Source organism: Neolamprologus multifasciatus, chromosome 19 (assembly GCF_963576455.1).
Source record: "Neolamprologus multifasciatus chromosome 19, fNeoMul1.2, whole genome shotgun sequence".
Classification (NCBI taxonomy): Eukaryota; Metazoa; Chordata; class Actinopteri; order Cichliformes; family Cichlidae; genus Neolamprologus; species Neolamprologus multifasciatus.
Window position 1 is genome coordinate 15,190,569 of NC_140457.1, and position 53,979 is coordinate 15,244,547.

General features: G+C 41.8%; 1 protein-coding gene across 3 annotated transcripts; it reads right to left on the reverse strand.

Moving 5' to 3' along the window:
• Positions 1–847: 847 nt before the first annotated feature.
• luzp1 (leucine zipper protein 1) lies at positions 848–49,433 on the reverse strand. 3 transcript variants are annotated; one of them, XM_085142824.1, is made up of 8 exons: positions 49,041–49,433; positions 30,415–30,471; positions 14,783–15,137; positions 12,439–14,665; positions 10,119–10,708; positions 9,907–10,026; positions 4,626–4,897; positions 848–3,982 (listed from the first exon to the last, which is right to left on the reverse strand). In XM_085142824.1, exons 3-7 carry the CDS (start codon positions 14,912–14,914, stop codon positions 4,661–4,663), a joined length of 3,306 nt encoding a protein of 1,101 aa, XP_084998950.1. In that variant the 5' UTR covers positions 14,915–15,137; positions 30,415–30,471; positions 49,041–49,433; the 3' UTR covers positions 848–3,982; positions 4,626–4,660. The 3 variants fall into 3 exon arrangements, with proteins under 3 accessions (XP_084998950.1, XP_084998949.1, XP_084998951.1); XM_085142823.1 differs by lacking the exon at positions 30,415–30,471; XM_085142825.1 differs by lacking the exons at positions 30,415–30,471; positions 49,041–49,433 and adding an exon at positions 27,928–30,407.
• Between the last annotated feature and the right edge of the window lie 4,546 nt (positions 49,434–53,979).

The window sequence follows — 53,979 nt, forward strand, 5'->3', positions numbered from 1 at the left end:
CTGCACCAACTTTCACCGAAGCATTGAGTAAGACCTGTCGCCTGTGAGCAGTTGCATTTTGCACAATCACATAAGCGCACACAGATGCCACAGGTGGTCTTCATGCTGGGAGTCCAGCTGAGTCTCACTGGATGGACTGGATCTTCGATCGGGTTTAGCAGTAGTGTTTGGGAACATTGGGGCCTTAGAAGGAAGAAAGGTAGGTCGCATAGTTTCAACTTTGGCCAACTTTACCCAGCCCGGCTTGCTTTGAACCCGACCTTGAGGAGGGGAAACCTGCCACGCATCGTAAAACCTACAGTTTCTGACAGCTGGGACACTCCCACCCCAAACTCAAACACTCTTTAGGGAAAGAAAGGACGGGAAAGATTCAAAAGAAACAACTCACAGGTGGAGAAATGCTTCACAGTGGTGCTGCTTAGGGATCGGTGGTGGAGTATCACGTTGGATTGGAGGAAAACAGTAACAAAAACTTTATGGGCCATGAGGCAGGATAATGGGCTGTGGCTCAGGTGTTTGCATCACCATCCTGACCCACAAACGCCCTCCAGCCAACTCAGGGCTCTGCAGACGCCACTTGAGCTTTAAATGAGAACCCTCGCTGACATATCAACAACAGCAACAAACACACTAAGAGAAGAGCACGTGTATATCTGGGAGAAACGGACACTCGATACCCCCCCTGGATGTTTTAATTATCATCAAGTGCACGTCACTGCCAAGCTGGCCATTTTTGACGCTCCTGTATTTAGAAGCCCTGAATCAAGATGTAGAGACAGGATTAGACCCAGACCTGACCTTTCATCTTTCAGCTACTCAGGGAACTGCCCATCATTTTCTGGTGACAGGTCCCTGGCCTTCAATAAAACGAGCCTCTGCACCAGTAGCACACATCACTGCTGTTTAGGGCAAAGGTTTTCCTTTTAGGAAGTGAGAATCTAAGGAAAATACAGAGAAACAGAGGGAGGAGGAAGGGACACTTGATTTTTAGCAAAATCCTAAAAGGAAAGTTAAAATTGGTCGAAAAGATGAGAGACTGGGGACGAGAGGGCATTCTCTCTTGGTAAATGAGAAGTAGAACAATAACAGAGGGAGCACAGGAGGACTACATGATCATCATGTCTTGGCTTGTGCACTGAGAGCTCTAAACAGTGCGTCTGGTCCGTTTTTGCGCCATCATAAAGCCGGCGGAGGCGGCTAGCCACAAAGCAAGCCTTTCAGGGGCAGAGCTGCACCCTGTGACTCTGACAGTCAAATCCACACAGCGGCATGGCTCGTGTCCTTTAACAGGGTGCTTTGGAGGTGGGTTAGAAAAGAAGTTTTGGCGTTTTGTGCGGGAATCTTATTTCATCTTCGTTCAGGGAGGATTTCCCCTAAAAATAATTCTACAATGTCAACCAAAACTATTCTCAAATAAAAGAAAAATGCAATTAAATGCAAACGGAACAAATCAAAACCTTACATGTTTGTATTGCATGTTATTTATGTTTACTGCAAGTGTAAGGAAATGGTGCGTAGATGTGATTGCTGTAGATATTACTGCAAGAAGGTAAACATAATGGAAAGACAGACTGGTGAAAATGTGCATTCCTAAAGGTAAACTTTTAGTTTTAACCTAGCAAACTTCTCACTTACACAGTCATCACCTCATTTGGACACGGCTGAAATGGTTACAGATATTGCAGTGGGGGTGGGGGGACAGTTTAATTGCATATAATCTCCTGCTTGCATAAACTGTAAAGTGACAAAGTGGCAACAGACAGAGGTCCTGCCATTAGGCAGATCTTTTCACAATAAAAGAACCTGCACATATGTGGAGACTAATAAATACTACAGCTTGATGGCGGCTGGTAGAATACAGGAGGCCAAAAAAACAAACAAACAAAAAAAATAAGTGAACCAGATCATCCCCAGCAGGGTCCGACAACACAGCATTAAAATCCACAACAGCAGAGGAGCCAGATGGAGAGCAGGCTTTTAAAAAGTCCCAAGTTCTTTCACAGATCCAGAACTTGGTCCAGAGTTGTCACAGTTATGGTTCTGTTTTTCTCTCTTTGTCCCCCCTCGTCTACAGTTTAACAGATGCGAGAGACAAAGAATGCAGTCGTGTTGGATCGGAGCATTGAGCCATCGAGCAATTGGTCATTCTCAGCTGCATTCCTCCTGAGCAACATTCATAAATTTTGTTCTAGGATTAAAAGTTTACATAGCCTGTCATTCTGCAGTCAATCTTCTGCAACAGTCTCAAGAACCTGCCGGTGCCTGTTGAAAGACTTTATGGAGAAACTTGAATACGTCAGCAGGGTTTCTGATGACCTCAGCAAAAAACCAAACAAAAAAAACCCCACCTCATTTTATTACTGGCCGGTGGCTAAATTGAATTCTACTGCACAGTCTCCGCCGTAGTGGCCCCTGCCAATGAGTGATTGCTCCAACATACCAACCCACCAGGTGTTGTTTATCGTCGTAACAAAATAATACACCTCTATAGAAATAAGAAAGAGAGACACTAGCACGATTCGCACGGCGAACCAAGTCACGTACAAGCAGGACTGTCACTTCCTGGTTAGAAGTCCAACGCCCTTGGGTCGTTCCTATGCCTGGTGTGTACACAGTACTTATGGCAGCACTGGAAAGGAAAAAAAAAAGTCCACCCTGCCAGGCCATGGTTGCTGGTAATCGAAAGTCCAAAGTTCAGTTCAAACAGAAACTCCATTTTTGCTATGGCTCTTTCAAAACACATGGATGAGGACAGTTGCAACAGCTGTAAAATACTGAACCATAGAAACTGTGTCATGGTTTGAGGTTATAAACAATGCCACCTGCCCATCCTCTTGTTTTTTATTTATTTATTTTTTCTTCTTGCATGTGCATTCCATTTCATTGCGTGCAGTCCACTTTCTTTTTTCAAATGACACGGTTGAGAAGAAAGCGAAAGGATGATGCAGAACAGGAAGCGAATTACAAAAGAATCAAAATAACAGAAAAACATAAACAAGGTCCTGGCCTGTGAAGACAAAAGAAAAAAGAAAAATGTGTCTGTGTGTACGTCTGTATTTGTATTTGTGTGTGTGTGCGTGCACCTAAAATCCAGCCAACCGGCAACCCTTTAAGCATGCTGAGTCACAATCTTTCAAGTGTTCTTCATTTATTACTTAGAAACATGCAAATCTTCATTCAGCATCTAAGACCTCAAATTAAATCCAGTTTGAGGTTACCGCGTGCTGGAAAGTCGGGATATGGGCTGAAATTAAACCGAAAGTTAAAAATGTGGATGTGTTTGCTTCTTGTTTTGTGGATACGTTTGCATGGCTTGTGTTTGGTGAAGGGGGGAAGGGATGGGATTGGATGAAGGTTTTCAGAAGGAAAAACGAGTCTGAAACAAAACTGAGGGTAATTCGCTTCCTGTTTTTGGTCACATTTAAAGTAGCGATCGTTTGGTTTTATAGAGAATCCTACGGGAAAATCCAGCCCTGTGAGAGAGAAAGATGCACTGCTGTTGACTGAGGATTGGGTTTGTCTTTTCAGTGATGAAGAAAAGTTGAAATTCTGAAGCACAAGTGACATTTCCAGCTACTCTGAGGTTACTGTAACAAACTCTCTTGAGTCTATTTTCCTCCAACTCTGGCGCACAGGAAAATCTCCAGCCCTGCGCAGCGTGCCAGCCTCTCCCTTGTCAAGTTTCAGGATTACACTATAATACATCCAACACAAGAAGCAGAAGATAATACACTGGCCGGTGAGGAAACCTCCAAAAACACTGTACAGGCGCTGACCTTCCATGCACGGCTTTTTCTGGAACAGTTTTGAATAGGAAGAAGCGTCCATGTCTCAGCGTACACTCATCATCAGGTCGGTGGTTTGTTGTTCAGTGTGGCTGCAAAACTGTTGTCTGCTGGAGGTGGTGGTGATCTATGTAGCCGTCATTTGATGGGAAACTAGCGCTTGGCCCTTATTTTGCAGTTGAGAGCTTAATGGAGTGCTGTTATGGGAGGGGGAAAAAATGAATAGAAAAGAGACATTTAATCCTTCATTTGTAACAAATGTTATCATAACTATTCATCTTTGTTAGAAACATGACTGGTCTGTAATTTCCTTATAATTTCGTGGAAAGTTTGCCAGAAAGAACAAGATAATTTGCAAGCAATTATGGGGGAAAAATTGAGACCGAGCTTATTGGTACACTTCCAATTTAAATCACAATTTTTAATTTCCAGTCTTTTAGTCTTTTACGGCAAATCAACTGTACATGTAAAATGTGAATATCATTAGTATGATGGAGGAATGAGGTCTCCAATCCTAAATGAAGTTACTGTATGCTTATCCGGGTTCAAAGTGAGCTTTTCTCTCATTTTCCATAATTTATCCCTAATTATGCTAGTCTTTCCAGAGGAAGTCACCAAAAAAAGCATATTTAAACTTGACTGCTTGAGAATTTTGCTGCTGCACAGTTTGTAAACTGCCTTGTGCAAAGATTTCATCACTGTCGCTATGACGATAATATATAAATAGGAGGAGAAAGCCCCTTTAGAGATGAGACGCTGTTCCAAAAGGGGTAATTAATAATTGTATATTTTAATTAACTATCAGGAGTTAAAAGAAAATAAAATCCAGCCACCTCCTACCTGCCCACTTGCTTCAATCCTCCTCCTCACTTGGTCTAATGTTGCTCTGACTGACGCTGGCTCCACGGTCTGCCTCCCGCTCCGCTCCTCCCCTCAGCTCTGGCCCCTAAGCCTTGCCCCCGACTGGACCAGGGCTCCCCTCCTCTAGAGGAGGCTCCGGGTGTCCTGCTTATCCGATCGTAAGAGGTCCCCAGATCACTACTGGGTATCTGTCGTCTCCATGAGGCTGGACTGTGACTCGGGTTTGGACTGGGGTCCAAGTTATCAGAAGCCTGGAAGAAAGAAATTACATTTAAAAACTGGCTGTTGTATTAACTGGCATCCGAAATAAGCGCTTTTCCAAGTTTAAGAGGAATAATTTGGATTTCTTTGCTGAAATTTAATGCCAAACTCTGGAGTTTGTCTATAGGAGCTCTGGGCATTTTGTGGGGCCTTGTTCGGACCTTTGTCTTATGCGGGCATTGACTACATGCCGTTAATGTTAACTGGTGTGCGACAAGTAAAGTCTGCCATGTGGATTTCTGCCAGGGGAAAAATCCCCAACCAAAAACCCCAAACATACCCCAAGCTGAGAGATTTATAATTTGGCGGGCTCACTAGAAAACAAACCCCAAGTTTCTAGTTTGTGGTGGATACAATGGCACGTCCCCTCTCATAACCTCAGTAACCCTTCTCTAAGAAAGCGAGAGTTGGATGACGATGCAGTTCTTAAAACACACAGAAACAGCACCCCACTCCTGTAATTTCAGTTTTTAAAAAAAGCACCATAATTAGTGACATTTGGTGGGCTGGAGTTGGCTTCTGGTGCAATTTTAGAAAGCATTCTTGCTAATTGGCTTTAATGGAGCCCTGCTGGTCTGCCTTTCACAGTCTCCTGGGGGAGACAGGAAATCAGTCACCAGTGAAGGCTGCCAAAGTGGGTGTGCTCAGTGTGGTCACTTCCTGCTACAGTCACTGTGGGAGGAAACCGTCAAGTGGCATATTCTCCTTCTATGGTAAGTTAATGCTCCAAGACTGGGAGTTTTCACGAACTTTCCTCGAAATGGATGTAGAGTTCCTCCTACACCCAACGGGAGGTTTGTACCGTACAACATATGACAGTGGAATTAAAATAATGCTTGGTTAAATAAAACCCCCAACAAAACCCCCCAAATACACACACAAGCACAAAAGTGCTGCTCTTTAACCAGCTTTTATATGTCAAATGAACAAGCCACATACTCTAAGATATTAAGAAAATTAGTTTGACTTTTGGGAAATAGTCTAATGTTTCACATATCTATGAAAAATATGAAGCCAGACTAAAAAAAAATAATGTTGAAACAGGTTTTTCTGGAGTCTTTGTCCACATCAAATTACACTTTTTGTACAGACTAAACCAGGAAATGTTGCAGTATTTTTGTGAGTTTTATGTTCCCAGGATTATTTATTTATTTCACCTTTTTCCACCCAGTAAATCCCTCGAGATTTAATCAAAATTTCAAGGGAGAACTGGCCAGGAATGTCCTCATAACAAAGCCAGCATAGCTGTTTAACCTGCTTCAGCTTTTATCTGGGGCACTGACATGAGAATGGCTTCTCTCCCCGCTTCCAATTGAAGGAGCATCTTGGCCAAAATACTGAAATATGACTAAGTGTGTCTGACTTTATAAATGCCTATGCAGCTCATCCATGTTGGAATTTCAAGAGAAAACAAGGAGGATGAATTTTGCTCTTTGATGAACTTATGGCCAACAGATTTGTGAAATAAATACAATAGTACATTCGAGTTCTTCCAGATCAGCTTTTTCTATTTGTGGTTGCTTGTTTGCTGATTACTTGTTTCACAAGAGGTGGAACTTCTGACAATCTCACTGGTAATGATTTTAAAAATCAGTAGGACAGTTAACAGTGGGTCAACTCTTGACTCCACACTTTACTGCCAGTATAATATGTTCTGGTGCCTTGCTCCTTGGCCAAACGTAAATTCACAGCTCATTCGAGTGCAGGCTGAAGTTTCCTACTGCTACAATGGGGTGGAAGTACTACAAAGACATTCTGTTCTTGCAGTCTAAGGTGTGGAGTGACTGCCACAGAAAACAAGCAACCCCTATTTAAATGCCGGCCTGTTAGGCAATTCAAATCAAGTGTGCTTGGAATGCAATGCAAGTGGCTGTGTATGTGTGAACGTGTGTGGTGGAGCTGTGGCACACACACAGCTTTCCCTGCTAGCATGCTTATTGTTAGCAGCAATGCTAACCATCAAGCCATCTGCTCATACTTGTAGAACAAAGGGTAACTGATGCCACTGCACAAATTTGAACATTATAGAAGCTCTAAAAGGATAAAAGATCGAATGAGTCTCGATAAATGCCATCACTACAAGCCAAAGCAGTTGATAGTTTAGCCACGTTGCTAAAGTGTTGTTTCAGATAAACTAGATATGACCATGACCTTTCACTGGAGGAAAAGATGTCCGTCTGTCTCTATTATAAATAACCTCTAGATAATTTATACATGAGGTTCAAAAGTGAAAGCTAATCAATAAGCTATCAGTCTGCCCAGGGTGCTGAGGGTACTTATAGGAATTGGGAGTGTTTTCTCCTCCTTAATGCCTATCGATCAATATGTCCTCACTGGTCCACAGAAAGCTGATTTTCAGTCTGCTCTCCTTCCATCACCGGGGCATGGAAGATAATCACAAAAATCTGATGTTTAAATCTCTAGAAGAAAAACAAGATTTTTTTAAATGTTCTTCATTCATCATTTTAAGGTTCAAAGACAATTTTACAAGGAGCAAACATGTCAAACAAAAACCAAACGCAGACTTTGATGAATCAAGAGGAACACAGATGCCCACCCAGCTGAATAACAACTGATGGGGTGTCAGTTAATGATGCTGAGAGCGGCTCCGTCTGCAACCTTGTAATAACACAACCCTCTTTTATCAACCTCTGACACTGCAAACACAGACTAATCCCAACCTTCCACTGTCCTAAGTACAGCTGTATTTATCCAAGCCTCTTGGGAACGGACGCAGTTCAGACCGCTGAAATATTCTACAAATCCAAACCAAAGATGATCGGCTTTGCTCCAAGACACGCTTCAAAGCCCAGTTTTGTTTTTGAAGAAACTTATTTTTTATTGCACTGGGGTAATTTCTGCACATAATTGCTATCCAAATCGAGTGACCAGTTCATGCATGAAATGTCATGATGAACAAGGTTCTACCGCAGAGTCGAATGAGTGGATTCGGGAAATACCGACAATAAAATTAAAAAGTGCACGAGTGACAAAAAAATGAACAGGGGGACGGTGGTTTAACAGTTCACAGCCGATCTTAAACAACGAAGACGGGACTTGTTCGATGGTTCCGGGTTCCTGGACCACAAAGCATCAGTGATGTGGGACAGGAGGCTTATCTTAAGTAGTTGTGGTTGTGAAATTGCAGAGCTAAGGTCGAGGCCGAGTGGCACTGAGTGGGCACTGCCTGATCGGAGCATTAAAAAATATAAAACTCAAGGTTATTTTGTTAATGCCAGGGTTTTATGATAAAGAAAGAGAGCAAGGCCCTTCACACTTTTTCTACCGGTCTGCTAAATATCAGTGATGAAAGGGGGCGTTTGAGGGTTGGGGCTCAGTGTTGGGTAGATTTCATTAAGCCCATTGATGATAATGACTGGGGAGGAGTCCTGCAGGCAATTATAGCTCCAAGGCCATGCTAGCTGTATTGTTTTTATACCACGCTTGATTCAGAGGAGAGACTCCAGCTTAATGCTCCAGTGTCTGAGCCTGCTTCCCCTGCTTTGAATAAAGTAAACCTATATACTATAGTATGTGTATGTAGTAGTGCGGATATGTAAGTAAAGACTAAGATTCGAGCCACTGCAGGCTCATTTTCCTACAAAAGAAATTAAGACACGTTGATAAACAATTAGCTGTTCGAGGTCTAAAACTGCAAAAATGCTTGGATAAGACAGGGAATGCCATGTCCCAGAGAATGTTACCCATGCTACACTCTGAGAAGACAAGGCTGTCAGGTCAGACTCTATCAAACGAGCAGCAAAATCAAGGGATTTGTGGAGACGTGTTGAAGCTGTGCCTAGCGACCTAGTTGTGACGCAATTACAGCGGTCTGTCTCTCTACTGAGCACTGACGAGGATAGGAGTGAATTGAATGACAAAGGAGGGAGAAATACGCTGTATCCACAGAAAAAGCCACTAGAAGAGGAGTAGAAGAGGGGAGATCCTTGGCTTGCTCCAGGGATTCATGCTGATCAACCCCAGCTAGATGGTTATGATGCTAAAAGACCCAAAACCCCAGATTTCCCCTGACACGTTACTGAAAATGCATGACAGCGATCCATGACGATGTATTTATAAATCGCAGCATCACTACATACAAAATACACATGTTAACACTGTGACCCAGTGATAGGTTTTTACATCATCCTTCGATGTGTGAAATATTCACACTCCATTTTTTATGATCTCACATACATGATATCACAATATAATCACAATGGCCCACATATCAAAATGTAATATGTGAGGCTAACAGTGGAAAAGTTTGCCACACCTAAATTGAATTTTTTTTTTTAATTAAGCTCTTATAAACAGTGACAACATACTATGTACAAAATAAAGTCATAAAATAAAGTCACAGACCTTAACAGACACCTTTGCTTATTACATGGTGTCTTCCAGAATAGCAAACTGAGTCTCTCACTGATGTGGTAGCACATTCACATAGGAGAAAGCTATTTTCTTCTCCTTGAGGTTTTTCTAACCTACTTTTCCCCCTGTTGAGGTCTTTTTCATTTCCATCCTCACTACTTTCTGTCCCACCCTTTTCTCTTTGTGCTTACTGGGGCAGCAGGAGTGGGGCCTGCAGAACTGCTGTGCTAAGCTTGAAGTCACGGAGCCTGGCGTCAGGGAAAAATACCAGCTGAGCTCTAATGCAAAGTTGACACACCAGGAGCTAAGGCCTGCAGCTGCACTTTGTGTGGAGTCTTTATCTTCATGCTAAAACTATTTGCAGAGAACAATACTCTAAGCGCAATACCAACTTTATTAATCGAGTATCACCAATTCATTTTTTTAAATTTGCAAATGCTTGAGAAATGTACCAAGAAAACAGACTCAAGGAACATTAAGCATATTTCAAAGCAGAACAAAAATGAAAATAAAGTTGCATCCAATAGCCACGTGTGTTTTATATCATATCTGATAAAAACAAAAGCCTATAAAAACTAAGTCTACTACAGGAAAGTGTTAACAACCTGAAGTCAGTTTCCCTTACCGGTGGCTGCTGTGAATATGATCGGCTCCAGGACTGAGAGGTAACGGGTGCATGGGGTATGGCCCTTCCCAACCCTCCTGTTTCCATAGGGGGAGACTGAGAGATCTTACGCATGTACACCTGGGACAAAGAGAAAATTCCCTCTATTATTTTTTTCCTTTTCTGTTTTGTGTGTGAAATTACTTTGATATACACTTATTAACTTCCCCCACCTCAGCAGGGGATGGCTTGGCTCCCTTCTGTGCTGCAGCATTTCCGGCGCCTCCATTTCCACTGTTTACAGAGTCCTCTGTGTCAAAGGTGGTTGCCCTGTAAGCCCTCCACGTTGTTGCAGTTTCGGTTTCATCTTCAGACCCGCCATCTGTCATTACTCTCGTACTCCTTCCTCGACTTCCCTCGTCCACAGACATGGCGCTTTTGTTCCTCCAGGGGCTTCTCACAGTCACATTCTTCATATCTGGCAAACTGTCTTCGTGTGATGGTTGGCTTTGCCGTTGGCTTCTCCAGCTGGTGACGGTGGTCGTGCTGCTGCTGCTGCTGCTCTCAAATCCTGATTCTGTGTCGTTGAAGTCTGAGGAAGTGATGTCCGGGGACTGGAGGCTAAAGTTGCTGCGCTGGCAGCACAGGTGGCTGGTGGTGGTCTCCACCCTGGAAGAGTTGTGGAGTTTAGACCTTGATGATGAATCACTGTGGCTGTGTGGCCCACAGTCCTGGTCCTGGCATGGCCGCAAAGTGATCTCACTCTTGGGTATGGAGATCTCATATGGGACGGAAATACTGCCATGATGGTCAGTGTTTGGGCCTGGCAATATAAATACAGTGATACATTTATACAGATGCAACAAGTTGACAGTAATGCAATGTGCTTTAAAATATCAGTTTTTGGGGGGGTGCAAAATTAATCTCGGTCCAACAGTTTGGCTCAGGACAAAAACAAATGACATCCTATCAGCTTAAGTTTGTGTTTAATGCTTGTTAGCAAATATTACCATGTCACTAGGCTATCTTTTCTTTCCCCTCATCTGTAACCAGTCAAGGCAGGTGGCTGCCTATTCCTGAGCCTTGTGGCTCAGGGGGTGGGGGGGATTGTTGGGATTTTCTGAGTTGAACTGAATAAAGATGATCATCTCAGGGAACACAATTTCATTCTGCAGAGAGACAGATGGTTCTGCCGCCAACATGACTAGGGGTTAATTACATTAAAACACCCAAACTTACAGAAGACAAAATCACATTTACAGACTGCTACAAAAAAAAACCTTTACTGAGGTTTAATGTTGGGGAAGCAGATGCTGATGACCAGTGTTGGGGAGTAACGGAATACATGTACCGCCGTTACGTATTTAAAATACAAAATATGAGTAACTGTATTCCGTTACAGTTACCGTTTAAAAAGGTGGTATTTAGAATACAGTTACTTTGTTGAAATAAATGGATTACACGGCGGTACTTCCCCGTTTCATATTGTGGCGGGTCAGGACTGTTTGGGTTTTGTTTGACAGCTACGTTCTGTTGTTCCAGGTGGCAGCGTTACTGTTGCCATAGTAACAGGGTGACGCTCTCTCTTTGCGTGTTTCCTGGGTGAGAGAGGCCTTGTTGTTGTTGTTGTTGTTGTTGTTGTTGTTGTTGTTGTGCTAAGCTAATAGGCAGAATGCTACAGGCATAGCTCTAAAGAATGTAGCATCATAGGCAGTGTAGTCCGTGCTGCAGGGAGAATGGACTGCCATACGTTATGTGTCTGTGAGCGAGGAGGGAGAAAAAGGAAAAATACGAGCTGTCATCGAGCAAAAACGGGAGCTGGAAGCATGCAAATATAATAATAACCACTGCAGCCAAGAAGAGTGCCTGACGAGCCCAGTTGTAAGTAAGCTATTAAGACTCGACTGTACACCGTGTTCGTGTTTTCCTCCAAAAACAATAAGTTCTGTTGGAGCAGCCTTTCAACGCCTCTCTCTGTCGCTCGCTAGCAAAGTGACTCAAAGTAAAGCTAGTTTTCGGCTACGAGCCCGACACGAACCCACCGTATTAGCCAGAGGTCCCTTTACTACGGTTCGGAGCCGCGGACCTTCAGTAACAGTAATAAATCACACAGCAATAGTACATTCATGTAGTTGTAAACAGCATGATAATATATTAAGTAATCCAAAGTATTCAGAATACGTTACTCGCATCGAGTAACGTAACGGAATACGTTACAGAATACATTTTGGGGCATGTATTCTGTATTCTGTAATGGAATACATTTTAAAAGTAACCTTCCCAACACTGCTGATGACTGATAGGTGTTCACCATGCACCACTTTCTGGACATATAATAATGGGGCTTGTAGCATGTTTAATTACCCTAACAGCCTGTCCAAAAAGTGTGCTACAGTTTTGTGAGTGCTGCAAGTTGTGAGCACTAATTAGAAGGTTTCTAGTGACAACAAATAAAAATGTTGTCTCTACTGTACTATTTAGAATTAGTATCTAGATCGTGTCCTGAAAAATGCAGTATAAGTTTAACTAGATCGCTAAATTGTTGACACGTACCTATAACGATGTTACTGGTAGATGTGTGGCGCTCTTTAATAGGCGCAGGTTCACTGGACACACTGCTGCTGCGACTGCTGGTTCTGGAAGAGCTTGGATCATTTGGGTAGATGGTTATACTACTGGTGATTTTATTGGTAGTAGTCACTATTGGTTTGGTCGAGATCTTGGGTTTCCCATTTGTAGGCAAGGGTTCTGAAATCATTACTTCCTTTCTGTCAATTTCCACAATAGCAGGCTTGATCACAGCTCTTGACCTCAGTGCCTCTCTAGGACTGCATACTCGTTGGATTTCAATCCCTGCTGGAGTATGCATGGATCCCTGGTGACCTCCCTCAGCTCCCTGTGACCGGCTGTGCAGCTCCTCATCAAAAGAGCTCCTGGAGGAGGAACCCTCTGAATGCGAGTCCTGGACTTGAGGGTATCTAGAATACCTGGAGGTTACAGTCCTACTGCTTACAGCTGTGCTAGTTGCCTCAGCTGCTTCAGCTGTAGGGTCCAGCTCAGATGGCCTTGATCCAGTAGATTCTGTTTCTGAGGCAGAAGAATGACCCTCTGACCCCTGGTCATTGGGCAGCAAGGGATTGATGTGAGATCTGTAGGCTGTGTATGAGCCATTGGCTTTGGATATAGTAGAAATAGAAGAAGATACAGATTCCTGAATCTGGTCTGTTGATTCCTGATCAGACACAGGCACCGTTTCCTTCTCTAGAGCAGAGATGCTGTTCATGGTACTGGAGGTACTGTCAGGCACGACATCAGAGCTGTTAGATTCACTGTCACTACCTACGTACAGTTTTGAGAACTTTTCTCTGCTCTTCTTGATGTCATCTGTATGCTTGTGAGCTGTCCTTAGTGGCTTCTGGTCATTAGCTGCTGGAGGGTATCGACTAAGGACGGACACCTTCTTGGTATCACTAGAAGTTGTATTCACAGAGCTGTATGTGGCTCCTCTTGGCTTTTCCTCAGCTCCTCGCACTGTATCTCGTATTCCATTATCAGATGAATTTGTGGTAGCTGTAGTTCTGGGTGTCCTTCTCTTTTGGGCAGGACTCAGGGCTCTTCTCACTGACTTGGGAGAACCCTTCTCAGAGTTGCTGAAATCTTTGTTCCAAGATTTATGCTGAGGAGATAAATCTTTGTTCCTATGTTTTGGGGAACTTGGCTCTGGGACAGTTGCTGCACTTCTATATTTAGGCTTTTCTTGTCTAAACCCTCCCTTCAGGATAGTCTCTTCATTTTCAACTTTGCCATTTTCAATGACCTTAGCAGTGCTGCTTCCATTGCCGTGTTTATCCAAGTTACCAATTCCATTTCCTCCAATTCCGCCTTTTCCACACAGTTGCATCCTGAGGTGTTCCACCTGCTCATTTAACTTTCGAACTCGGTCCCTTTCTATCTGGAACTTTTCGTGAAGCTCACCATTTTTGGACTCAGAGTTCTTCAAATCCTCTTCCACAATCTCCAACTGCTTAAGGCGGTTCTTCAGTCGTTCTACCTCCTGTGTCAACTCCTTTACTTTGTTGTCCTCCTGCGAGCCTTCAAGACCGCTGTTTTTCTCATTCTCAGACAACTTTGAGTAGTCAAGGCTCTTCTTCCGTCCAGCCAGCTTACTTGTTAAGAGCGCTGTGGATGTTAGCTCATCTTCAATTCTTGAGCTCATGAAATCTGCTCTGCCAGAATCCGTTGACATGCCAAAGCGATTCTTCTGGTGCGCCAGCTTTTCTTCCAACTTCAGAATGGTCTTCTCATCCTCTCTTTGTTTCTCTAGCAGCCTCTTACGCTCATTCACAAAGGTTTGGGTGAATCCCTTGAGCTTTTCAAGCTCCATAGCCAAGGCCTGCTCCGTTCTCTCCAGCTTTGTCTCAGACCCCTCCACCTCTTTCAAACGGGCTTTTAGTGTCTCCAACTCAGATGAGAGCTTCTTGGTTAAGTTCTTCTCCTCATTGAGGCTAAGGCAGAGCTGGCTGCAGTCAGACTTGCTTTTCCCAAAAGCTTCTTCCAGTTTCTCAAGTTCAGCCATCCGTCGCTGAAGACGTTCTATTTCTGCCTTTAGCTCTTTCGTAAGGTTTTCCTCCTCTTCCAGTTTCTCTCTGACTGTGCGGCAAAGATCCTCAGCTTTACGTACCTCCTCATCTTTCCCCTGAATCTTCAAGAGACGTTTTCTCAGGGCTTCCACATCACCAAGCAGGGACGAGTTACTTCCCTCTGCCTGGATAATTTTGTCCTGCAGAGGAGAGAGTACAACAGTTCTTTTCATGTACTGCGTTTCTTTTTCACTTCAGTCATTCTTTTGAGATGCACAAACACACACAACCCTCCACACACTGTCACAACAACTTACCTGTAGGTCAAGAAGCTCATCCTCAGACTTCTGTAGCTTGTTTGTTGCTTCTTCTAGTTCATCAAGTCTTCGGCCAAGACTCTGCAGCTTGTGCTTCAGGTGGCGATGGGTCATGTCTTTATGATCTGACATGGTTCCAGATTTCTTTCTATTGTATCGACCAAGTTTCTATGTTGTCCAGATTATCTGATGAAAATCTGTTGGGGAGTCCACATCTGTGCCGTTGTGCTACCAAGTTCTTTAGGCTGTCAAGGAAAAGCTCCTTTTTCTTGTTAGGCTGTTCTGATTCCTTTTGCCACCGTCTCTTTAAGACTTCAAAATTCCCTCAGTGGTTTTCAGCAGACAAATCTGTCATCTGTAGGAGGCACAGAGAGAACACTTAGTCATCTCTAATTTCACAATGACAACCATTTGTATTCTCAAAAGTAACACAGTAAGTACAGGAAGTAAGTCACAGAACATAGAAATTAGCTCACTGAACCTTGTGCCACACGCACATGGAGACCATATAAGGACAGGCCACACACAAGTCACACACACACACAAGTCACACACACACACAAGTCACACACACACACACACACACACTATTTAAACCTAATTCACACTTACAGGTCGATATAACAACTGTGCAACATGATGAGAAATTGTTTTTTTCTGAATAACCATAAAGTCAGCTGATCTTTTCATATTTGAAAAATTGTGTCAAAAATACACTTCCTTACTTTGATAATCAAACATAATCCATAACTATGCCTCCCTTCCCTTTTGCCAGTAAACTGCCATACAGTTCATCTTGCCCATAATTTAAATAATGCGAGTGGATGACAAGGTTTTTAGTACATCTCAACATGCTCCCACACCCACACAAACAATGCTGAGTCCCTGCTCTTGATCCTATATCGATTCTTGCCTGCTTGCTTTTGCTGACAGTGGCATATCTCAATAACACCAGTGTCCTCCACTACATTACCGGTCTGTCTCAACACTACACCATTCATAGTCCATTCAGATAGTAACGATTAAAAAGAGAACACTGTGACAAGGAGGTTTTGATTATCTCCAACATAAGTGCAGATTAGACAATTAAGAATTAATGTAATTCTTGCCAATAGGGATATTTACGTCACTGTGTCTTTCTGTTGTTAGTACAAAGATGTAAAAATAGAGTGGGAGTCCTAACTGCAAGCTCAGCATGGCTCAGTGCGATGAGAACACAGAATATTAGCACATTACAGTCTGACTGTAGGCAGAGTCTTGGTTAATCTAACTGTCAACACACTTAAGTCAATAATGACACAAGCAGTGAGTTCTCCTGCTTGTGCTTCTAGACCCTATTACGTCCCTTCCCCCCCAATGATTCTGACCAGGGCAAAAAGAAAAAAGAAAATCGACCTAAGGGCAGGGCACAACATCATCATTTTTTAATCCCCTGACAATCAGCAGTCTCTCTTCCTTACCCCGGATTCAGCTCAGGCAGCCCGTCTGAAGCTACACACCACTACATAAAAAGACTACTGGAGTTTGCTTTTGAAGCAGATAACTTTTACTGCTGCAAAACATCAACCGGTGCAGTAAATTCACCAAACATATTTCACCTCTTTGAACCATGTATGTGGATGGTATACAGTATGGTAAAACATGTCGTAGTGGTTTGCGCCAAGACAGAATAATATATTTTCTATAGTTTCAGATGGTGTAAAAAACCCAAACCGCCCAGCCCGCAGTTCATAAAATGTCTTGTTGAACATAAACTAAAGCAGTAAGCTTTGAAAGTCAGTATAGCAAAAATTACTTAATGACAAAGCACAATGTGGACTCAAAGGCTTTGGCTGTAGGGTTTTAATTATTTTTCACTTTCATGAGGTCTAGTGGTTTGGTAATCTTCTCTCTGGAGTGTAAGACACTGAGGAAATAAAGAACATGGGCTTAGTATGAAGGAAGACAAATGGAAGAATTTGGAGTGAAAACTGCTTGCCTAGCTGTCTATTTAAATGCCAAAACACCTTACTCTATAAGTCACTTTTGATACATTGACATTGCTCAGCTGTGGCTTGTTAAGTGAGCTGTAGACCAATTTATCTCTCTTGTCTAGAGCTAGTCGCTCTATTCCAAAGCTGTGCTGACTGATCCCCTTCCAGCAGAGTAAAATTACAGAGAAATTCCCATCGATCTATTAAAAACAAAGAGCAGACACTCTGACAAAAATATTTGGGTTCAAGACAACTCTGTAGACTTCAGCACAAAGCAGGAAAGATAAACCTAGCTAAAAACAAAAAGTCCAGTAAATGACAATCCCTGTGCCTCAGGCTGTAGACAGCAAAACTAGGTAGAAATATGACCAGTTTGGTGATGCTATGATCTTGACCAACAATCCAACACATTTATTTATTTTAAATGATTTTATCTTTAACTTTATCTTTAACATAATCCCAAATCCTGACTTAGTGTCCAAATCTGGTCCCGAAAAGCAGCTCCAGTTAAGCCCTGTCCTGCTTAATAAACGTGTTTTGCTAGATCCAGACACTCCTGTCTTGGCAGGCTGCCTAGCTCTCCTCTCATTCACTCTTTATTTCGTTGCCAGTTCTCTACCTCCCTCTCTCCCCTTCATCTCTCTCTAACACGCACACCAGCACGGCCAACAGAACGCTTTCAAGGGGTGGCAGTGCGTGCAAAGTGACTCTGGCAAGGGCCTGCTTCTGCCAAACCAATCAACATACATGATTCACTTATGGCAGGCCTGGGGCCTCATTATCCATGTTCAGGACAAGACAAGAGGAAAAGAAAAGGCTAGTGGGTGAAAGGCGGAGAGCAGAAACAAGATGAGGAAGAGAGGGGAAGCCAAAAATGAGCACTAAAGAAATTACTGTATAAATGAATGAAAAAGAAGAATCCAAGCAGTATTTAGTTAAAGACCATGCATTCCTTCTTTTGCAATCCAAGATCCAGATCAGATAAGCACTTTTAAAACTCCATTTATGTCTCTATATTCCTTTGTTTTTCCACAACTGGCTACTCATAAGTCAGTGGGATATTCTGTACAGCCAAGAACATGAAAACATGCTAAAGGGAGGATAAAGAGGGAAGGAAGTAGGGCAGGAGTGGGGCTGCTGAGGTATTCTGAACTCAGCTCCAAGTTTCATTCCCCTGTTCTGTGCTTTGTTTGACAATTATGGAAAACCTAGATGGGGGCAGGAGCTTTGAGGCAGGGAAACTGACCCGTTTCATGTAGACACATTCCTAATGATGGACTAACCAGGGCACTGGCAGTCCCTCATGCTACCTTGTCTGCTCCTATCCGGGACACTGACAAGCTGTCCTTGGCCAGTTCTCTCTTTTCGCAGAAGTGTATTCCCAAGTTGAACACGGTTTATAAATTACAGCCCAGCCACAGAGAGTATATTTAAAAGCCCGTCTGCTCAGATGATCAGGTCAATCGGAACAATTGGTAACCAGATATTTCAGTCATTGGTTTCTGAACACATTCCTCCCATTCATTTTCTTTCGCAATGGTTGCATTGTTCTGACTACGTGACAAACCTGGGTAACTCCTGCAACTATCTGACCCAATTCTGATACAGGACTGTATATGAGGAGAGCGCTCAACCCGTCGCTATATGATGCCGGCCTCTTCCACTTCCCTGAAACGTGGACAGGATGTCCACTACTTGACCTTCATGCTCTATTTTGCTGTTGTTACAAAAATGAGGGCACGGAAACTGTTGATTGCAACACGAGTTCAGCGAGTACCGTAAACGCCATCTGAATAAGTCACTGAGGTTCTTTAGAAATAAAGGGAAGTCAGAGAGTTAGTGTTAAAACGGACAAGAATGAATGGAAGGTGGTTCCAGTGAAATGGGGATAGCTATTGGAAAGCAAGGAATAATAAACCAGGAACATGTGAAGGTAAAAACCCAAGGTCACAGTGTTACTGATACCAAGGCATGACTCAATTACCAATCAATTCAAGCAGGCAGTTACCTTCAGCCCTCAGGGTATATGGGATTCAAGTGAAACACCGTACTCCAGTTAGTTTTGTAATTAAAATAAAAATGATAAAGAGAATTTAAAACATTTTAAGGATTTTAATGAATTTATTATGCCCTGTGATTTTAGCAGGTAGCATTCAGTAATCAAGAACAAATTCCACTTAAAGCCTAGTTAAAACTGTCCAATGCAATGCAAACATAGGCCTGCAAGCTGATCAATTCCCTTTCTAAATGCCAGCATGTTTTCTGACAGCTCTGAAGCTACACAGGACATTTTTTTCCATTCTGAAAACTGGTCAGGTTTTAACAAAGTAAACCGACAAAGAATTTGACCAGGAAGTGAAATGGTCAAGGCATTGTTATCAATACACATGAATTAACAACACGCAATGCACACACAACTGTAGCAGAGACCATTCTTTTTTAAAGCCATTGCAGGCTTTAAACCTGTGCCTTCAGTGGGCAAGAAAGGTCATAACTGTAAGTTGCAGAATTAAATGTGCCAATTTCTGCAATCAAATGGCAAGAAGTTGAACAGCTTTTTTTATCTTAACAATTCAGCCACCTGCAGGGAATACAGCTAAAAAAAAAAAAAAAAAAAAAAGCATAATTTTTATATTACGCAAGGGGAACAAAGAGAAAAATTGGTCAATTGTAAAAATTATAGTAACTATTTATTTCCTCGCCTAGGTTCGCACCAGCGTATTAGTAACCCAGCAGCCCAGCAGGCCTAAGCTGCATCTGCATCTGATGATGATCAATTTCTGAGCAACAAGGAAGAGAAAATAAGAATCAGTCCAGTTCAACAGACAAATGAAGATGCAATGGAAGGGCCGAACAGTGACGTACGAGAGAAGAGGGTGAGAAAAAGAAGAGGTGAAAGCAGAGGGGCCTCCCAGGACTACTGTTGTTCTGAGGAGTCACAGAACAGCAGAAGGATACAGAAGTAAAGCTTTGTAGAGGAGGTCCATGCACTCTGCCTGTACACACACACACACACACACACCAAGGTTACAATCATACACCATATCATTAAGGCTTTAGCCACTCTCTTCCTGCCTGCCTGCTGCCTTCAGTACATTCTGTTCTCTCCATGAAAAAGAGAAGGAAGGAAAGAAAGAAAAAAAAAAATCACCTCTCTGTTGCACTTGACATTGGGTTGGAACTTATGGGCCTGAAGCTTCTCTGCCTCATACACGGTAGTTAAAGAAAGGCTCCAGTCCAATCAAAATGCCTCAACCACATCTTCATGTAGGGGGGTTGTTGCCAGTTTGAATATTTAAATGTGTGACATGTATCGTGTATTTTGTGTGTCCAGTGAGTGAGTGAAAGGACAACTGCAGTGGAAGGATGCTGGCGCAGGAGTGGAAGCCACAAGATGGTGGAGAGACCTGATGCTTGGCCTGCATTTTTCCATTTTTCCAAGAAAGAGAAAACCGGCATCCCATAATGTTTGGTTTCCTGTGCTGTCATGTTGCTTTTTCTCCATTTCTTTCACCCTTTCAGTGTTGCACCACTTCTGGAAAAATGGTAAAGAAGTGAAAGGCAGTGTTGCTCTTCAGCAGAAAAACGAATAAGGAGCTAAGGTCGGTGTAGCTTGTTCAATAGAAAAAGCTGAAGTGGGATGGGAATAGCAAGTTGGATTTTTCCTTAAGCGCCAGAGTGAAATGGCAATTTACAGTATAAGTACTGAAATGTGGTGAAATAGTGGGTAAAGAGAGCGTCTTCTCTAGTAGAAAAATAGATATGTTTATGTAAGGGGACATGGCAGTTAACCACAACCATAAAGACAAAGCAGATGCTGTCTGTGTGTCAGGAGAACATCACTCAATGTTAAAACACATCTTAGTGATGATTTTGTGTCCCCTTAAAACAAGGTAAGGTGATATGTCAGGGTTTTTTTTTTTTAATTCTTCCAAAGATTGGTAGGTGATGGAATTACTCAGCAACTGTATAAATGTATTTTTTCTTAAGATGTAAAAATAACTTCAACTTCAAGTTGCACAGACTTTGGATAGTGTGAAAACCAACATTTGTTAGTTAGATGGAGAGCAACAAAAAAGGAAAGGACAGAAGAAGTCTAAAAATGCATAATCTGCCATCTGTCACACTATAAAAAGGTTATAGCGATATCGCCAGAACAGATACTTATGTTACCTTTTGATGCCAAAATTCATAAAATGGGATGGTATTACTTTTGTCCCCCAGTAGTGCAGGTACGATAGACTGCATGTGTACAGAGTAGGATAATTAGAAAAATTAATAGTCTGATACTAATTAATAATAATAATAAAAAATGCTATCAGACTAGAAGCATCTTTAAGACTCACACCCTGGCATTTATAAGGCCTTTCAAGAGGTCAGTAAAGCTCCCATTTCAACAAGACTGAAATATTAAACCGTTGTCATAACTGTTAATGTAGCCAGCAAACAGATTAATGCTAGCCATGTAATGATTAGCAATTACCCACAATAAATCTATTAGGTCATCATCAGTGGCTTTGGCTGGTAATAAAACAATAATGTTAATATTGAAGCTAAACAGAAAATGCTATCAGTCACAACAGACTGTTATTTTAACAGAATAACACAATCATTTGTTTGTAAAAAGTGTTATGTTTCAGTTAAAGCGCCAGATTGAAGCTGAGAAAAGTTTACTGGCAACTAGACAGAAACAGGAAATAAACAACACTGTAGCAGCTATAACATTTGTATGGACAATTGTTGTTCAAATCTTTGTTTAATCAACCCCCCACCCCCATTACTTAATTTTATCCCCCTTGGTATCAAAAATTGCATCGAGTATTTTTCTGAGTATCAGTATCAGGTCTGTCCAGCTGAAAGGTGGTCAAAGGTTATGCTTAAGGTAAGCAAAAGTTATGCTTGTGACCAGTCTATGGTTGTGACCCACATTTCTCAGTCCGTCAGTTTTAGCTTGAAAGCTTTGGTGAAAAGTAACCATCCACTTCCCTGTGAGCCTAGTAACCCATACCCATTTCTAGGTCTCTTATCCCCTCCCCTCCCCTGTCTGTCTACATCAAGGGCCTTGTTGCTGGGGCTTAAACCACCACTACACTTGTGAGGATGGGCATGATAAGTACATGAGAGGGAGGGGAAAGAGGGAGGATGTGGATGAGAAAGCCCACAAGAGGTGGAAGAGAGGGTAAGACAGATGTGGCAGGGTGAGTGAAAAAAAGCAAGAGGAGTTTTCAGATTCGTTGGAAGAGTATTGCTGTTCCAAACATGTACTACATTTTTGGCTTCTCTGGTTATGACCTGATTGAAGATGTGCCTTTGAATTCAACTCAAAGCTCCCAGAGCTTTTTTCTTTCGGCTCTGCTCCTAATCTTTATGGCCAAACAGTTAATTGTAGCATGTTTTCCAACAGAAATCAGGATTACATCCACAAGTCACTGTTGCTGCAACACAGAAGGAGAGAAGCAGGAGAAGCAGGGGAAGTATATTTGATGCTCTATTTAAAACTCAGCACCCGAAAATACTAGCCAGTCAATAGCTAACTTGTCCTCGGGCAGATCTGCAGCCAAGGAAATCTGGAGCAACTTAAATCTAGTCAGTTCAACAGAAACACAAAATATCTCAAAAATGCATGGATTCTTTGATCCCCAAGAGCACACAGATATTAAAAAACACAGAGCTGTCTCTTTACTTGCTATAAATCAGTGTCAGTGCTGACAAATTAGAAGAATCAGGCCTACTCTGATCAGGCAGCTTCTAATAAAAAAAGGCCACAATGATACATCTGCCAACTGGCTGACTGGCTTCTCCAAAACTACTGGTCAGTTTATACTTCAATTCTGGGATGTGGTTTCAGTTCATACCTCGGTTTTTCTTTAGAGGGAAGGAATAAAAACAGGGGAAAAAAATCTCTTTACCGCAGACCTGATAAATTGATCCTAATCAGATCAAAACAAAAAATATATTTTCTGTTCACTCATTAGGTGAATGATCTTCAGGAGGCACTTTTTGTAAATAATTATGTTTATAAAAAAAAGTCTGTAACCTTCTTAACTCAAGCTAATAGCAGAAGAAACCACTAGTATGACTTTATGTCCACTGTGTAATGTGCTGTAAGGATATCAACTGAAGCTGAACTAGAATCGGGCGGTACTTTCATTTCAATACCACACTATGCCACAAGACAATCAATGTAACCTTTATTTAAACTGACAAGCCATTATTTTCCATGGTGACCTGCTAAAAAGGCAGAGGTCAGTGGGGAAATTGAGGTACAGTTATAAAAAGAAGTATCAAAAGTTACATTTCAAAACGCCCATTGGCAAAACGCTACCCCCAACTGATGAATGTTGTCATTATAAACTAAAGAAGGTAACTGCAATAGATAGCTTTGAACATTACAGCTTTTACCATGCTAGCCTGCTTTAGCCAGGCACATGCAGGTCCACATGGGTATTAAGATCCAGGAAAGCTAAACTGAGGATGTTTGGATCCCATTTCTGTCTCAGCTTCAGAACAGATTCAGTATGTTGAAGAATTGCTCAAAGTATTTAGTTCTTCACAAAAAGCATTCAGAAAATGAGCATTAAAGTTAACTGCTTTGTGTGCATCAACTCATATCCATAACCTGCCAATTCATCAATGAGCTTAATATCCTTAAGATCCTTATCAACTCTATAAACTTTGCTCATGTGGTACATTCTTATCATGAAGAAAAAATAAAGTGTGGCATACTTGTTCCCAGTCCAACTTTTTGATTTGTAAAGTCCTTTGATACTAAAGACCTTTGATACTAAAGACTAACTTTCAGACACTCTGATAGACATCTGTATAACCCAACATATTTCTTTGTCTTGCTCAATCATCCAGGTAAGTAAATCCCAAAAAGTTCATCTGGACGTAGCATTTTCAGTGGGAGATCCGTTAGCTGAAACTAGCCCACTGAACGAACAATGGGCAGTGAGGTCAGTTCCTTGATCATTAATATGCAAATTGTCATGACCATTGATCAACAACCACTGATCAAGACCATTGATCAATAGCCATGAGCACTATTAAACACACTGCCAGCTGAAGAGAACATATACTTATAATTTTTTCCAAAGTTAGAAAGTGCCATATGTAAATATGACTGACATGTGTAAATAGCTGTGTGTATGGACACTTGTATTTCAGACAAAGGCGAGCTTAGAAAAACCTTCATTTTGATGTTCTGGTTAAAATTTATGTCCAATTTGAGTTGACACATAGTTCCAGAGAAATATTTTCCTACTTCTAATGAATCATGCCCTTAGCATGTTAGCCTCCATGCTTGGGTTCAGAGGTCACCAACCCTTCCAAATAGCACTGCTATGTGTTCCAGTGTCTTTTATGGAGTAGGCATTGTTACGAAGAGAGTGGATTCTGCTGCTGCTGATTTGTCTGTGGTATTAGCCATTAAACACGACATAAATAAAAATAAGTAAAGAAGAGATGGCAGAAACACCCTTCAGCCATGTTATGAGCATTGACGTTACATAGTTTGTCCACCAGAGGGCATTTGACAATGTCACTGTTGGAAACACAAACATCTAGAACACCACAAACACAACTACCAGTTGATGTGAGCAGTGTTGGGGAGAATGTAAATAAATAACAACGCATAACAAATCTTAAGAAATGCATTTACATCTCATGTGTCTTAAAGAAACAAATCAGCAGATAAATCTGTTTTCAAAATAATGATAATAAAAAATAAAAAAAAACTGGTGACAATATCTGTCCCACAAATCCTATATAGGTCGTACTCCAAACTAAACTGGCGACGACGTAGAAAATCAAAGTCTACGTTAGTTGACAAACAGTGCGGTTGTTGTGGAGCTAACAAATTACAATAAGGAAGCATAATAAAATCCAATTACAAAACATTGACTCAGACACATGGAAACGGAGCTGTGCACACCTGAGTCATAAAATGTGTTTAAATCCAGTTATAATACACCATTCAAGTTAATTCAGTGCTATTAAACCACTATAATGTAGTTTAAATGGTGAATATCAAATACTCAACATATCCATTCTCTCTCTCACAAAGGCCACCAGTCTGAAACGTTAGCATGTTGTCGACTTTTTCCTGAAGTTTTGTGTAACACATTTAACAGCTTTTAATTAAGATAATAACAGCATGTTTTAATTCTGAAATCCATTATAGGAATCCACATGCTCAGAAATGAATTGAGGAATAGCACCGATGACTGCTTTATATCAGTAAAATCGATTAATAGCCATCCCCAAGCAACATGAGTAATGATTAAGAGTCAAGTGTCCATAAAAGGCACGTTCAAATCTTAGTAAAGCATTCACTATGTGGTAATGAAAGAAAGAGGAATACAAAATATTTGTCATGCTCATGAACTTTGACCTGAAGCATTTTTAGATTTTATGGGTCAGTCTGTATTGGTGTGTGGGTGTGCCGCTCGTAGGAAAATGAAACCTCAGAAAGTCCCACTTGTAAAGTGACAGGAAGACTTTGGCCACTGTGAAACCATACCATGAAATTAGTATAAGCAGTGATTAGATGATTAGAGAACAGAAAGAGACAGAGAAAGAAAGAGGAGCTTTCTCAATAAGCTTGCATAGCATGAATAGACATCTAATAGGCAAACCTATTCATAGGCTTTTTTGAAACCAGTTCCGGTTCTCAAGTTGCTTTAGTTTCACAACTTTCTCTCGGTGTTTGTTCAGTCTTTAAATTGCAACGGGTCATCCACACAGTTGGTTGATAGCATACATGACCTGAGAACAAGGGGGCTAAAGGTCATAGCAGCATTAAAGCATCAGCCTCAAGTATAATGAGCTGAACTGCAGTTTTGTGGTAGAATAACAGCTGTTCAAACAATTTCAGCACGCACAGGTGAAATCCTCATGTTGCAATGAGCGTGTGCGAATATGCAAAGATGTGTGTGACGATGAACTGCTGCTAAAGGAATGTGTTTGTGTCAGCGTTTAACACTGATAAGAGAACGTGAAAACATCACAACATGATGACACTTGTTAAGAGACAACACTATGTGAACAAGTGTGAGCAATGCAGAAAAGGAATGAGGTGAGGCAGACAGAAGTTAGGCGAGAGTCATGAATACCATTTCTTCTTTCCATATTTAGACTTTTTGAAGTTTTAAGTATTTTCTGCCTCGTCTGCTGATACAGAACTGAATCCATCTGCTTACTGAACATTTGGAGAATCGAGCAGTGTTATTTGGTGTATGCTCTGTATTACTCTGTTTTTGTCTGCCTCATATATGAGCCATTCTATATGCAGACCAGCAATGAGCATATATATCGATCAGGCTCTATTTCACATAGAGAAGAAGAAGAAGGATACAATCTCAACTAACTGCATGACTTAAAAGATCAACATCAAGATTGGAATTAAGGTTGAGTAACTTTAACTGAACATGTTACAAAATCTAAAATACTATCCTTGTGTGGTGTTATTCTGAAATACACATTACCACTGTGTTTGGAGACAGCTGGGCTGACTTCTTGAGTATCAGCTGACAGGTTTCCCTAACCTTAAAAACAGAACAATTGCATAATGACTGAAACTAGCACCATTTCCTAACAATGACCCACATGCTCAGTTTCAACATCATTGAGATGCAAATTGTCATCAGTATTTACCAATGGCCATCAGTACTTTTCACAGAAAAATGGGGAATGACTGGAATCACAGCATTGTAAGTAGGTAAAGATGTAATCTTAAGTTTCGCTCCTGGGTTCAAGTGGTCGTTCCATTTCTCACATAAATTGCCTATGAACTGCAAACCTGCAATCCTTCATGCCCAGCATGTACAAATCCTCATCAGTTAAAAGAATGGCCACTGGCCTGTAGGTGTAAATAGACTGAGGAGTCCAGTCTGACAATGTAGCTCATCCGTTTAGCCAGTGATTGTTTAATTTCCCAGATGTATAATTCCCTGCAATCCTATTGGCACTTAAATTCATTTACTGTATTGCTCTGTTTGTACCAAGGGACCCATTCCTTGGGGTTGGTAAGCCACTGAGATGCATGTCTTGGTTGTTCTGACCCTCCGATCAGCACACTTTTCACTATCGGACCATCGCGTGATTGCAGCCTATCCCCAATTCTCTGAAAACAGCACTCATGGCCGCTGATTAAGGGTCGAAACAATTTGCATATCAATGATTATGAAACTGATCTCGTGGCTCAGTGTTATACAGTGCTGCTGGTTTTGATTGTTATGCAGCTGTACTGTTCATAAGGCTGAGGAAACCTGAAGTCTGCTGTGACTGAAGGAATCAGAATGGTGATGAAATATTTCTCCCACTGAAAAAGTTGCGTCCAGATGAACAGAAATCAACCTTACTAATTCATTTCTGAGGATGTCTCAACACAGTCTGTGTCCTATCAGCAAAACATATTGTTAACATTTTAAATGCCAGTAATTGATGTTTATGCTGAAGTACAAGAGATAATTATTCAACCATATTAACTCTTACTGGTTTCGGCACAGACTGGTCTCGTGCCCTCCCTAGCTCACACACTTAAATATTTACATAGCAATTAATGCTCAGACAAACTGAGCAACGTGTAACTCTGCACCACGTGTTACAGGGAGGGGCACAAAAATGCATTTCCATTTAAGATTTGTGGTGTAAACACTCACATAAAGGAATAACACAATAAAGAAATCATGAATTGATCTCAAAGTGATTGACAATTACTAATGAAACTAATGAAGAAATTATATGAATAGAACTAATCTACAGAGGCAGCAATTGTCCTTTCTCCAAAAAGGCCAAGGACATCAATAATAATTGATTACTATACATTATTTTCTTTCATCACCCCAGCTATTGTTCTCCTTTGTCATCAGTCTCTGCCACCATCATCTGCTTTCATGTGACCTCTAAATGTCCCACCCCAGCCACCCATTTCTGTCACTGCTTTCCTTCAATTTCCTTCCCTTCGCCTTCACTGTATTACTCCTGCTTTCCTGCTGCACTTCTGTGTCCTTCCCCTTGCATGGATAAGAGGGGGAAATGACAGCTGATCCTCAAAGTCTCCTGCGATTATGAATTGGAAATTTTCTGAGCGTAAGCCTCACGGTAGCTAATAGACAACCACGGTCAATTCATTCAGACACATCAATAGCTCTTAACATACAGCCGTTCCACCTTCTGCCTGGCTGCTCCGTATCCTGTTCATTCACCGTTTTCCCATCCTAACACAGGGCGCGCACACACAGAGTTTGCTTGGCAGAGCTTGGCAGTGCTTCATCAGCCTGAGCCTTGGCATTAGAAGCCCGCTGCGGCTGAATGGAGACCTCAGTGGCTCTGTGATGAGAAGGGGAGAAAGAAGAAAAAGAAAGACACAGGGAGAAGAGACACAGCAGAGGAGCTCAGACGAAATAAATGTGCAGAGTGAAACGTGTGCAATAATGGAAGAGAAGCAATGACAGAGCGACAGAGAAAAAGCAGATTAAGATGAGAGAGAGGGAGAGAAACAAGGGGAGTGACTGTATAGAATGCAGAGCAGGTAGATGACAGAGTGGATTACTGCAGCAGGAATGCAGCAGTGGCTGCAGGAAGAGGGGAGAGAAAGAGGGAGAAGAGGAGATGTAGCAGAAGGTAAAATGATGACGTGTTTCAGAGGAGATGTGCGTCCCCGCGGGATGATGCGGTACTTACAGAACGTCTCGCTCTAACTAAGAGCAGCATGTAACTGCAGATTGCAAAAGTACATCAAGGAAAAAACAAAAACAAATGATAAACTAAACTGAGTGTAAAAGCATAAATCATTCATAAATTAAAAGAATCATGCTCCTGTAAGTGAGAGATGTAAATAGGATGGGGAAGTGCCTTCAGAGTTTCCTGTTTTAATGTTGGTTTTAATGGTCAGTTTTAGGATTACCATTCAGAATAATAAACATGTTTAATGGCAGCTCGGTTTAGACACACAGAACACGCCCTGGCCACATATTGACCTTATACACTTGTGGGAGCAGACAGCAGAGGAGATGTGATAAGACAGTGATACACACTGTCTGCTGACTAATCTGACGTAAGAACGCAGACACCCACACACGCCCACTGAGCACTGAATGAAGTTTGAAGATAAAGTTTGCGAATCCTTTTGGCTGTCTGCTATGACTCATAATAAAATGTGACCTGATCTTCATTGAAGTTATTGAGTTACTCACACAGCCTCCTTTATATATTTTCTGCAGCTTCTTATGAGAATTGCACAACAGCGAGGAGGAACTCTGGAACATCCTTCCTTACGAGGCCGTTTCAGTTCAGCAGGATTTCTGGGATGCCTTGAGGTCACAACATCTCAGTTGGGTTAATATCAGTAATCTGATTTTGCCATTGCAAAACGTACATTTCCAACTAAACCGTGGACAGACCTCTCAACCACTTCAGGAAAAGGGACTGCTGCCTTGAAGTTGTCCTCTAAAAAATATTTAAAACAAATTTGAGTTTAGGTCCAGGCTCTGAGTCAGCAGAGCAGCCCCAAACTTTGATGTCCCCTTCAGCATTCTTCATCTTGTTTTGGTGCTCATACAGGTCCCGCTTCCTGTGAGCATTGCATTGTGCACCGTGTTTGATCTTTTTAATTTCAAACTTGACTCACAGTAGCTTTTGAAGATTTAGAGGTTCACTTACGTTGAGTGATCCCTCTGTGTGCTTGTGTGTTATTAGTCACACCATTTGTCCTTTCCTCTGCCCTCAGTGAATATCAAACTGTATTTTACTGGAAATTGCATTTTTTTTTTTGCAACTGTACATGTATGTACCACTCCTGTGTTACTTTAGGCTATAGGGAAGGAAATGCGGCGCCGGCATTTGTGCCCAACAGGAAACAGACTCACAAAAGAGTAGAGGAGGGGTTGAGGAGGCGAGGAGGCAAAGAGGAGGGGGAAAGGAAGGGAAGAAAAGTAGGCAAGACTGGAGGATGAGGAGAAGAAGTCAAGGGAAAGATGTGAGTGTTTAACCAGACTAGCCTGAAACTGAGAAGCTGTCTAACACGGTTAGTGACCTAATGCATTTAAATACCAACTGCAATACTCTGGTAGGTTTTGACTCAACTTCAAACTTAACTAATAAACTAAACTTCACTACTTCTGTCCCCGGAGCTGCTGAGAACGCGAGAAAACAGCAAGCCTGACAATCTCAGAAGAGGTTGATTTGGCACAACTCAATGTTGCACTCAACTAATGGTGCTATCCATCCACTATAATGTCAGTTGGTAATTATGTGTCAAAGAAGAAGTGCTGCCGTATGAGCTGTAAACTGGAAAGGGCTGAAGAGAAACGCCAAATAGTTTATTTTCCACTTTAGACATGAAAAGGAATGAACTAGAAGATGAGAAGGCGAGCACGAAATCACAGTTGACTTTATTCACACAAGTGGAGACGTATCAGCCTTACAGATAAAACTGTATGGGGTCATAACATCTGCCTGGTCACTCAATGCTTATTTGTGTAAAATAGTTAACAAGAACAGTGGGTTAAGAGGCTATATTAGACAACTTCCTGATTGCTGATTATGTCTTTAAAAAAAAAATCGGCTTAGATAGTGTAAGTGCAGGCCTGCTGGGCTGCAGGGCTTGTACACACTGGCAGAAATCCTAAAAATCACAAAGAACTTCCCACAACTTACTTAATTTAAGATGCATCCTTTCCTCTAAAGCAAATCAAGCTCCACAAACTCTCCATCCTGTGGTTAAAACACACAGAGAGGGCGTGAGGTTAGTAAAAATGGAAGCACTGGTCATCATTATATCAACACACACACTCATGCCATCTTTCGCCATTGTTATCTTTGGCACTTGACAAAGCCCGGGGCCGGGCTGACAAAGCAGTCACTGTAAGGGAGATCGTTCACAGTCAAGCTAAAAGGCTAAGAATGAGCTAACTGCTCAGATATGGGGCACATTCTGAGGCTTTGCAATAGACTCATGCATGAGCAGACAAGCAATGTTTGGCCACGACAACAGAAGGCCCTATTCAGTTCTCTGGGGAGGCACTGGTAAACACACACACACACACACACACACACACACACACGCACCATTATCATAATCATCATCATCCTAGAAGCTCTCATCTGCTTCAAAACATGTGCAAACACACACACACTCACACAGAAACAACCCAGACTTGAAGCATTCCACTACAGTAGCATTCCATATGTTTGGTTAAGCGCAGAGAATCCAGATTTAAGACCCGAGTCTGGACTGAATTTAAAGGATGAGAAGGAAAGGCTGAGAAATGAAGTAGAGGACTGGGCCGAAAGAGAAAGGGAACACTGCTGGAAACTGTAAGCAGCAGCAGGACACTCACTTTTGTAACTGTACATCAGAGAGGGAACATTATTTACGACATAACAAGCTTGAGTTTCGAGACATGGAAAATGAAGAACAATGTAAAGTCTGAGAATCTAATTCACAAATGCCATCCTGATGAAGACAGAGCAGGCTCATAAACAAGAAAGCAAGCTCTGATTTGTAACTGTTTTGCCCACAAAAAGGGAAATGGAAAATACTTGGAGTTGACACTAGTTTTTATGAATGATTAAAAAGAACAACACAAATCCTCTAAAATCTGTGGTTCTCAGACTTTGTTAAGCATGAACCACCCCAGAAGCACAAAAATAAGTTTACACCCGCTCAATATTTCTTTTCATTTCCTGGATGCCTGTTCTAGCAAGCAAATGATCCCATGCTTCAAAAGAAAAAAAACTACCCTCTGTTGTCTAATGGATCAAAGAAAATGAGCTACAACATGCTGATGTGGGAGCTTCAAGGCCATGGCTGAGCGAGGTTCATTTTTTTTAATATATATATTTTAGCAACTGGTGTATCTGCAATATCATCAGTATCCTTACATGACAAAGGTTCAAAAGCATCACAATATCAATGATACAGACACAATACTTTTATGCTTGTTAGCATGTACTACTACAACAACAACAACAACAACAAGACAAGGCCAGGCATGTCTGAGACCGAGAGCCACGTGTCAGCTTCTGATGATGCTGATGAGCACCTAAAAAAGAGCTACTTCAACAACCAGCAGAGTAGTTGGCAAAATATGCAAAAAAAAACCTGTTTCTGGAATGGTGGAAACAAACTTGTTTCACCACTTTAAGGGGAAACACGCCAATGTGTGCAACAGGGGTAAGAAGGTATGTAAAGAGGAGATACGAGCAGCTGCCGACACGCGACACAAATGTAAACAAGTGACTCAGAGCACTCCGTATGACAGGAAGAGCAAACGGTGGATGGAAATTACTGATGCAGGTACATGGCGGAAAGGCAGCTGGTTAAGATAAAGTAAGATAAACTATCCAAGGCAGGAAAAAGTTTTCGGTTTAGATTTAACTATCAAAGTGCGACAGGTGACATCACTGGAAAAAACACAAAATCAAAAAAGACTACTTCTCCTACCACTTTATATAAGAGACTGTAAAGCAGTTTCCCTTTATTTAACCTAGGCTAAACTAAGGAAGGGTGGCAAGTGATGTACTCAAATACTGTTTGATCATGTAAGCACCTTCTGACAGACACAGAGCACTTGCCTTTTACTTGATCCTGCCACTCTCAACCCCTTTCCATGAGTCTATTTGTTCTTTCACATCTTTACTCCGGAGGAAGGAGATAACCAAGCAGCTCTGCGCTCAGCCATGTCATGTTCGACTGATGAAAGCAGCCGTATAACACGGGTTTTGCTGAATCATCTGACATTCTCACGATTCATGACATTACAGCACTGTCGTAAACCAAATGTGTAATTCTGCTGAGCATAACAAAACAATGTGTGTGATTAATGAAATTGATTATAATTGAAACGTATGACTTCACGGATCAGATTTGACACATTTTTTATGGTCCCAAAGAAATTATAAACCCATGTTTGTCTGCTTTTGTGTTTGCTGTTGAGTTGCTTATTTGTGTGCGTGTGTGTGAAGGAAGTGCAGATGGTTAGCCAGCCCATAACCAAGGAAAACTAAAAACAGCTGTCTCCTGCTCATCCCTCACACCCACTCGCTTCCCTTTATACACACAGGTTGTGGAGAATTCATCATTCTTCTCAGCAGAATTAAGTGAAACAGTGTGAGGTGGAGCTTCCTTCAGAATGCGTGTTGGTGACTTACCTATCAGACACCTGAGGGCTCTACTACAAAGAAGTTTTAGGGGGTTAGCAAGGTAACGCCGGTTTAGTGTCAGTTCACCCTAAAATAGTGAATTCATTCCTTCGATGGCCCATGGACCTCACTGTGCATGTAGTAATAGGGTCTAGATGTCTTTTTTGGCTTTCGCTGAGGAGCATTAATCAAGAAATACATTTTTAGGAGCCATCTCTGTGATTTTTCTTCCCTCCATTTCCAGCAAGTAATCGTAAAACAAGTGCCTATATTGTTCTATAAGCAGTAATATAGTGTTATCATCTGTAAACAGTTATCCAGATAAGTAAAGCCAGATAAGGAAAAGATATCCTTGGTATACTAAACTTGGTTCGTAATACAAACCCCAGTTCAGTTGTTTTTCTTTCCCTTACATCAAGTTTAATTTGCATGAAAAGAAACACATTTTTAGGAGCATCTTTACTCCTTGATTTTTGAATTGTTTGCTGCAAATAATGTTAAAACAACTTCTTATATTGTTCTTTAAGCTGTAATATATTGTTATGATCTTAAACAGTGGGATTATTAACGTTATCTGGAGTAAAGCCAGATAGGGAAAATATATTCTTTGTGTACTGAACTTGCTTCCTAACACAGTTTTCCCCCTTCCTTACATCATGTGTCATTTACACAAGTTTAAACTGACTTTTTACTTTTTATGTATCAGGAAAATGTCTTATAAATGTCTGACTTGTATTTAAAAAAAAAAGGTACACCTAGCTCTACTGCAATGCAGTAAATGCAGTCTACTGCAAAAATCCCTGCAATAAACTCAGCTTTCGTGCAGCCACTGAAATTTATGGCATTATGGAAACATGCTTTTATGGGATGGACAAAATATTAGAAAAATCTCTCAGTTAAACAAGACACAATTCAGCGGTACCGTAAGCACGAGCCTCTAAAATGACTAATGTTGAGCACACAGAAACACCACTGAACAAGAAAGAATGCCTCTAAAGACTAAAGTGGAAAGTGAGGATACATTTGTATTAAATTAGCTTTAATGTTACCTTATCTGCTTTTTCAGACCAAGTTTATTTATTTTCCCCCATACTATAATAGTAAAAGCATGTATTTAGTTTTCATTACATGCACAGTGTGTTAACACAGCATTAACTATGTGAAACAGGGCAGAAATCCCTGTTAAGGGGTTTTCCTCCAATAAATTCCTCATAAACACACAATGTGTCATTTACTGTGCCTTTATCATCCTTTTATGATTTATGCAGTATCTCTTGATATTTTTTTTCAGAACTTTGGCTTTCACTTTCACATGCAGTATGCCAAAGTTTATTTTTCAACACCCGAACTTACGACACGTTTTTGTTGTTTCACTCCAATGTAAACGTCATGGACGACATGACCAACACACAGATAAACTGAATAAAATAAATGAAACAAGGCAGAACCAAAGAAGGACAAAGAGAACTCAGGTTCTGTTTCTTCCACGAGAGAACATTTCAAGTCCTCAAACGCCATCCTGGGTTCCAGCGGCCAGGCGCTCCTTGTTTGCATGGGAGACCATTTCCTGTGTGTGATTAGAAAAAGGGTGTGTGTGTGTGTGTAGACGTCTATGTATATGTGTGTGCACACTGGGGCTTGCAGTTCAGTTAGGTCCGAGGTTGTTTTGTCTGCTAAGGGGGAAAGGAATGCCCAAATCAAACATGGTGAATAAGATGCCTAGAAAGAGACACAAAGAGAAAAGAACCAGGAGTGAGGAGAAAGATGGAGAACGGTAGGGAAACAGCAAAGCAGCAGACAGAAGGAGCGAGCAAGAGAAAGGAGGAGGGAACAGCAGTGAAGAGCAGAAAAAGAGGCTGTTTTTCCATTTGCTGCCAACAGCTTTCCTGCTGCTATTATAGTGGAGCAGGAAGGTGGAGCAAGAATTTTGTTAACAGGCTGATGAGCTGTCATATGGAAAATCATCCACCTCTTTAACTTTGCCGTGAACCTGCAGAACCTGCCCTAATATCTAATGACTTACAGCCTTGCAGCCCTCCCTGCTCCGCAAATAACAGCTGAGGCATTCACAGCTACTTCTCACTAGAAGGGCAGATTATTTTGTACCATTAATCATTATCCAACAACAGTAATATGACAGCTAGCAATGTCACAGAACGACTTTACTGGCTTCACGCCACCACTCAAGAGGACAGGAACTTCCTGACATGATAACTTGGCAAAATATGGGGGGGTCATTAAAGGTCATATTGACTGGTTAGAATAAGCTCCTGCAATAGGAATCAGAAAAATTATACTGCAGGGAATTAATTTTATGAACCGATTCAGTGTACTCATCCTTTTAATTACTTTAAACCATCACACTTTTAAACAACAGCCATTTAAACCTCAAAATTTATTTAACAAATGTTAGTCAGAACAAAGGAATCCCTGACATCCTTGTTTTTACGGTTACTTTCATTCTCAGCTCAGTAATACATGACAAATTATAGCTTGTATCAATGCAAAATATTAATAATAAAATAAATTATTAAACTTAACAATTTCTCCCAAACTGCAGTGAAAATAAAGTGTAAAGCTGATAAAAAAGGACTAATAATTAGGTGTACTTACATTCTTATATATTTTAAAATATATCAATATAATAATATTATATTATAGGTATTAAAAAACAAATTTAATGAACTTATATCATTTACTGTACTGTTTATAATCATATAACAGGACATCAAACCTTTTCTCTTTTTCACTTGTCTCAAGAATTTTCCATGTAGCTGCTTGGATCCTTTGATTGCTCATACCGAGGCTCCTAACGAAATAAAATATCTATGTTCGGGTAGGTGAAGGTGATTTTTGGCACAGATTTTAATATGAAGATTAAAACTGAAATTTTATCTAAACATTATCTGTTCAGGCACACAAGTACTGTCACTTTCATTTAAAATCTAAATTTTGCTTTTTAAAATAGCAAACTCATTTCGGACCAACTCAAAATCCTGGTATTAGAAGTTTCCCCATTTGCAGTCTGGGTAATGCTGAGCGGTTGTTTTTGAGCAGGTTTTGATTGTATGCAGGTAAACAGTGTGCATGAAAAGTAAAAGAGAAATGTGCTTGCTGAAATGCGATTGTCTGGTAATGACGTAGCATTCAATTGCATTTTACTGTACATTTTATCTGCATTCATGGGCTGTAAGCAATGAACAGAACAGGAAGCCTGCATCAGGATATGTGCTGGAAGCCCCGAAACACTGACTGCTGCCCCGAGAGATTACAACACAAACAACAAAGCAAATAAACTAAAAAAAAAAAAAAAATTGTGACATGATGTGAGTAAGCATTTTGGATTCACCATAACAGGTTGTGAACAAAGGTAAGCCTGCGACAAAAACATTGCTAGCTACGTGGGTGGAGTTAGTCATAGTAAACTAATTCTGTAGTCCTAGTCAAACGTTATATTTTCAACAAGCGCACACTGAGAATGCTAAACAAGAAAGACTTATACACTCACTTTATAAACTAAAAGGAAAACTCTTTGCTGAGTGCACTGTGACTCTCCTACTTCCCAGTTCCAAAGTTCAGTTTCCAAACACTTCCTTGTGTTGCGCACACGAGGTGGACCCTGCCTTTGCACGAATGAGCCACTGCTTGACTGGCAGAGCAGAATTGATAGGCTGCTATTGTTTCCTTTTAAGGTCAATTGTGTCTCAAATGCTTGGCATGTCTGAGAGTACAGCTGGCTGGCAGGAGAGATAAAACACTAATTTTACTACATTCTTCTGCGCAGTCCACACCTAGGGAGAAAGGCGGAGGCAGAGACAGAGAGAGTATTTAAAACAAGTAGGGATATGAAAGATTTGAGCTGGTTTGGAAAGAGAAAAGAAGAAAAAAAAGTATAGTTATGGTTAAAGAATGAAAACAAGGTGAACACTACAGGTTTGGCCAAGTGGGTGAGCACTTTGACAGGGGCATCAAGCTTTGCTGTGCCCTTATTTGACTGGGCAGTCAAAACACGTCACCACAGTGGGTAAACACGCACATATATCCATGGATGCCTAACCACACAGAGAACTAAACATCTCCCAGGATGACAGACCAAATCGCATTTCATTGCCTCAAATTTGCATGTTTGACTCCTTAGCTTAAAATGCAGCGTTTAAATATTCTGCTCCAGAGTGATGGAGACTGTGAGGTGGGGGTGGGGACAGCCAAACCAGCTTAGTATTGCAAATAAACCAGACGCTGTGAGAAAGCGTGGCAGCCGGCTGAAGGTTGGATCATAAATTATGCCTGGTATTCCACAATGTTCCACAGTGCACAAATGATCCACTCAGGGACTCGGGAATGATATTATGGGATTCCTGTGTGGCTTCAGTGTCTGAATGTGTCCACATGTACATACACATGGCACACACAAAAACCTCAGCCAAGGACGAGCCACATGCTCAAGTCTAAAAGTGTATCGTGCAACAATGAGCGTATGCTGACAAATAAAACAACCAAAATTAAATCAGAACAAACAGGTTACTTGTGTTTTTTGATAGTTCTGATAGTAATCCAAATGTTGACTTAGAGGGAAGGGACCACCGGAGAAGAGCTGATGACTCGGGCATGGCCAGACTGGCTGTGCGTGTCTGCTTTAGTTAAGCAGATGGGCGAGTATGTGTGTAATGACCGTATTATCTGAAACATGTTGAACTGGTCTGAGAATGTCCCACTGAACTCGACACAGCCGTAGTCCTTAAGTGATTTGTACATTAAGGCCTCAGTCACACAGACCAGTCAGCGACCCACTGGAAACCTCTGTTCATTAGGGAAAAACGCATATTCCCTGAATGCTTGGCAAGTGGTTGCTGGCTGTTGCTAAGTGACAATGGTCAATGAATGCTTGGATTGCTAACAGAATCCCACAGTCACCCGTAATGTGCATGGAGGACACCAACGTGTCTGCAAATACTTGCCATTTATTCGAGCTCTAAATTGAAAAAGTGTGACTGTAAATGAAGAATGTAAAAGTTGTTCCTCTTAAAATGTGCTTGTTACAGTGAAAAGGCACATCTTTTACTTTGATGCAACTTTACTTTTCACAGTTTCACTGCCACTTGGCGAGTAGTTTTTGAGTCTCTGCAGACAAGTTAGCATCTTCGACATAAACTGCTTATGACCGCGGCAACCTGGTAAGGAGGTTTTTGGTGCATCCTTCTTTGCAACTGCCGGGAAACTCCCATAATCACTTGCAAACAAGTCAGGGGAAACACTGGTGGTTACCAGGGAGTCACTGAATGGTCTCTAGGCCCGTGTGAATCGATTGCACCAACTACTCATGACCACTTAGGGAATACACATTTTTGCACCAGTGGTTGCTAGAAGGTCACTGACTGGCTCCCAATTAAATTATCAGAGAATTTCTTGACTGGTTTGTTGATTTGATGGCATCATCATCGGCTTTTATGTTGGCATTATTCAACTAATCATCCATTTAATCATGTAAAATAACCTTTAAATGGGACCTATTATGCTTTCATTTCAAGTCTATGAATTTGTTAGAGTAGCTCTGCACAATTTACAGTTCAAATCCTTAATCTTACACTGGAGCCATGGTGCAACTCATCATTTCATCCATTGTCGGCAATACTGACAATGCCGATATACGATTCAAACAGCAGGTCGTTGGGGCTGTTGTGTGCCTGAGACAACCATGTTAGCAAATCTGCTCTCACTAACATCATAGAGAGCCAAATGCAGAAGCGCTATCACTTTACATCATTTTACAAGTATAATTCAATTAGATATAGCTAAAAGCAAGCAGATAAAGTCTGTTCTGGTTCTGGTTAAGAGACCATAAGGGTATATTGCTTACGGTTTTGAATTTGTACAAACCCTCAGACATGAAAGGAAATGGAGACAGTCATACATTACTGGTGTAACTCCAGAACACAAGCTGGTGTTTAAGTGACAGTGGTGCAAGCACTAACCTTGGAAATGTTCACATCCTTCAAAACAAATACCCAAATTACTTCCAACAGTCTCCCAGCCTGAATTGGTTGCATGTCACACACTCCTCTTGTTTCCTGTCTAGATCGACTGTTCTAATGGGGGAATAAACACCCCAAAATAAGTTTTAGTTGTAGCTCTCCTTGGCCAAAATTCTTCTTTTTCCTACTCCCACTTACTACATAAAACTGACATAAAAGCATTTCATGGCTCTTGAAGTAAAAGCTGCACTTTAGCAAGTCTATTTTTATGGCTTCACCATAGCAGCATTGTGCTGCTTCACTTCCCCTGGTCAGGGCAGCTAGCATGAGAAGGAGCTCCAAAAGCAACGTTGGCATGGAGGAGAAAACCAGCAAACCCGGCCCTCAGCGGCCCTTAACAAAAGGCAGCAGTGTAGAGATCCCCTCAGAAGTAAAAGCCAACCAGGGAAGAAGAGGGGAAAGGGCAGAAAGGAGGGGGAAAAGGCTGAAAATAGTCCAGCAGTCTGAGTCTGCATGCATCAATGCCACAATGACGAAAGCTCCAAAAAGAAGCAGACTTGTTAATAGATGGATGGCTGGAAGAATATGAGGAGGGATGCCTTGAGGGGAAGAAACACATCTTAGCAGTTTTAAATATTGTGGGTGAAAGCAAAAGAACAAACTCAGGAGGAACGTCATGTCAAGCAAAGGAAGCAAAGGTCATACACATCAAATTGTGACAACTTAATTACCTTTTCCATTCAGCAACTTATTTCAGAACTTTCTAAAGGCACAAAAAAGTATCTAAACATCTAAAAACAAGACAAAATAGCAAAGGATAGGAGAGGGTAGGAGACACAGAAGAGGGGATAAGTATGTAACAACCCGCCTGTCTGTCTGAACATTCCTCTCTCGGAGAACATGTATATTTTCTGATCACAAGAAAAATAATCCGCAAGAGGAATTTTATTTTGAGAGCCGCCCCGTAGATCCAAGGCCTACAGCAGGCCAGGGAGTAGTGTGTGAAAGCGAGTGTGATGGCGAGACTGTACATGTTCCCCTCACACGCTCAGTCACGATTTAAGTGTTAAATAGTGAAAACACCACATGTATCACCGGGCAGATCGCTTGCAAAGGAAGAACATTTGAGGATCCACACTGCTCAAGTCACACATGATCAAATGAACAAAACTTCACAACCTCCCCCGACACACATACACACAAGATATATGAGGTTACATTTCAGCCAAAATTGATTTCTGAGTTCTTCTTTTGAAGACGTTGATACCGCTATCACTCATCCAAAGTCCATTTGTTTTAACCACAGTCATCTCATGTGCGACTGTAAGGAATCTGACACTAAAATATAGTTGGCAAGCAAAAGCAGGCAGCTACATATTTTAAACTAGACTGCGAAGCATTTAAGTAGTTTTACATTTTAATAAGTAAGCAATTTTGCACTTTAGCTAAAATAAGTAGATCGATACCAATCTAATGTATCTTTAAGCCTACAGCTGCTAGCCAATCAGAGCTGGGGTAGCACAAAGGCTGGAAACAGGAGGAAACAGCTGACCTGGCTCTGCCCAAATGTGACAAAATTACTAATTAACAAGTGATATCTTGTTTGTTCAATCTGTAGTGAAACAAAAAGGTAGAGAGCGAGACACAGGGAGTAGTTCCATTTCAAACTGTTAGGTCCAAATTAGAGAAAAAGGGATATCGTAAGCAGCAAAGTGCAGTATTATAGGCAATCATCTGTGAATACCCCAGAGTAAAGTAAAAGTAAAAGCATAACTGATGAAGTCTGATTATGATGCAGAGCAACCAATGAACCTTGGTACAGATTCTTCAGCTTGCTGGGACTCTAAAGCTGGAAGGATGTTAACACCTTTCCTCTGAAGAACATTTTCCCCACATTTGTGTTAGCACACATTCGACTGGGTTCATATCTAACAATAAAAACAACAAATTTCGCATTTTTCACACTGAAAACGAACACTTTGTTCTGAACGTTTATTCGTGTTTTTCCTTCATCACATTTCTGCCGTGGAGGTTCCCAATTCTAGATTTAACGACTGAGATCAAAACAAAAGACACCCGGCACATCAAAGAAAAACGACAAGACGGCACACGCATTCGTTAGTGTCTCTCGGGGCCTCGCCCTAATGTGGCGGCACCTGTATGAGGACAAATAATTACTGGATATTGCAAGTTATTCACTCTCTTGTGAGTTTAATCCACAGTCCTTAGCTTGTGTGAAGAGGAGTTATTATGAACTGAGAAAAAGATTTAATCATCTAAAAGTATTACCAAGTGGACATTTTGGCAACCGCAAATTAAATTCAATAAAAGCTGCAGGTTAAGAATAAAGCTGTACACTCTTGACCTCACCATGAACTGGACCGGTATCGCCATAGCAAAAGCCTACCAACCACCGTCACGTCAGTCAGTGGCCATTGACTGCAAATAACAGACTAAAATATTATGATTTCTGTAACTATAAGGCCACAGACAAGAGGTTGAAAGAGACATATTGCAGCTTTAAGCACATAAACTCTTATTAAATTGTAGAGATGGTACCCAAAGCATACAAACCATACTGCTGGGTGAAGGACTTTGGTTCAACATTTAGCCTTTTATGGACATTATTGAGGTTACAGCGATGCTGGTTACTTAGACATCTGTGTTTGGTGTGTAGGTGGCATGAGGTGGTGTTTGCCCATCTTTTTTTACCACCTGCGTTGGTGGCTTTTAACCTTTAACTTGATCATTGCGAGGCAGTGTGCACCATCTTCCAACAGAAGCATCACGAGACTGAAACAGAGCATGATGTTCACCTTTCTTCTGTCCAGAGCTCTAGGAAGAAGAACATGTCTCGAATCCAGACTGCAATGGCTCCTGAAATATGCCAAATATGCCCCTGAACACCCCCCCCCCCCTTTTCCTGAGGACGTAAGCCTGTTTCATAGTCCACCCTCCTTCCCTGCTCGGCCCCCAACCCACAGCATTCCTGCGTTTTTACAGAGCTCCGAACGCACGCATTCTTATATTCACAGATGACCCACTCGCATAAAAAATGTTAAGGACATTAATAACACAAGTTTCCACCCAGCTGACCCAGACATGCCTTTTAAGGGTAAGCAGTTCAGATTTCTCTTTTCATTAACTTCCAAAAATACTCCTGGACCAGGCAGGGCAAGAAGGGGTAGGGGGGGAGTGAGAGGGAAAAAAATAGGTAAGTAGGGGGTTCTCTCCCCTCTTCAGGAAAAGGAGAAGGAGAGAGTGAGACAAGATAACAATCAGAAGGAAAGTCAAAATATTGGCCAGTTAACGAGGAGAACAACTGAAAAAAATAAAAGTGCGTCTGAGGAATTTACTAGTTATGTCTTAACTTTAGCTCTCCCCTGTTAAAACGCCTCAGTCCCTTCCTCCAACTCCCTCCCTCCGCTTTGCTGTGCTTCCTACACGCTTTTGAAGTCTGTTTCCTTTGCACTTCTTCCCTCTTTTCTTCCAGCATTGACAGGATAGCCATTTTTTTTGAGGAGCCTGTACAGTGCAGGAACAGAACAGGCTCACAGGGGACTTTCTGTAAAAGAGCTTGTTGGAGGCTGAAACTGGAACGTAATCCCACGCAGGAACCAGTAGGAAAAAGTAAAAATTACCCAGAGGCAAACCTCTTCCCTGTCAGATCAACCTGAAAGCATGTAAAAGGCAAAAACAGCAGCAGCACCACCACCACCACAGTGACCCACATTATCAGTGAATGTGGTCCAAACTCCAAGCCATGTGGGGCAGCCGGCCGATTAAACATTAGAGGACTTATCAAAAGGCAGATATCAAGATACATGAAATGCCACCACTCCTCTTCATGAACTAAAATGCCATCATCCATGCATCTGCTAATCTTTCTCTGTCCTTTCGATGGTTGCAGGGGTGGAGTCTACTCCCAAAATGCAGATATAGAACCACCCTTGCTCGCACACACTTACACCCATTTACCTAAAGATGCCTTCGGATGCTGGAGTAAGCCGGAGTATGCAGAGATAACTCGTGCAGACACAGCACAGAATGAAAACATGCCCGATCCATAGCTGGAGCAACACGCCAGGTCCCAAAATCTTCTTGCTGTGAGGCAACTGTGCTCACCAATACGTCAAAAAAAAAAAAAAAAAAAAAAAAAAAAATAGCCATTACGACACAACTTATCTTCAGTGTACCTGTGATAAGCAGCAACAAGATTTATTGGTATTGTTTGCAAAAGATAGACAAGGAGCGAGATAGGAGACTTTAAAAAGCTGGCTTGCATTAGAAACCCGGCTCTGTTAAATCTGAAGACTAAACAAACTGCAGATTACCAAACGACTGTGGCCCTGGGAACAAAGGCCAAATGTAAAAATTTGTGAATCAGCATGAAGTTAACCACAAATAGATTACATTCCAGTTTGCAGTTATGGACTGGATGCTACATGCATCTTCTCATTTGGCGGACGGTTGAGAATCTTAAATGAGGACCAGATGAGGATTTGTGTTTCCCCTCCGTGGCTGCATGTGAAGAACGCTCACATGGTCAACATCAGGGCCGCTACTTGGTTTTGGGGATGAGTGTGAATGAATTAGGACACCTGAAATATGGCAGTGCGATTTAAAACTTGCAGATAATTCTTAAGAAAAAGTCTTTGAGTCTGTGAGAATAATGCATTTGTTATTGAGATTATACTGATCACAACCACGCCTTTTTGGTTGGTTAATATCCCGGTTAGCATAGCATGTTTTACTAAGTTGACTCTAGAAACTAGGTCAAAAAGGACTTACAAGCATTATGGTGTAGCTCTCCAATAAGAGTGGAAAACAAGGAAATAGAAACGTGCCCTGCAAACTCAGACTTCAGGTTCAGCAAATGTTTGAAAAACTCCCCTTTTCCCCTCAAACTCGACGAATCACAGTTCTCTGGCAGCACTCACTGATGCATACATTTTATCTGGTTTAGCATTACACCTGCTCAATCTGGCACATTTTCCCTTTCTTAACCCCCTGCTGTTGGAAAAACTTTCATAACCACCCAGTAACACAACACAATCTTTTACAGGTCACTAAATACTTGATACGCTCCTTTGACCAATGGGTTAAATGAGTGGCAGAGCTAGATAATATTTGCTACAATGGATGGGAATCCCATAGCAGCTCCAAATTTTCCAGCTCTTTGGAACTGTATGTCTTGAAGCTTATGACTTCTATCTATAAATGCTTGCATGCTTCTTTGACATTTGCACGATCATACAGCTTCTGCACACCCGATTCACATCCAAGCCTTTGTCTACCGTTTCTACACAGTGGTCCGACGCGGTGATAAAAAAAAAAAAAGAAGTTTGTGCTGAGTCTGAATACCTGTACGGGTCTACTACTCATAATTCTGTTAAATAAAACGAGTTATGAGTAAAGAAATTGCCAAAAGTTGTTGTTTTCAGTTGTGATCAGAGAAAGGATGGATAAATCCAAAGCATGAAAATAAAAGTAAAGCAGTTTTATTTTAAAATAAAAATTCCGAACCAATTTCGACATTCCACAAACAAATTCATGCAGGATTGGTGGAGATTTTAATGTAAATCGTGACAAAATACAATCAAGATTTTAACCTTTAAATCGTGCATTAGCATGAAATTGTACTGCAGATGTTCCACAGTCACGTACACCTACAGCTGCAAACAAATGAGATAAGTGCAATGTTGAAACCTCCGTAAGTGGCCATTCAACTACACGATAAAAAAAGCTTGCGAGGCTGTTTGGCACACTATGAAAGACTAACAATGGAGATTCGTTTACACTTACACACACACTAGAAGGGATATCAGCAGAATCCATTCTTGTCTTGACATTCTTACAGAGTGAGAGCATGTATTAGTGTGTCAGCGTATGAGTTATTATCAAGTTGTGTGAACACTCAGGGCTAAAATGTACCTCTGGCTACTGCTCGCTGAGTGACTGACACTCTCAGCCTCTAGGATCTGATGACAGCACTAAGCAAAAGTACCTTCAAATGCAGAAATACCTGCGTAGGCTCACATAAAATGAGCCCATGAATAAACAGAGAGTTCAAAAGGTTTGAACTCCAGCTGGAATCACAGAGCTCTGCCCTGTTTCAGGCCCGTCACTGCTGATCAAAATCAACTGAAAATCAAAAAAAGCAAACCAAGACCAAAATAATTCAGCACCTGGAAAAAGACAAGTTATGTTTGGTTTATAACTTTTGCTTTTAGTTCATTGTTTTCATTTTTCCCATTTTTCCCCCTATTCATTCACTGTTCAAACAGTTAAAGACAGAACTGCACACAGAAACGTATGTAAAGAGCAGCTTGTTTTTTTATTTTTATAAGTAAATAATAATTTAAGACTGAAATATTTCAGTTAATGAATTCTTAATGTGCACTCTGATGTTTATGATCATAAAAGGGGAATAAACAACACAGGTTTTCCACAAAGGAAATCCTGGAAGCTGAGCGTGTTTTATCATTTATGCTTTAAAAATAAATGACACCGTCAACTGTCAGATTAGCTGCATGTTGATGTTCTCAGATGACTAACTAACTGATTGATTCACTACTCCTTTCAGCTCTTTCTACTTTAAACACATAAACACGCGACATGTACAATACGTCCAGTCAAAGCCTCACGCTGCCGTCATCGTGGCACTAAGCCATCTTCCTACAAGTCTGCTTATACACAGACAGCAGCTCCAGCTGGCTTGCATGTTATCAGCAGCAGCCCTTGTCCCGGATCCGGAGTCATTTATTGCATTATCACAAAACACACACATTCATAAAATGTTATGCGCTCACAGGATGAGTGTGGGCTTCAACAGAAGGCGCTCAGAGATCATGATTCATTTCCACTACTTCAAGTAGGCCCCTGGTAGGTTCGTAACAACATCACTTTGCATCCTGCGCTGCTCTATTCCTGGGTGAGAGGGTTACTGAGGGTGAAAGAGAGAGTCTACCTCTAAGAATAACCAACACCATCCGGTCCCAATTCTAGACGAGCTATCTATTACAGCATATTAGGATGTATAGGTTATGCTGCTCGTGTGGGTGCTGACTCTCCCATTTATACCTTTGAGGACTCCTAGAAATGCACCGCTTTCCATTAATCTGATCATATCAGGTTCACACAACTTTGCAAAGCTTCAGACCGCAATCTGACCAGGTCAGACTAACGTAGCTGCACGTGTCCGACCTGCAAGTAATCTGTGGCTCCCTCTGTGTCTGAATGAAGCCACGAGGAACATTAATGTTAAAAGCGACCTACTCAATTAATGCAGTGCTATAATCTGCTATAATGCTAATTGTGACACACAGAGATGGGCGAGAGTCTGGGTGATGAGAGAGAGAGACCACAGAGCAGAGAATGATCTAACCTACGATAATATGCAGTTACTGAATAGAAATTATGATTCTATAGGTTTTAGAGCTGTTTCTTATGTGTATAACAGGGAATAGCAACAAGAGGTGGTTTTGTCCCCTCCATTTTTTGATATCATAGGAAAAGGACTGACAGCTATAGTACGGTAGTTCCTTCAATCAATCACAGCAATGACAATATGCGTTCTTATTTCTTTGCACTTGCAACGCATGACGTCAGTGCCAATGTCGTGTAATTCCACACTGATGTGTGATCGCGCAACACTCACAGGACGGAGTGTGTATAAACCCTGATGTCCGGAGTGGCAGTAATATTAGCGTCGACAGGCTTGGGTTTGACATTCCCGGTGGTTTGATTTTCCCAGGCAGAAAACCTCAATATTTTAATTTAATCCCCAGAGCATTTATTTAGCCACTCCGTAATCCACAGGTCCAGTGCTTAGTCTGATAATTACCCTTATTGGACACCCATAATGATTAGTTTTTGGTTTCACCCAAAGCGGTGCAGGCAGTTTCATAGGGCGGTCGCAGCGCTTTGCAGAGTGGAAAACCAATCATGCGTGCTATAGCTCAGGTCATAAAAGAGGAGAAAGAGGTATGATTATTACTGCGAATGGCAGGCGACAACCCCCGGAGGGGAAAAAAAAAAGTGCTGCAAACTCTTTGTGCAACTCTTCACTTCTTGGCATTCATTGTAAAGATCGCAGAACAGGTGCTAGTAGTAGCTGAGACTTCTGCTGTGTCAACATTAACAACTATCATTGTGCTGAGCAGTGGTGTCAAAGAAAGAAGGTCAAAGAGGGCATCTGCTGTGAAATATCCCCCCCCTGCAAGAGCCAACTGAACCAAACCAAACTTTGAGCGCATTTTCCGGGGAATGGACGCGCCAGAGATCAGACATTAATCAGGGGAAATTTAGACATCTTACTCCTCACTTCGCTGTTACTCTCATTTGATTTTCCCCTTTACATTTCCACCCCAACATTTCCAAACTGACAGCATAAACTGCCAACATTCCCTCCACATGCGGTTTAATAATCCCACCCAGAAATACCAAAATAAGCCCTTTTTGCGCATCTACCACTGTGACAAGCTTCCCTGCGAGTGCCTGTCCGAGCTGGTAGCTCAGCTGGTATGTTCTACAGCTGGCTGGGAGGACGAGCCTTACGGGAAATTCATCAGGGATTTTTTTTTGTCTCCTTCATGTCTCAAACAGGTCAAGGCAGGTCCCCTCCATCTCCTCCCTTCCCCTCGTGCTCTTTATGAGCCCCACCTGGCAGATTAGTATTCCACCACCACAAGTACCTTTTCTGCTGTTTACACATGCGCACACATTCATCTGTCACCGTTCTGGTGAAGGAATACAGGACACACACTGTTCAGACTACGCCCCTACCACCACCAGCACCACATTGTTTTCACACGTGTAGGCCGATACTCAAACAGAATAAGGATGTATTGTCATGTTTGTACCTTTAACAAAACATCCGAGGGCAGCAGGACATTGCAGTTGTTTTAGTTGTCCTTTAACGTGGCAATTTCAGTTATATTAGTTGATGGAAATGCCTGATTTTGTATTTGCATTCCAGTCTAAGAAAGGCCCAGACAATTGGGTAAAAACTGTTATCAGTCAGTATTGGTCTTGTTGAGTAATACTAGATAGTTTTGCCAAAAAACAGTCATGTATATATTCATATTTTCATAGTTTCCCTGAGACAAAAAGAGAAAAGACACTCAGATTGGACCAGAATTTCAAGCAAATGTCTATAATTTAAATAGGTTATATGTTTCTTATAGGCTAGATTGTCCACTGTTTAAACAGCTGTAAAATGGATCAATTAACTCTATTCTAACAAGGGAGTTCAAACTTTCCTTACCAACTTGAAAATAAGCTCATTCAGTAGGTGGTGTGTGTGCACCATAGGCTGGTCTGTATGTGGCCCAAGGATGGCTTTGAGCCCAGTTTGTGGTTTTTTAGTATGTAGCTTACAACTGAGCGTAGGCAATATATATATTGTTTGCGTGGCACTCTACAATCACATATCATCATATTGTTCAGTATAAAAACCTTCCGATATGGCAGCAGAGTCCAGACCATCGTATATTCACAGCACTGTGCAGCAGAGTACTCACAGCTGAGCAGACTGCCATGCAAAATTAAGACATGTTTTCGGCTATGTATTTCACAACTAGTTTGTGTAATGCATTGCTTCAAAGATAATAAACACTGACCACATCACATCCCCTTGTCAACACAACTCCAACACGGGGCAGTGTTTATATCACAATTATTTACTCCCTACACTCTGAAAAGTCTGAGTACATGCAACACACACACACACACACCCACACACCAAATAATGTCAAGAACACGTCCAAGCAGCCTCCACACTTCTACTCCATGTTCCTACAGCCCGGGCAGCCAGTCTGAAAGGACTGACGTTACTATGTGCGTAAAGCAGTAAAAAACGTATCGAGTGCAGAAGCAGATAAATGCAACCTCATAACAAAAATGCCAAGTGTTACCAAAAGAAGATATGAACGGTTTATGTGCGGCAACATTTTAACCACCTGAGGTTTCCCTGCAGAGCTGGATGCTTCAATTTGGCTTAAGAACGACGACGAGAAGGAGGAGGTGGAGGGCTGAAAAACTTGCCGCAGTTCACACTTCTGCAGTCCGGACTCCTCGAGTCTCAGCAAGCCGCTGTGTGAATCCCCAAATATACACTCCGCTTCTTCCTCCAACCCCAAACACAGAATAAAGACTCAAATTTACCTCAGCAGTTCCACCGCCGGGTCCGGAAAACGCAACGGTAAATCCACAACTTCACGCGGGTTGAGCTCGTGCGGACGGTAGGGCTCGCTGCAGCCGACACGGCCGGGACAAGTTCATCCACATATTCTCAGTCAAGACCAGAGAGTTGGAGGCGATAGGGGGAACCGCTTTCTGCTTTCCCCCTTTCCCTCAGTCGCTTTCGCTGGTCCTTTCCTCTCGGATATTCCCCTCCCTGGTCCTTTTGAGATCAAACCATCACATTCCACCGCGTCCTTAACAATGAAAAAAGGTGGGTTTTCCTTTTCTGTTGCCGGAGGACCCACCCCTCGGGATGACTCTGCCCGGTCTGACCGCAAAGAGAACGCCCTTCCCGGCGTCAAGGTCCCGCCTCTCTCTTTTTCCCACAGAACATACACAAGCCAGGCCGGTGAGGAGGAATGAATCCGAGCTGGATCCTGCATAGATGCAGGCTACTGCTTGTCTCTGAGCAAACGTATCATAAAAACCAGTTGTCTGTGAACGCTGCATGAACTATTGTTTTATGGCATTTATACCATTTGCTGGGCTCAGCAGCACCTGTAGCATCCCACAACACGTTCAAAGATCATATCCATATTATTAGGATCCCCCCAAGAAAGTACTGATTACCACAAAAAATATTGGGGCTATAATATAGATGAAATGTCCAAACACTATAAGCTTGTTGGGTTCTATCAAATGTCTCTAAATATGTATGGACTAACCATTATACAAAACCAGTCAAGACCACAGTCTTCCCTTACGGGAATAATTAGTATGAGTTCACCTCTCTATTCCCTCTCTTTCAGCTCTCAAATATGGTTGTTTAATACGCTGGTGCCACTTGAATGAATACTATAGCATTTTTGTTTGTTGTGCTTTCTTTTTCCCCATGTGTAACTGTTTGCCAATAGTAATGACTTGTCACAGCCGTCTAGACAAATACACACAAACTAGTCCTGGTTTTCCCCAGAAAGTTTTGGAACAGAGGTGTATTGTTCGCTCTGTTTCTGCAGCACGGCCACAAATTCTCCAATGGGTGTTTATTCTCTTTTAGTTGCATGACACTGAAAGTCTGCAAGATGATAAAATATGAATAAAATGTGATAGGCATCCAGCCAATTAGGTGACGTCACGCCCACACAAACACTCACTCACATTAAGGAGATTGTTTTTGTGTTCCTTAAACAGTTTTGCATAATTCCCAAGAAGCGTAGCTTTATTTGACAGCACGTGATAACACTATTAAAACAAAACCCACCCTTCTTTCGTTGGTTGTGCTGTTTCCCACTCGTTTAACATACCTCTGTCTCAGAAGTCATTCTAGTCATGTAACTTGACACAATGGGCTAAGAGAGATATAAATAATGTTTTCACTCTCGGCTGGTGGGGAAAGATACCAGAGATACCAAGGAATCAAAGAGAAATTAAATCCTTTCAGATGATGCTGAAATCCAGAGGCATAGCTGGGCATGCCTGAATGCCACTGCATGAGAAGCCAACCACAGGTGTACCTGAATATGCATGAGCGCCTATGCATTTTCTATACACTTGATAGGTGTTTGCATATATATATATATATATATATGTATAATCTCTTGCCCACCGATGTCTTCTTGTTCCAGTAGCCCACTTCTCGTCAGGGTGCCCTGGTTCCTCAACACCTGAAGCGGACCATGTTGGTCCGGGCGACGTCCGAGCCACTGACATAAAGACAAGAAAGCTCCTTACCATGCATGGAGGGTTTCACCCCAAGTCCAGCACCCTGAGGCTGTACGCTAAGCGGAAGGAAGGGGGCCGGGGACTGGTGAGTGTCAGCACCACAGTCCAGGATGAGACAACGAACATCCAAGAATACATCACGAAGATGGCCCCAACTGACAGCGTGCTCAGTGAATACCTCAGGCAGCAGAAACCCAAGAAAGAGGAGGGAGACGAGGAACCATCATGGAAGGACAGGCCCCTGCACGGTATGTACCACCGGCAGATAGAGGAGGTGGCTGATATCCAGAAATCCTACCAGTGGCTGGACAAAGCTGGACTGAAAGATAGCACAGAGGCACTAATCATGGCAGCACAAGAACAAGCTCTGAGTACAAGATCCATAGAGGCTGGGGTCTATCACACCAGGCAAGACCCCAGGTGCAGGCTGTGTAAAGATGCCCCAGAGACAATCCAGCACATAACAGCAGGGTGCAAGATGCTAGCAGGCAAGGCATACATGGAACGCCATAACCAAGTGGCCGGCATAGTGTACAGGAACATCTGTGCTGAGTATAACCTGGAAGTCCCGAGGTCAAAATGGGATATGCCCCCAAGGGTGGTGGAGAATGACCGAGCTAAGATCCTGTGGGACTTCCAGATACAGACGGACAAAATGGTGGTGGCTAACCAACCGGACATAGTGGTGGTAGACAAACAGAAGAAGACGGCCGTAGTGATCGATGTAGCGGTTCCGAATGACAGCAACATCAGGAAGAAGGAACACGAGAAGCTGGAGAAATACCAAGGGCTCAGAGAAGAGCTCGAGAGGATGTGGAGGGTGAAGGTAACGGTGGTCCCCGTGGTAATCGGAGCACTAGGTGCGGTGACTCCCAAGCTAGGCGAGTGGCTCCAGCAGATCCCGGGAATAACATTGGAGATCTCTGTCCAGAAGAGCGCAGTCCTGGGAACAGTTAAGATACTGCGCAGGACCCTCAAGCTCCCAGGCCTCTGGTAGAGGACCCGAGCTTGAAGGATAAACCGCCCGCAGGGGCGTGCTATATATATATATATATATATATATATATATTATTTTGTTATTTGTCTTCTTCAAAGACAAATAACACAGTATGATAAAAACCTGTAGGATATGGTTTTATTTCTGACTTTCAAGAGCTACTGCTCTGCTGTGCGCACTAAAATAACCATTGATCTTTAAAAAAAATCCATCAAGGCAATAGAAACTGAGATGACATGTAAGTAAATGGAAAACGGCTTGTTTTATAAGCATGAGTATCGGTGATGTTTCATCCATCTTGAGAGGGTTGGCTCATGCACAGACAAGCTTCTGTCATTTTGGGAATTTGCCTTAATATATCAAGTGATATAAATGTGAATGCATTGCACAGACTGCGATCTAATGCATAAGGACAGGGTTACAGGGGAATGTAATCCCCTACACCACATGACTCTAGCACGCAGACACAAGCTGATTCAGGAAGAGCAGGTTTCTAGCCAACATCCTTCCTAAACACAAACACCCTTCAACAGCCAGAAACCTTTTTGTTCCAGTAAGACGTTATGGGTGAACAGCAAAATTTGAAATCAAGTCAAGTAAAGAAAACAAAAAACAAAAGAAAAAGGTTCCCAAGCAGACGCCGGCATTGTTTTGCTGTTTGTGATTCCCATGTTAGGCATTTTATCTTAACTAGAGTAGCTTGCAGCAGTTGCAACAGCAGATAATCTCTGATAATCCCATGTAGCACACTAAAAATTGCAAGCAACCAGTAGCAAGGAGTGTGAGGGTTAGGCCAATAGTCAACCAATGATATGCATTTGACTACAAAACAAGCATGAAAGAAATTAAATGAGAGCAAAGTGGAATCTCTTGCCTAAGCAAATATGGCTTATGGTGGAGCTTTCCTGCTTTTTATCCTTTTTATAGTGAGGATAAGGATTAATGTGCTTAATTCACTGTCCTCTCAGGGTGGGTTATAGCCAGTATAAACAGATGTAACCCTGATGGATCAAAATGTGGGGCAACTTGTCATGTAGAAAAACACTTATCGACTGCCATCAAGCAACCGTTGTGTTTGAAGGGGCCATATTCAAGATGGCATTCCCTCATTGTAATAATAATAATAATAATAATAATAATAATAATAATAATGTGTGGCTTGCAGTTGCTTAAACAGTCTTTTCCACTTAAAGCAATAAGAGTTAACATCTAACGGCTCTTATTAAGTTCTGATATTTGAAGTCTTAATTTGGAAATACTCAGAATGTCTCACGGGAGAGGAGCGAGAGGGCGAGCGCTCCAAATCCTTTGATACTTAAAAAAAGTCATGTCCTACTGTCAGGTCTTATATCATCTGGAAGTACAGATGCCTCAGTCTGTCTTGTTCACCCTCCCATGGCCCTCTCTTTCTCACTGCAGGGGGACATTCCTCAATCCTCAGCCTCTGGCATGCAGTAAATCTGCCTGAGAGAGACCTACTCTCTCAAGCCTGCCAAAAACAATCTGCTAGGAAAGACGTGCGGCTATTTATCAAAACCCAACCTCATGTTTGCCTTTTGTTCTCCTGACGAGCACGCAGAGCCATCAGGAATAAAATATCTCGTGTAAAATAGAAGTCTTTCTTGTCTGCCAGAGGAGAACTATCTCAAGGTTGAGCTGTGGTGACGGAGCCACTGTGAAAAAAGGTGTTAATGGGACAAGAGGAGCCTCACACAGGCTGCGCCCTCCTTTATTTAAAACCGACTTTTGAGTGCTTAGATCTTACAGGTGGAAAGTAGCCGTAGCTGGCAGCGTTCCTAAAATTTGTCTTTGCACACCTGGATCTTGGGATGAAGGATTCCTTAGACTGACCTGTGCAGTAGTGCAGAACATCAGGGGTCACCTGCGTGAATCTGTGTTGGACTCTTTTTGATTTTTCCTGGCTGTTTAAAGGCCGCGCAGAGAACACTATATGAGAAAAGGAATCAGGGCCTGCAGGTAACGGACAGTGTAAAGTCTGTGAAATAATTTGTGAACTTTTGTAGGACATGGGCATGAACCATGCCACACCCAGCATTTACCTCCTAAGCTAGTGTGCACATGCAATGTGTACAGTATATTCATGAATTAGGAAACACAAAAGCCAAATACAGTAAAAACAAAGAAAGGCAACACAGAACAGTGCACGCACTACTGTGTACTGAAGTGCCATAAAACAAGAGG

Coding starts and splice junctions, on each gene's coding strand:
- luzp1 (XM_085142823.1), bottom strand. CDS start 14,914: ATGTCAGATCATAAAGACATGACCCATCGCCACCTGAAGCACAAGCTG. Junction 14,666..14,782: donor ATGAGCTTCTTGACCTACAG/GTAAGTTGTTGT, acceptor TCTCCTCTGCAG/GACAAAATTATCCAGGCAGA. Junction 4,898..9,906: donor CATATTCACAGCAGCCACCG/GTAAGGGAAACT, acceptor TCTTTCTTCCAG/GCTTCTGATAACTTGGACCC.